Source organism: Tasmannia lanceolata, unplaced genomic scaffold, assembly GCF_043159265.1.
Source record: "Tasmannia lanceolata isolate RefF3 unplaced genomic scaffold, GAP_Taslan_0.1 ptg000018l, whole genome shotgun sequence".
NCBI lineage: Eukaryota > Viridiplantae > Streptophyta > Magnoliopsida > Canellales > Winteraceae > Tasmannia > Tasmannia lanceolata.
In genome coordinates, this window is record NW_027518695.1 from 33,184,223 (window position 1) to 33,256,311 (window position 72,089).

The window sequence follows — 72,089 nt, forward strand, 5'->3', positions numbered from 1 at the left end:
AAACAGAACATTCTGACATGGGTTTGGGCGAGCGACCGCCGTGGGTCGGTCGACCGCGGATAGGTTTTTGAGCTGAATTTTTGAGCGAACAGGTTACCCTCACCGGACGACCGCCATGGGGCCGGTCGACCGCGACGGTAAGAAATTTGAAATATAAAAGGGCGCCCGATAGGGACAGGCGACCGCAATGGCTCAGTCGACCGCCGCGGTCGAGCAAACTAGCAGTTGGGGCGTTTTCAGCTTGACTATTTCAAGCCAGTTATTTACAGTTTTACCCCAAACGGTCATATTTTCAAATACACTATATATACATCATTAAAACCTATCTCAAAAATCTTTTGAACATTTGAGAAATATCAAATCCCATTTCTTTGAGCTTAAACTTTTCAAATCAAAAGCTAAAACCTCTTTGAGCTTGTATTTCCAAATTCTATAAGGAGGCACTCCATAGGGCTTTACATTTGTATTTTTTTGGAGTGATTGTGAGCTTATAAAGTTGTAATCCGTCTATTAAGAGGCATGAGAGTTTTTATTTTATTTTATCTTTGTTCTTCATGAGGGTCTTCTCTTCGGCCTGTTAACAAAGGTGAAGACGGGGGCTTTCACTTCGGCCCGTTAAGAATTGAGAAGACTTGGCGAGGCTCTCTGATTCTGCCTGTTAATAAAGGTGAATCAAGTAAGAGGGTGTGTCCCCTCTCAAGGCTTCATGCAGAAAATGTTTGTTCCCTTTGGAGATGGAGGAGTCGAGTGTACAGCTTCATCATTTTTAGTGGAGATCCCAAGGAGAAAAATTTGGAAGAGTGGAGTTGGTATTGTGATAGAACGAACCACTATAAATCTTGTGCCTTGTGGATACTTTCTCGCTCTCCCTCTCTCTTGCACGTGTGGTGATTGGTAATCTCTAACCCTAACTTGTTTATGCCTTTAATGGAACAAGGGTTAGTAAATGCACTTGATTTAAATATATAAACCCCAATTGCATTATAATATATATTTGAACAAGGGTTAGTAAATGTGCATGATTAGAATGTCTAAACCCTTGCCTTGATCAACATGCCTATTTGAACAAGGGTTAGACTAATTAGTGCTTAATTATAATGGATTAACTTTTAATCTCCCCTTACTTAAGCCTAAAATTTCTAATTGACCAATTTACCCCCCTCTTGGGTTGTCACACCTATATTTCAAAGGCCTTCTTCAAACTTTTCACAAGCATCAAAGAGTTCATCATATGTAAAAGGTTTATTAAGATTATTTTCATTTTTAATTAATTCATTTTCGGAGTCAAGGGGTTCGATATATACCTTTTCCTCATGGGACTCAAGCGCCATGAAGCACACATTAGGATCTTCTTCTTCGCTTGACTCACTTGCGGATGAGCAACTTAGCCCGTCCCAAATTGCACCAAAACTTTTGTTCTTTTCCTTCTTCCTCTTTGAGTTGTCCTCTTGTTTGTTTATGGGACAATTAGGCCGAATGTGTCCGACTTTCTTGCATCTATAGCACCTTGGAGGAACAACATCTTTCCCGTCTTTCTCTCTCCAAGATGGCTTGTACTTCTTGAAGCCTCCTTTCTTTCCCCTTGAAAAGTGGCGGAACTTCTTTGTGAGAAGAGCAAGACCTTCTCCTAGGCTTTGGAGGTTCTCTCTTTTGCTTTCGCTTTCACTAACCACCTTGGCTTTGAAGGCAACGCCTTTCTTCTTAGTGTCCTCCTTATGACCTTGCTGATCTGCTCTCTTTTGAATCTTCATTTCATAGGTAATGAGAGATCCAACAAGTTCTTCTAGTAGGATAGTAGTGTCAAGGTTCTTTGCTTCTTCGATAGCGGTAATCTTCGAATCCCATGAAGTGGGAAGTGATCGAAGTAGCTTGTTCACAATTTACTCATTTTAATAGGCTTTACCTAATCCTTCCAACTCATTGACAATGTTAGTGAAACGAGTATACATTTCGGAGATTGTTTCATCATTTTTTATTTTAAAAGCTTCAAAATCACTAACAAGAAGATTTACTTTTGTCTTTTTAACTTGAGTGGTTCCCTCGTGTGTAGTTTCGAGGGTGGTCCAAATTTCCTTGGTTGATTTGCAAGTAGAGAGTTGATTAAACTCCTCGGGAGATAGCGCACAAAAGATTGTGTTTACTCATTTGGCATTCAAGGCGACTCTCTTGTTTTGAGCGGCCGTCCACTCACTTCTTTCGGTCATGGGACTAATATATCCATCTTCAATTAACTCCCACATCTCATAATCATGTGAGAAGGAAAAAGGTCATTCTAGTTTTCCAATAACCATAGTTCTAGCCATTGAAATAAGGTGGTCTAGGCACGGATTGTCCTTTGACATTTTCGTGAGAGGTTGCCATGATCTTTTACTCTTGTATGATTTTGAGAAATCAAAATCCTATGTTAAAAGTCCAAGCTCTGATACCAAGTGAAAATAGACTGGGCAACCTAAGAGGGGGGGTGAATTAGGTATTATAAAAATTAGTTGTTTCGAAAACCTTGTTTTAAAAGATCTTACCAATTACTTTAGAGTTATCTAGCATGCACTTATAAAGCACAGAGGTTAGGATGTTTCCAATGGAATCAAAAGTTGAGAGAGAGTAGAAGGCACACCACAAGAACACGAAGATTTATAGTGATTCGGTCTTCTCAAAAGACCTACTTCACTCTTCCAAGTTTGTCGTCCTTGGGCTTCTTCACTATCCGGACACCACACCAAGGCCGGGTCCAAGGCCGCTTTACAAACATCGAGTCTTTAAACACTCCAAGGGTCACCACCCTTCTTTTACAATGGTAGAAAGAAAATAAAAGCACCAAGGGTCAAGTAATAACTCTTCGCACTCAAAATACAAACCCTAATAAGTCTCTCTTTAAGGAATGAATGTAATGACAGAGAAGAGAGATTAATACAAGTTATTCTCACAATAAATGGCAAGAAAATAGTAGGTGAGAGTTAGGGTTTTGAAATTGGAGGCTAGGATTTTTAGGAGTGCAAGAGATTTGTTTAGGGTTCTCAAAATGGTGAATATATAGCAAGAGAACAAAAAACCCTAATGTTTTGCTTTTAGCACGTCACGGACGAAGTCCGGACGACCGGCAATTATAGCCGTTTGAAATTCAAAGCGCGCGCCAAAGTTCGACTACGGGCATCCGCTATATCCCAGACGACCACCATATTCTCAATTACTTTTATCCAACTGTAGACACCCCATTTTGACCGGACCCAAGTTCGCTATGCTTGGGCGAAATCCCGTTCAATCATTTCCGCCATGTTTCGCACTTTTCCGTTAAGTGTTGAGAGAGATTATTCCCAAGAATCCGAACAAGAGAGAATTTGGATCCGATTGATGGGCCCGTCTTGAGCATTTGTTTAGATTTGGATCAAACAGGGTGGCCCGCACATTGTTTTAGTGAAAAATGAGTTTTGAACCTACTTCGATCCAACACCTAAAGATGATCATCAAGAGAACGGTCAAGATCTCAGAGAAGTCGTTTTAACAACCAATTTTGTTTCGATCATCAGGTTGAGTTACTCGGATCAGCCCATTGAAATGATTTAGGAGGACACAACCTACTTAGGTAGGGGACCCATCAATTGGATGGTCTGGATCGTCATAGAGGAATGATTTAAGGGGGCACAACCAATTTACATTGCGACCCACCATTTGAACGGTCAAGATCATCAATTGTCGCCCATCAAATGGACGGTTCGGATCATCAAATGGGAGTGATTTAAAAATGGGGTAACATATTCACATTTTGATCTATTGGATGGTTTGGATCAGCCCATAGGATTGATTAGTGGAGCACAAATTAAATCACATCGCAGCCCACTATTTGAACGGTCAAGATCATCAATTGTCGCCCATCAAATGGACGGTTCGGATCATCAAATAGGAGTGATTTAAAAATGGGGTAACATATTCACATTTTGATCTATTGGATGGCTTGGATCAGCCCATAGGATTGATTAGCGGAGCACAAATTAAATCACATTGTCGCCCATCAAATGAACGGTTCCGATCATACTTTGGAGTGGGGCATATGATTTTATGCACAATTGGGAATTTGGTCACATATGGGACCCATTTGGGTTATCTTTTACCTACACAAAAGAACTTTAAAAAACATGCATGGGGCCACACACATGTCAAAATTCAATGTCCACAATGGTGGCCACCTACCATGGAATATGTCCACAATGGTGGCCACCTACCATGGAATAAGTCCACAATGGTGGCCACCACCCTCCCATTCCTTTGCTATAAATGGTTCAATGAGGGTGAGTAAAGGGGGAGAACTCATTTCTCTTCTATCATGTGTTCTAACAAAGTTGCTATGAGGGGTTGAAAAGAAAAAAAAAGAAAAGAAACAAGAAAAGAAGAAAAAGAAACAAAAAAGAAGCAAAAAGAGAAAGAAAGCGGAAGCGATCGCACGGAGGCGGAATTTTCGAGTTTTTCGGCTCTCGGATTCGGCGAGGATTTCGATCACAGGTAGGTACACCGTTCTCGGAATTTTTTTTTAGAATTATTTGGTATATTTTCGGATTTTTGCATGATTTTTAACAAAGAAAACTAAACGATATACTAAACAGATTCCAAAAATAATGAAATTTCGTGGGAAAATAATATGATAATGATACATTCTACCATGAATTTGTGAGAATTTTTGGATTTTGTTTGGTATATTATTTTACGCATTCTTTGAAAATTATCAGATTTTGGGAGAATTGTTACTGACGTCAAATCACAGATAAAATTCTCCAAAGTTTTACAGTAGTCTTAAATTCTATACTTCTTGCTTCTGTAAAATTTTCAAGTGCTTTGGATCTTGTTTCATATGAGCTGTAGTGTTAATTCATAATCTGGTTTGAAATTTGAAAAATCCGAAACTGATAGTAAATAGTTTTCTAAATTCATGGAAATCTCACAGCATGCTATTTTCACTTATCTCTTACTACTGTAGAAATATCATGGAATTTAGATATCTATTTCTAGTAGTTTATGTGTTATTTTTGCAATCTGGTTAATTAATTTTTAAATCCATATTAAATATGAGTTTAATGTAAAAATCTGTAAAAATCTTCCAGTAAATTACATCTCATCATATCTTGTTGGTGGAGAAGTTTCAACTCATTTCGAGTTCGTTTGCAACAGCTTCACTTGTAAAATCACTCATATGGTTAAAAATTGGTAAAATCCATTAAAAAAATAAAAATTAAGTGAAAATCATCTTAAAATCTCTAAAGCACCTTCATCTTTGTGTGTGTTTGGGAGACCCGCCCGGTCTCATTCTCTCGTTAGTCCTCTTTGTGCGCCGTTTGGTTTTGGAAGAACGCCCTACTCGGCTTGGCTTCATACCCCTACCCTTATGGGTATTGGGTTGCACATTTGTTGCACCCTAGGGCTAGGTAGCTGTCCGGCCCGGCTGGGTGTTTTACCTCTGCCAAATGTTCAAATTCGTGTTTCCTTTTCTCTTAGAGAGTCTTTGACTCATTTATCTTTAGTTGGTGTTAGTGGAGTCTTTGACTCATGTTTCCATTTCTTTTAGAGAGTCTTTGACTCATCTATCCTTTAGTGGGTGTTAGTGGAGTCTCTGACTCGTGTTTCCTTTTCTTTTAGAGAGTCTTTGATTCACTTCGTTTTCTTAGTAGGTATTATTAGAGAGTCTTTGACTCATTCGTTCTTTTGTGGTATTACTAGGGAGTCTTTGACTCATTGGTTCTTCTGTTGGCGTTTTTTGGGAGTCTTTGACTCATTCCTCCTCTAAGTTGTAGTATTAGAGAGTCTCTGACTCATTTGTACCCCTCTTTAGTGTTGTTAGTTCGGAGTTTCTCCTTTAGAGTTGTTGATTACTTCGCTTTGATTAGAGGCTAACTCAGTCTTATTAAAGCGTTGCTTGCTTGGGATCTTGGATCGTTTTCTCTCTTCTTGGGACGCTATCTTTCTTGTTGTGGTTCGTCTCTTTGAGGCGTTAGTTGCTTGTTTGGGGTTTCCCCTTTTTGCTTTAGGGCTTTGCCCTAGTTTATGGTTATGCTTGTTTGTTCTCTGTAAGAGTGAATTCATCTAAAGGTCCTGAGCATTGGAAAAGCTTTAAAATCCAAAAACATTAGAAATTTAAAACTCAAAAACATTTGAAAACTTTAAAAATATCAAAAACATTTGAAAATATAAAAAAACCTTAAAAAATCTGTAGTGTGAGTGTTTCTTTTAGAAGCGTAGTTTGAGAGTTCGTTTCGAACTACGTTGGCTTGATCCTCTTCCGAGGTACGTAGTGCAGCTTGGGATTTACATCCCAAGTCCAGCCAAACTTTTTTTGTAAATAAACGTTTTAAACCTTCTTCAAAAACCTTTAAAATATTGTTTTCAAAAGACCTTCCTCTAGAGTTAGGAGTTTCTCCTCGATAGAGAATTTTAGAGTTAGGGTTTTTCTTTTGATAGGTTGTTTGATTGATTGTTTGCTGTGTGCTTGTTTTAGAGTTAGAGGTCTGTCCTAGAGTTATAGGAGCGCCTCCGTCCGGTCAGTTGGCGATCCACATCGCCGAGTGATGACTAGAGTAGGATACGCTAGTCCACCCTTGGTTTTCCTTAGGAAATACAGCCTAGTCACACATAGGTTGTAAGAACCACCTGCATCAGCGTAGGGCTAATCTGCATTTAGTTAGGGCATATAGGGTGTCCTAAAATTCATAATTCACTGGAATTTAAATAATCGTACAATAAACTTTAATAATTGGTCCGGTCTTTTAGATCGAGTTTAGGATAGAGGGCTAGGTGTCTTAGGCATCATAACTTAGAATAGGCGCGAAGAACTACGTTGCCTTGATTCTCGTGGAGGCGGGGATACGTAGGCTTCTTTGGATGAATACCAGACCATCTGAGGACTCGGGCTAATCACTTTTAAAACTGTTGAAACAATCAAATCACTTAGGATTTTCCATGAAATTAGAATTTTAGGAGAACTTTCACTTAGATTGAATCCAAACCAATTAAGAAATCAAGATACACATTTAGGATTCACATTGAAATTAGATCATAGGATGCATGTCACATAGATAGCACATTAACAGAGAGTTGAATGAGCCATTTAAAATAAATTTAAAAGAGTTAACTTTTAGAATTGAAGACCGATTATCGGGCAGGAATGGTGCATGTGGTGGATAAATCCCCATACCTTCCATTCTTGTAACCAGGTAGCGAGTCTAGATTTCTGGTTAATTATGGGTCCTAGATCCCACATCTAGGTGGCGACTCTGTCAGTCTCTTTTGTGTGGAATTCGGATTGCCTTAGTGATCCCAAGTTCACATAAAAGATGAATTAAAATTAATAATAAAAGGCACACGCCAATCGCGTGGGTACGAGAGACCAAGAGATAGTGCGTGGCGGCTCTCGCGCCCCCACCCCTCTCGCGGGATCGGGTCCCACAGACTGGCGACTCTGCTGGGGATAACCTAACTTCATTACAATTCCAAAGGATTACTCATTTGAATCTATTTCAACTGGCTCAGGAAAACTCTATCTCTTTTATGCTTGTTAGATTAGTTTGTATGCTTTATTTTCTCATCACATTTACTCAAACTTAATCTAACAAAACCTGAAGGCATCATAGATTGCGCGAACTTATTGCACACACTTACATCACTTTCATCTAAACCCCTGCATCTCACATGCACACACGTCCTATTTTAGGAACCCGGAGTGTTATCTAGCATGGTTGACTGGGATTTCATCACCTGGTGCCTCTGTGCTAGAGAAGCATTCCACCCTTAGCCTAGTACCTTTATGGTACGTAAACGGATCTCTTGTTCACGTACTGATACACCGGACACTGGTACAGTATATCGAACATGGATTCGCGCTAAGGGAACTCTTGGCCTTACCCCTAGATTAACCCACACATGCATGTAGTATATGAACACATGTGCATCACGTGTGTGAGCCTAGTTTAGGATATCTTACCCAATTGTGTGTGTGAGCCTAGTTTAGGATATCCTACCCATTTGTGTCTAGATTAGGCTGTAGTCCATCTTCCAATGGCTACGATCGGTCCTAGGTACACAAACAAAGTCATGAGTCGAGATCCTCTCTCCACTCCGCTAGATTAGGGTTAGGATTGATGCCTTCAGGTAACACTGATAAAATGTGCGAAGATTAAAAAAACTTTTCCTTTGGGGTTAGGATGTAAATCCCATTCATTTCCAAAGATCTCATAGGATTAGTCATTCATGATCCATCCGTTGAAAGCAATCTTATGCTATCTCATCTCATCTTGATCTAATCATATTGATCTACAGTTGTTGATATCCATCATTCAGATTTTAGATCTGGCCCTGGACTCTACTTTTGTCATTCTTATGGCCATGGTCTATTATCTGAGCCATTGATTTTTCATTGATCAATGTTTACCTATCATATATCTTTTACCTTTGGATCATATCGAAATCATTGATGGAAAAGTTTGATCTTACCTGTATTCTTTGAGTGCATGATCGTTGCTGAGATCGAAACTTATTCTGATTAGGGATGTTTATCGTTCCTGACTCTTTCATTCCCAAAAGAAGAACGGTTATACCCAAAGAACATCTTAAGGAATAGATTGAGGATTCTTTCCAAATTAACATACCCGTTGATGTATTTCAAGATTACTCTTTTCTCTATTTGTTTAGAATTTTTATCCCATGACTATTGAGATAGTGTGATTGCTTCTAAGTCAAAAGTCTGTGTTCAACAAAAAGCCCTTCTTCCAAAAGACTGACCATTTCTGAATTCATTCGATACATCAGTCTATTGCTTTACCCACATTGTCAGCATAAGCCTTTTGTTGCCCCATTTAACCTAGACCTTGTGGAGTTGCCTTTTCTGGGATTCCTACTTCGGGATCGAACTTTATAATTATCATTATCATGAAGAAAGGTGTATCACCTATAAACTTTCAGTGCCGGTTCACTACCTTTGAAGAAGTGTCCTGTGTCTTTAGATTTGTCTTTCATTAAGTGTACATCAACTTTCTTCTCTCGAACTTGGAAAAGTTCAGTTATGTTGATGTTAAAAAAAAGAAAAGAAAATGTGTCATGTCAATCAGTCTTTCTCGTTCAGAGTCGGTGTTTAGCTTTTTGATTAAATTCAATGTAGAGCCTACTGAGGCGCGTTCAAAGTCATCTATGTACTTCAAAGTATTTCAATTCAATAAAGCATTTGAGTCTGTATCTTCAAATTTTTATGATTCACTCTTGGATTAAATGTTTAAAACAACTACAAGACCCCCTTCTCGGATGAGAATGCAGACGAAATTCCCCTCGAGATCTGAAAGATGGTCAAACGAGAGGAAGAGCGTCGAGCATAGCCACTTGAAGAAGAAATCGAAGCCATTGATAGTGGTATCAAAATTCGAAACTCGAGAAAGATGGAGTGGCAAAACTTTATCTCCCGAGGAACGCAAAGAATTGATAAACCTGTTTAGAGGGGTTTGAGGTAGTCTTGCTTGATCCTATAAGGATAAACCAGGGGAATGCCCTGTCGTTGAGCAAAGCAAGACTTCATCTGCTTTAGACATCCAGTTGAAGAGTAAAATTTTAAAGAGATAAGCATCAGACATCCTGTGGAGCTGATGAAATACTGAGAGAAGATTTTCGGACAAGGAGTGGTGGAATCTTGAGCATAAATCCAAGATCTTTGAGATGAGAGTGGAGCACAGTGGTTGAAGTTTTGCCTGACATGCCGTCAGACTCCTAGAAAATTTTTTAAGCCTTTGAACCTTAAGCAAAAGAGCTTATACATCAAATACATCAGGAGGCCATCCTTGGGCGTTTGAACTTTTATAGCCAAAATCCTAACGTTTTAAAATCCTTTTGAGAACCCTTTGGGCCAACAATTTAAAGCCAATGTTTCTTTTCAAACACATTATAAACCCGGGGCATTTATGCACCCGAACTACGTCGGACCTGATCCCCATTTCTTCAGGGGTACGTAGGCAACTTGATTAATTCAGGTTCGGTCAAACCTTGGGATAAAATCCCTTTTCAAAATTTTGAAGCTAAATGCTAAACCATTCTTTGAAAAATCCTTAAGCGAACTACGCGGACCTGATCCTCCATTTTTGGGGTACGTAGGTAGTCTGGCTAGACCAGATTCGGTCCAAATCCTTAGAACCTTAGGTATTCAACCCTTTTGAACCCGAGCCCACCTAGAAAGTCCTTCTGGTGAAACAAGTAAAGGTTCGAGGCGAATGAAAAGAAAAACAGAAAGAAAAGAATGAGAGTCTGAAGATCCGCTAGGTTGAAAACCCGAAAGGGCGGCCTAGAGAAAGGTGAAAGTCGTTTTTCTTGCTAAGTCAACAAGCAAAATGATTGACTTATCAGAAGGTAAGGGTAGTGGTATGCTGGATTGAAAACTTGAAGAGACAATCTAGTCAGAGGCAAATACTTCCCATGAAAAGTTGAGTTGAATAGAAGCAGAAGGAGTTCCTCAGTTACGTAGAATTCCCAAGTTTGAGTACAAGCAAAAATTGAGATAAGTAGTCTTTTAGACTGAAAGCTTGGAAAGCAAAAGTTGAGATAAGTGGTCTTTTAGACTGAAAACTTGGAAGACATTAATTTTGACTTCTTCCGAAAAGACAAATCAAGGAGACTGAGAAGCAACCTCTATAGGGCAGGATCCTGGAATCCGAATAGTGTCAGCAAGGCTTACTTTGACACCTTTTTAAACTAGGGGCATTAAAACCGAGCAATCCGAAGGGGTATAACCATGACGGATGTCCTGATGGAGGAAACTAGAGCCTTTTGGCATGGTTTTTGAGACTACTCTAAGAGTGGCTGACCTTACCATTTAAAAATAACACATTTGATTTAAGAGTGAATCAAAATTTAGTCAAGTCCCATGAATATTGTAAGTCTTCTTTGAAAGAGTCCTCAGGAGTCTGTTCCTTGTTTCTCATTGTTTTCTTTTAGAATCAAAAGTGTTTGGCACTGGAGAGAATGGGTGTACACCTTCCGAAATGTAAAGAAAAATCTAGAGTAGATCCTGGTTTAAGAATCAAAGAAGGGCAAGAGATTTGTTATTCAGACCTGCCTGAAACATCAAAGCCTCAAGCACTGAGCAAAATGAAGAACTCTTACGTTCAGCCTTTGTGAAGGTGGTCTTACCATTATACCAAAGAAAGAACCCATGCAAACTCAAATTTTTCCTACTTACCTTGGTTCTGCTTTCTTAAAACCTTGTCATGGAAGCACATCATACTAGGGGCATCTTTTATGACTTGCGTCATAAAAGATATTACACAATGATAACTGGGATATCTATTCTTAGCAAATAGAAACCAGAGAAGCTTGAACATACTCTTTGAGTTGAATTCCCTTGATCAAGTTGTTTCTTTTGGAGTCAAAAGTTTCATAAACTTCAATTCCCAGCGGGGTATATAATCTACTCCTGCATCCTTCAAACCTCATTAGAATGCTTTTCATCTGTTAAAGAGAGTCAGCACCTAAAAATCTCATCAATCTACTTGAGTTTTGCTTTCAGCAAAGATCATGCACTCCCATTTATTCTCGGCAGGAGATCGCTATGCTATCAATGAACTCGATATAAGATCGATAAATATTTTTGTGTTGATTTGAGACTCTTTGAGTAGTTAAGGCCCTTTGAGTGTTACAGACTCTTCGGGTAGTTGAGACTCTCTGAGTATAAATGTTTTGATTTGTTTTGAGACTCTTTGAGTAGTTGGGACCCTTTGAGTGTTACAGACTCTTCGGGTAGTTGAGACTCTTTGAGTATAAATGTTTTGTGTTGATTTGAGACTCTTTGAGTAGTTGAGACCCTTTGAGTGTTACAGACTCTTCGGGTAGTTGAGACTCTTTGAGTATAAATGTTTTGTGTTGATTTGAGACTCTTTGAGTAGTTGAGACCCTTCGAGTGTTACAGACTCTTCGGGTAGTTGAGACTCTTTGAGTATAAATGTTTTGTGTTGATTTGAGACTCTTTGAGTAGTTGAGACCCTTCGAGTGTTACAGACTCTTCGGGTAGTTGAGACTCTTTGAGTATAAATGTTTTGTGTTGATTTGAGACTCTTTGAGTATAAATGTTTTTGTTGATTTCAGACTCTTTGAGTAGTTGAGACCCTTTGAGTGTTACAGACTCTTCGGGTAGTTGAGACTCCTTGAGTATAAATGTTTTGTGTTGGTTTGAGACTCTTTGAGTAGTTGGGACCCTTTGAGTGTTACAGACTCTTCGGGTAGTTGAGACTCTTTGAGTATAAATAGTTTTTGATGTATTTGAGACTCTTTGAGTAGTTGAGACCCTTTGAGTGTTACAGACTCTTCGGGTAGTTGAGACTCTTTGAGTATAAATAGTTTTTGATGTATTTGAGACTCTTTGAGTAGTTGAGACCCTTTGAGTGTTACAGACTCTTCGGGTAGTTGAGGCTCTTTGAATATAAAAGTTTCTTTGATGTGTTTGAGACTCTTTGAGTAGTTGAGACCCTTTGAGTGTTACAGACTCTTCGGGTAGTTGAGGCTCTTTGAGTATAAAGGTTTCTCTATGTAGTTGAGACTCTTTCGAGTATAAAGGTTTTTCGTGTGCGTTTGAGACTCTTTGAGTAGTTGAGACCCTTTGAGTGTTAGAGACTCTTCGGGTAGTTAGGGCTCTTTGAGTATAAAGATTTCTGTATTGTTTTGAAACTCTCAGAGTGTTACAGACTCTTTGAGTGATTGTTTTGAGACTCTCAGAGTGTTACAGACTCTTTGGGTGATTGTTTTGAAACTCCCAGAGTGTTACCGACTCTTTGAGTGATTGTTTCACATTTGTTCGGGTGATTGATTTATATTTGCATTGATAATGGTCTACATTCTCTAAAAATAATTTCATTGGGTTCGTTTTCTTAAAAGCTTTATTTTAACAGAGTATGTTTGTGTTTGCTTTAATAGAGTCTTTGCGTATTGATTTAAATAGTTGAGTTGTGAGTATTAGAGAGAGGCCATCTCATTGAGATGTCGTGATTGCCGAGTTAAGGGTCGGTGAGAGGTCATCTCCCTTTTGCTTCTAGTCTTTCAGTCTCGTAGTGCTATTTTGTTGTTTTACCCTGATGAACATCATTTTAAAAACAAAAAAAAAAAACTTGTTTTACTTTGTTTTCGGGCCGGCCAAAATGTGTCGTCTGTTCAGCTTTGTCATTCGTGTGTTACACACGCTTTGCCAAAGAGGGGCATCTGTAGACACCCCATTTTGACCGGACCCAAGTTCGCTATGCTTGGGCGAAATCCCGTTCAATCATTTCCGCCATGTTTCGCACTTTTCCGTTAAGTGTTGAGAGAGATTATTCCCAAGAATCCGAACAAGAGAGAATTTGGATCCGATTGATGGGCCCGTCTTGAGCATTTGTTTAGATTTGGATCAAACAGGGTGGCCCGCACATTGTTTTAGTGAAAAATGAGTTTTGAACCTACTTCGATCCAACACCTAAAGATGATCATCAAGAGAACGGTCAAGATCTCAGAGAAGTCGTTTTAACAACCAATTTTGTTTCGATCATCAGGTTGAGTTACTCGGATCAGCCCATTGAAATGATTTAGGAGGACACAACCTACTTAGGTAGGGGACCCATCAATTGGATGGTCTGGATCGTCATAGAGGAATGATTTAAGGGGGCACAACCAATTTACATTGCGACCCACCATTTGAACGGTCAAGATCATCAATTGTCGCCCATCAAATGGACGGTTCGGATCATCAAATGGGAGTGATTTAAAAATGGGGTAACATATTCACATTTTGATCTATTGGATGGTTTGGATCAGCCCATAGGATTGATTAGTGGAGCACAAATTAAATCACATCGCAGCCCACTATTTGAACGGTCAAGATCATCAATTGTCGCCCATCAAATGGACGGTTCGGATCATCAAATAGGAGTGATTTAAAAATGGGGTAACATATTCACATTTTGATCTATTGGATGGCTTGGATCAGCCCATAGGATTGATTAGCGGAGCACAAATTAAATCACATTGTCGCCCATCAAATGAACGGTTCCGATCATACTTTGGAGTGGGGCATATGATTTTATGCACAATTGGGAATTTGGTCACATATGGGACCCATTTGGGTTATCTTTTACCTACACAAAAGAACTTTAAAAAACATGCATGGGGCCACACACATGTCAAAATTCAATGTCCACAATGGTGGCCACCTACCATGGAATATGTCCACAATGGTGGCCACCTACCATGGAATAAGTCCACAATGGTGGCCACCACCCTCCCATTCCTTTGCTATAAATGGTTCAATGAGGGTGAGTAAAGGGGGAGAACTCATTTCTCTTCTATCATGTGTTCTAACAAAGTTGCTATGAGGGGTTGAAAAGAAAAAAAAAGAAAAGAAACAAGAAAAGAAGAAAAAGAAACAAAAAAGAAGCAAAAAGAGAAAGAAAGCGGAAGCGATCGCACGGAGGCGGAATTTTCGAGTTTTTCGGCTCTCGGATTCGGCGAGGATTTCGATCACAGGTAGGTACACCGTTCTCGGAATTTTTTTTTAGAATTATTTGGTATATTTTCGGATTTTTGCATGATTTTTAACAAAGAAAACTAAACGATATACTAAACAGATTCCAAAAATAATGAAATTTCGTGGGAAAATAATATGATAATGATACATTCTACCATGAATTTGTGAGAATTTTTGGATTTTGTTTGGTATATTATTTTACGCATTCTTTGAAAATTATCAGATTTTGGGAGAATTGTTACTGACGTCAAATCACAGATAAAATTCTCCAAAGTTTTACAGTAGTCTTAAATTCTATACTTCTTGCTTCTGTAAAATTTTCAAGTGCTTTGGATCTTGTTTCATATGAGCTGTAGTGTTAATTCATAATCTGGTTTGAAATTTGAAAAATCCGAAACTGATAGTAAATAGTTTTCTAAATTCATGGAAATCTCACAGCATGCTATTTTCACTTATCTCTTACTACTGTAGAAATTTCATGGAATTTAGATATCTATTTCTAGTAGTTTATGTGTTATTTTTGCAATCTGGTTAATTAATTTTTAAATCCATATTAAATATGAGTTTAATGTAAAAATCTGTAAAAATCTTCCAGTAAATTACATCTCATCATATCTTGTTGGTGGAGAAGTTTCAACTCATTTCGAGTTCGTTTGCAACAGCTTCACTTGTAAAATCACTCATATGGTTAAAAATTGGTAAAATCCATTAAAAAAATAAAAATTAAGTGAAAATCATCTTAAAATCTCTAAAGCACCTTCATCTTTGTGTGTGTTTGGGAGACCCGCCCGGTCTCATTCTCTCGTTAGTCCTCTTTGTGCGCCGTTTGGTTTTGGAAGAACGCCCTACTCGGCTTGGCTTCATACCCCTACCCTTATGGGTATTGGGTTGCACATTTGTTGCACCCTAGGGCTAGGTAGCTGTCCGGCCCGGCTGGGTGTTTTACCTCTGCCAAATGTTCAAATTCGTGTTTCCTTTTCTCTTAGAGAGTCTTTGACTCATTTATCTTTAGTTGGTGTTAGTGGAGTCTTTGACTCATGTTTCCATTTCTTTTAGAGAGTCTTTGACTCATCTATCCTTTAGTGGGTGTTAGTGGAGTCTCTGACTCGTGTTTCCTTTTCTTTTAGAGAGTCTTTGATTCACTTCGTTTTCTTAGTAGGTATTATTAGAGAGTCTTTGACTCATTCGTTCTTTTGTGGTATTACTAGGGAGTCTTTGACTCATTGGTTCTTCTGTTGGCGTTTTTTGGGAGTCTTTGACTCATTCCTCCTCTAAGTTGTAGTATTAGAGAGTCTCTGACTCATTTGTACCCCTCTTTAGTGTTGTTAGTTCGGAGTTTCTCCTTTAGAGTTGTTGATTACTTCGCTTTGATTAGAGGCTAACTCAGTCTTATTAAAGCGTTGCTTGCTTGGGATCTTGGATCGTTTTCTCTCTTCTTGGGACGCTATCTTTCTTGTTGTGGTTCGTCTCTTTGAGGCGTTAGTTGCTTGTTTGGGGTTTCCCCTTTTTGCTTTAGGGCTTTGCCCTAGTTTATGGTTATGCTTGTTTGTTCTCTGTAAGAGTGAATTCATCTAAAGGTCCTGAGCATTGGAAAAGCTTTAAAATCCAAAAACATTAGAAATTTAAAACTCAAAAACATTTGAAAACTTTAAAAATATCAAAAACATTTGAAAATATAAAAAAACCTTAAAAAATCTGTAGTGTGAGTGTTTCTTTTAGAAGCGTAGTTTGAGAGTTCGTTTCGAACTACGTTGGCTTGATCCTCTTCCGAGGTACGTAGTGCAGCTTGGGATTTACATCCCAAGTCCAGCCAAACTTTTTTTGTAAATAAACGTTTTAAACCTTCTTCAAAAACCTTTAAAATATTGTTTTCAAAAGACCTTCCTCTAGAGTTAGGAGTTTCTCCTCGATAGAGAATTTTAGAGTTAGGGTTTTTCTTTTGATAGGTTGTTTGATTGATTGTTTGCTGTGTGCTTGTTTTAGAGTTAGAGGTCTGTCCTAGAGTTATAGGAGCGCCTCCGTCCGGTCAGTTGGCGATCCACATCGCCGAGTGATGACTAGAGTAGGATACGCTAGTCCACCCTTGGTTTTCCTTAGGAAATACAGCCTAGTCACACATAGGTTGTAAGAACCACCTGCATCAGCGTAGGGCTAATCTGCATTTAGTTAGGGCATATAGGGTGTCCTAAAATTCATAATTCACTGGAATTTAAATAATCGTACAATAAACTTTAATAATTGGTCCGGTCTTTTAGATCGAGTTTAGGATAGAGGGCTAGGTGTCTTAGGCATCATAACTTAGAATAGGCGCGAAGAACTACGTTGCCTTGATTCTCGTGGAGGCGGGGATACGTAGGCTTCTTTGGATGAATACCAGACCATCTGAGGACTCGGGCTAATCACTTTTAAAACTGTTGAAACAATCAAATCACTTAGGATTTTCCATGAAATTAGAATTTTAGGAGAACTTTCACTTAGATTGAATCCAAACCAATTAAGAAATCAAGATACACATTTAGGATTCACATTGAAATTAGATCATAGGATGCATGTCACATAGATAGCACATTAACAGAGAGTTGAATGAGCCATTTAAAATAAATTTAAAAGAGTTAACTTTTAGAATTGAAGACCGATTATCGGGCAGGAATGGTGCATGTGGTGGATAAATCCCCATACCTTCCATTCTTGTAACCAGGTAGCGAGTCTAGATTTCTGGTTAATTATGGGTCCTAGATCCCACATCTAGGTGGCGACTCTGTCAGTCTCTTTTGTGTGGAATTCGGATTGCCTTAGTGATCCCAAGTTCACATAAAAGATGAATTAAAATTAATAATAAAAGGCACACGCCAATCGCGTGGGTACGAGAGACCAAGAGATAGTGCGTGGCGGCTCTCGCGCCCCCACCCCTCTCGCGTGATCGGGTCCCACACCAACCTTTCGGGTTTCAGACAGACATCCGTAAATTCCCGAACGACCGCAATTTTTCCAGTTATTTCTTTCAAACCCTTAGGTTTCAAATGGACGTCCGCAAATGTCCCAGACATCCGTAATTTCCTCAGTTATCCAGTTTTAACTCTTCGAGTTTCAGACGGACGTCTGCCAGAACCTCGGACGTCCATAATTTGAGGAAATTTACTACGGACTTTGAGTATATTATAGGGAGTGTGATTCCTAGATATGTCTAAGTTCATTTTAAACCTCCCTAACTGCCAAATACACTCAAACAACCAAGAGAGACTCTACAATCTAAGATTCATGTATAACATCTTCTCTTATAGGTTTCTTGAGTCTTCAATCTTCAGTTGGCTCCAATCGACCTTATAATTGTGTGCGTCAAGGTTCCGTAGGTCGCTTATAGTTTCCAAGTCGTCTTGCTTGCCTCCAATGTATTGAACCTGTTCATCTCATAATCAATCGATATCGGCATGATCAATCAATATGGGTTTGGTTACAATTAAAACATTGGTGATCGATAGCCTTCCGGCTTATAATCTCCCCCTTTTTGATTAATGGCAAAACCCAGATTGATTGCGAGGTAGGAGATAATAACAATGACATATAATGCTTGCTCCCCATCAACAGAAGCTCCCCCTTAATATTAGCCACAGTTAGTTTGGGAGACTTCTGTAAGCCCAACGGTAACCACCTTGGCATTCCCATCTTCTTTTGATGATTCCAAACTCAAGTAATTTTATATTACTAATGTGTTTGATTGTCTTAAGTTGTAGATCATAATTGTTTTATATCAAGGTTGCTTGGATTGAGGCCAAGAAGCTCTCACTGGACCACATTCGGAAGGTCAAAATCATTGGCGATCCAAGAAGCAAGAAGACTTGAAGCAATGCAAGTGAAGATCATTCTCCTTGAAGTCTTTTAGATTGTAAAGATCCAATCCTTTAGTTTTTGAGAAGCAGAAATGAAGTAATCACACATCCCTAAATTGACTAAATGATTAAGTGATTGTCCTCGTGGTGTTCCAACACTTTGGAACCCTCATAACAATCCCAACTATGTATAGAATTGGAAGTCCTTGAAGCCCAAATCAAATCAGCAAAACATATTTGAAAACCTACTGGAAATAGGCTTCTCGGAATTCTGAGAATATTCGCGGAGCTCCGAGCTCGGAACTCCGAGAAAATTCTTGGAGCTCCAGGAAATGGTCCAGGGACTAAAATCCAACTTCTGTTTGTATTCCTGGAACTCCGAGAGAAATTCTCGGAACTCCGAGAACACTATGTCGTTAGAAACTTTATATCTGTTGGGGTTTTCCACAGAATTACGACAATGCCCTCAAACGGTCATATTTGGGTTTTTTCTATATATATGTGTGTTCTAAACTTCACCACTATCATTCCTAACACTCTAAAACTCTATTCGAACATCCTAAGAGTGAATCAAGCATGTTTATGCCTCTCATCTTCTACATTTAGGATTTGGATCATAGGCTCTAATTTGTACATCCTCTTCAAGATTGTAACCCTTGTGAAGGGACTTTTGTTTTCTTTCTTTCTTGATAAACCGTGTATTTGGGCGAATGTTTGGAGAAGCGAAGCCCTCTCTCCGTGGTGAGGATTGCCACCAAGTTTAAAGCATTTGGACATTGTAATTGGCACCGGTCTCCGCCAAGGTTAAGAAGATCAACATAGTGAAGCCATCAACGTGTTTGGTTGGTGAAGTGGAGTAGGCCTCGCATTTGAGGACCGAACCACTTTAAATCTCGGGTGCACTCCTTCTTGTCTCTTGCTCTTTTATTTGAATTTGCACTTTAGATTTAACTTAGTTGCTTAAATTATTTTTTGATCTCTTAAACTTAAAATTGGGTTAAAAGTTTTCAAAAGGATAAATCTTGTTTTTAAATAACCTAATCTCCCTCCTCCTAAGTTGCCAATAAGAATACTTGGGCCTATTATTGGAATTTCACTTGGTATCAAAGCCTTGGCTCTTAAATTGGAATTTTTTAAAAACTTTGGTAAGGTTTTTCAAAATCTAAAAGGGAAAGATAGTTGGCAATTTTTCTAATTGTGAAATGGCAAGTCCATGAGTAATTTTCATTAGAAGAAAGACATTTGACATTTTGAGTTGTTAGTTCTTCTAATGCAAGAGTGTTAACATTGTCATTTCTAGTGGCCGTGAAACTAATCATGTTACTGTGTGTGCCTTTGATAATGCATTTATCATTCCTAAAGGTGACCTCATTACCAACATCACATAGTTGACTTATACTAAGCAAATTCATAGGCAAACCATCAAGAAGCAAAACATTGGATATTGAAAGTAATTGTACCTTCACCGATGATCTTTCCTTTCTTGTCGTCGCCGAAAGTGACCTTACCTTGATTCCCCATGGTGATTGACAAGAACTTGGAGGGGTTTCCATTCATGTCTCCCGAGCACCCGCTATCTAAGTACCACTTGTCGTTGTTGATATTCCCTTTCAAACAAATCTACAAGGCAAAGTTCATGTTCTAGACTTAGGTACCCATGTTCTCTTGGGTCCTTCAATTTTAGTATCATACAATTTATCTTTTCTAACCCATATGTACTTCACATTTGTTTGTTTTCTCATTTTACAAGCATAGTTGTAGTGTCTTACTTTTCCACAATAATGACAAGTAGGAATAAAACAATTAGATTTTGCATATGACTTCGGGGTTCACGTTTGTCTATGCGGTTGGGCAAACTTGTTCCTGTGAGATTCTTTCTTTTGGAATTTCTGGTAACCCAAACTGGCCATTCTATTAGAAAAGTTCCTCTCAAGTATTTCATCAAGTTTATATTTTCCGCATGAAAACTTTAATTGGAGCTTATCATTATCTTGTTTCAATTCTTTATTTTCAAGATAGAGTTTTTCAATATCTTCATATATCTTTTCATTTTCTTCTTTCAATTCTTTATTTTTCAAAACAAGATTATCAATTCTTTGATTCAAAGAGTTGTTTTCATAGGCGAGGAGATCTCGTTCTTTTATTACAATTCCAAACTCTTTGGTAATTTTCTCAAGTGAACTCTTTAAGTTCTTGGTTCTTGAAACTTCAAGAAGAAGTCTGAAGGCCCAAGGGTTCCCATGGGTTAATCATTCACCTAATCTCTTGTTTTGATGCTAGCAAATCAAATTGATTAGCATTTATGGACTGATGTGTTGTTTTGAGGTGTTGTGTTGTATACAGAAATTTCATGTCATAATCGCTATTACACAACTCTTCACAATACATGGCTTGTGGATCAAGGAGCAAAGGAACCAAGAGCTTGCACCTGCATTGGAGACATCCTCATTTGAAGATGTTCAAGTCAAGAAGCTCAACATGAAGACCCCACAAGTTCCCTAAGCAAGTGTCAAGAATGAGCTTTGAGTTGAATATGCCATGGTGACACCTCATGTACCTCAACATGCATTGAAGATTGGAGGACAAGTCACAAGAGCCAAGACAAGGTCAAGATGTTCACCCAAGCAGAAGAAGTCCAAGGAAGTGCAAAGAAGCCGACACATTCCAAGAAGACTTATGGTATTCATTTTTAGAATGTATTTAGAGTCCTCTTGATTTTATGTTTAAATGCACTTTCAAAAGGTTAAATGGTTTTCATACTTAATTTTCTACATCTTTGAAAACCATCAACACACCCAAAAATGTGTTTGAAAACCTAGGACTTAAGCCCGAAGACCATGGCCCAAACTCCCTTAAATTTTAATGTTAAAATGGAATTTTTACCAGGGTCGGTCGATCGGGGGTTCCCCGGACGACCGCGACAAGGAAGCTAGAAATCCAGCACTTGCGGAAAATAGCGGGCTGGTCGACCGGGGTAAGCCGGAAGACCGCGGAAATAGTTCTGTTTGAAACAGAACATTCTGACATGGGTTTGGGCGGGCGACCGCCATGGGTCGGTCGACCGCGGATAGGTTTTTGAGCTGAATTTTTGAGCGAACATGTTACCCTCACCAGACGACCGCCATGGGGCCGGTGGACCGCGACGGTAAGAAATTTGAAAATATAAAAGGGCGCCCGATAGGGGCAGGCGACCGCAATGGCTCAGTCGACCGCCGCGGTCGAGCAAACTAGCAGTTGGGGCATTTTTCAGCTTGACTATTTCAAGCCAGTTATTTACAGTTTTACCCCAAACGGTCATATTTTCAAATACACTATATATACATCATTAAAACCTATCTCAAAAATCTTTTGAACATTTGAGAAATATCAAATCCCATTTCTTTGAGCTTAAACTTTTCAAATCAAAAGCTAAAACCTCTTTGAGCTTGTATTTTCACATTCTATAAAGAGGCACTCCATAGGGCTTTACATTTGTATTTTTTTGGAGTGATTGTGAGCTTATAAAGTTGTAATCCGTCTATTAAGAGGCATGAGAGTTTTTATTTTATTTTATCTTTGTTCTTCATGAGGGTCTTCTCTTCGGCCCGTTAACAAAGGTGAAGACGAGGGCTTTCACTTCGGCCCGTTAAGAATTGAGAAGACTTGGCGAGGGTCTCTGATTCAGCCTGTTAATAAAGGTGAATCATGTAAGAGGGTGTGTCCCCTCTCAAGGCTTCGTGCAGAAAATGTGTGTTCCCTTTGGAGATGGAGGAGTCGAGTGTACAGCTTCATCATTTTTAGTGGAGATCCCAAGGAGAAAAATTTGGAAGAGTGGAGTTGGTATTGTGATAGAACGAACCACTATAAATCTTGTGCCTTGTGGATACTTTCTCTCTCTCCCTCTCTCTTGCACGTGTGGTGATTGGTAATCTCTAACGCTAACTTGTTTATGCCTTTAATGGAACAAGGGTTAGTAAATGCACTTGATTTAAATGTATAAACCTCAATTGCATTATAATATATATTTGAACAAGGGTTAGTAAATGTGCATGATTAGAATGTCTAAACCCTTGCCTTGATCAACATGCCTATTTGAACAAGGGTTAGACTAATTAGTGCTTAATTATAATGGATTAATTTTTAATCTCCCCTTAATTAAGCCTAAAATTTCTAATTGACCAATTTACCCCCCTCTTGGGTTGTCACACCTATATTTCAAAGGCCTTCTTGAAACTTTTCATAAGCATCAAAGAGTTCATCATATGTAAAAGGTTTGTTAAGATTATTTTCATTTTTAATTAATTCATTTTCGGAGTCAAGGGATTCGATATATACCTTTTCCTCATGGGACTCAAGCGCCATGAAGCACACATTAGGATCTTCTTCTTCGCTTGACTCACTTGCGGATGAGCAACTTAGCCCGTCCCAAATTGCACCAAAACTTTTGTTCTTTTCCTTCTTCCTCTTTGAGTTGTCCTCTTGTTTGTTTATGGGACAATTAGGCCGAATGTGTCCGACTTTCTTGCATCCATAGCACCTTGGAGGAACAACATCTTTGCCGTCTTTCTCTCTCCAAGATGGCTTGTCCTTCTTGAAGCCTCCTTTCTTTCCCCTTGAAAAGTGGCGGAACTTCTTTGTGAGAAGAGCAAGACCTTCTCCTAGGCTTTGGAGGTTCTCTCTTTTGCTTTCGCTTTCACTAACCACCTTGGCTTTGAAGGCAACACCTTTCTTCTTAGTGTCCTCCTTAGGACCTTGTTGATCTGCTCTCTTTTGAATCTTCATTTCATAGGTAATGAGAGATCCAACAAGTTCTTCTAGTAGGATAGTGTCAAGGTTCTTTGCTTCTTCGATAGCGGTAATCTTCGAATCCCATGAAGTGGGAAGTGATCGAAGTAGCTTGTTCACAATTTACTCATTTTAATATGCTTTACCTAATCCTTCCAACTCATTGGCAATGTTAGTGAAACGAGTATACATTTCGGAGATTGTTTCATCATTTTTTATTTTAAAAGCTTCAAAATCACTAACAAGAAGATTTACTTTTGTCTTTTTAACTTGAGTGGTTCCCTCGTGTGTAGTTTCGAGGGTGGTCCAAATTTCCGTGGTTGATTTGCAAGTAGAGAGTTGATTAAACTCCTCGGGAGATAGCGCACAAAAGATTGTGTTTACTCATTTGGCATTCAAGGCGACTCTCTTGTTTTGAGCGGCCGTCCACTCACTTCTTTCGGTCGTTGGACTAATATATCCATCTTCAATTAACTCCCACATCTCATAATCATGTGAGAAGGAAAAAGGTCATTCTAGTTTTCCAATAACCATAGTTCTAGCCATTGAAATAAGGTGGTCTAATCACAGATTGTCCTTTGACATTTTCTTGAGAGGTTGTCATGATCTTTTACTCTTGTATGATTTTGAGAAATCAAAATCCTATGTTAAAAGTCCAAGCTCTGATACCAACTGAAAATAGACTGGGCAACCTAAAAGTGGGGGTGAATTAGGTATTATAAAAATTAGTTGTTTCGAAAACCTTGTTTTAAAAGATCTTACCAATTACTTTAGAGTTATCTAGCATGCACTTATAAAGCACAGAGGTTAGGATGTTTCCAATGGAATCAAAAGTTGAGAGAGAGTAGAAGGCATACCACAAGAACACGAAGATTTATAGTGATTCGGTCTTCTCAAAAGACCTACTTCACTCTTCCAAGTTTGTCGTCCTTCGGCTTCTTCACTATCCGGACACCACACCAAGGCCGGGTCCAAGTCTGCTTTACAAACATCGAGTCTTTAAACACTCCAAGGGTCACCACCCTTCTTTTACAATGGTAGAAAGAAAATAAAAGCACCAAGGGTCAAGTAATAACTCTTCGCACTCAAAATACAAACCCTAATAAGTCTCTCTTGAAGGAATGAATGTAATTGCAGAGAAGAGAGATTAATACAAGTTATTCTCACAATAAATGGCAAGAAAATAGTAGGTGAGAGTTAGGGTTTTGAAATTGGAGGCTAGGATTTTTAGGAGTGCAAGAGATATGTTTAGGGTTCTCAAAATGGTGAATATATAGCAAGAGAACAAAAAACCCTAATGTTTTGCTTTTAGCACGTCACGGACGAAGTCCGGACGACCGGCAATTATAGCCGTTTGAAATTCAAAGCGCGCGCCAAAGTTCGACTACGGGCGTCCGCTATATCCCAGACGACCACCATATTCTCAGTTACTTTTATCCAACCTTTCGGGTTTCAGACAAACGTCCGTAAATTCCCGAACGACCGCAATTTTTTCAGTTATTTCTTTCAAACCCTTAGGTTTCAAATGGACGTCCGCAAATGTCCCAGACATCCGTAATTTCCTCAGTTATCCAGTTTTAACTCTTCGAGTTTCAGACGGACGTCCGCCAGAACCTCGGACGTCCATAATTTGAGGAAATTTACTACGGACTTTGAGTATATTATAGGGAGTGTGATTCCTAGATATGTCTAAGTTCATTTTAAACCTCCCTAAGTGCCAAATACACTCAAACAACCAAGAGAGACTCTACAATCTAAGATTCATGTATAACATCTTCTCTTCTAGGTTTCTTGAGTCATCAATCTTCAGTTGGCTTCAATCGACCTTATAATTGTGTGCGTCAAGGTTCCGTAGGTCGCTTATAGTTTCCAAGTCGTCTTGCTTGCCTCCAATGTATTGAACCTGTTCATCTCATAATCAATCGATATCGGCATGATCAATCAATATGGGTTTGGTTACAATTAAGACATTGGTGATCGATAGCCTTCCGGCTTATAATCTCCCCCTTTTTGATTAATGGCAAAACCCAGATTGATTGCGAGGTAGGAGATAATAACAATGACATATAATGCTTGCTCCCCATCAACAGAAGCTCCCCCTTAATATTAGCCACAGTTAGTTTGGGAGACTTCTGTAAGCCCAACGGTAACCACCTTGGCATTCCCATCTTCTTTTGATGATTCCAAACTCAAGTAATTTTATATTACTAATGTGTTTGATTGTCTTAAGTTGTAGATCATAATTGTTTTATATCAAGGTTGCTTGGATTGAGGCCAAGAAGCTCTCATTGGATCACATTCGGAAGGTCAAAGTCATTGGCGATCCAAGAAGCAAGAAGACTTTAAGCAATGCAAGTGAAGATCATTCTCCTTGAAGTCTTTTAGATTGTAAAGATCAAATCCTAGTTTAGGTTTTGAGAAGCAGAAATGAAGTAATCACACATCCCTAAATTGACTAAATGATTAAGTGATTGTCCTCGTGGTGTTCCAACACTTTGGAACCCTCATAACAATCCCAACTATGTATAGAATTGGAAGTCCTTGAAGCCCAAATCAAATCAGCAAAACATATTTGAAAACCTACTGGAAATAGGCTTCTCGGAATTCTGAGAATATTCGCGGAGCTCCGAGCTCGGAACTCCGAGAAAATTCTTGGAGCTCCAGGAAATGGTCCAGGGACTAAAATCCAACTTCTATTTGTATTCCTGGAACTCCGAGAGAAATTCTCAGAACTCCGAGAACACTATGTCGGTAGAAACTTTATATCTGTTGGGGTTTTTCACAGAATTATGACAATGCCCTCAAACGGTCATATTTGAGTTTTTTCTATATATGTGTGTTCTAAACTTCACCACTATCAATCCTAATACTCTAAAACTCTATTTGAACATCCTAAGAGTGAATCAAGCATGTTTATGCCTCTCATCCTCTACATTTAGAATTTGGATCATAGGCTCTAATTTGTACATCCTCTTCAAGATTGTAACCCTTGTGAAGGGATTTTTGTTTTCTTTCTTTCTTGATAAACCGTGTATTTGGGCGAATGTTTGGAGAAGCGAAGGCCTCTCTCCGTGGTGAGGATTGCCACCAAGTTTAAAGCATTTGGACATTGTAATTGGCACCGGTCTCCGCCAAGGTTAAGAAGATCAACATAGTGAAGCCATCAACGTGTTTGGTTGGTGAAGTGGAGTAGGCCTCGCGTTTGAGGACCGAACCACTTTAAATCTCGGGTACACTCCTTCTTGTCTCTTGCTCTTTTATTTGAATTTGCACTTTAGATTTAACTTAGTTGCTTAAATTATTTTTTGATCTCTTAAACTTAAAATTGGGTTAAAAGTTTTCAAAAGGATAAATCTTATTTTTAAATAACCTAATCTCCCTCCTCCTAAGTTGCCAATAAGAATACTTGGGCCTATCATTGGAATTTCACTTGGTATCAAAGCCTTGGCTCTTAAATTGGAATTTTTAAAAAACTTTGGTAAGTTTTTTCAAAATCTAAAAGGGAAAGATAGTTGGCAATTTTTCTAATTGTGAAATGGCAAACATGATTGGAACCGGACTTCCGGAAGGGCATTCCACAACTAGACCTCCTTTCTTTGATGGGTCCAACTATGGACATTGAAAGACAAGGATGCGCATCTATCTTCTTTCGATAGATGTGGAGCTTTGGCATATTGTTAACAATGGATACACTTTGACTTCCAAGCCATTTGAAGAATGGAATGTTGTAGAGAAGAGGCAAGCAAACTTGAATTACAAAGCTATTAATTCTTTATTTTGTGCCTTATGTACGGAGGAGTTTAATAGGGTAGCTCTTTTTTATTCTGCCAAGGTTATTTGGGATACCCTTGCCATTACCCATGAAGGAACATCTCAAGTCAAGGATTCCAAAGTAAACTTGTTAAAAAGCAAATATGAAATGTTTAGAATGAATTTAAATGAAAGCATTTTCGAAATGTTTACCCGATTTTCTAAAATCACAAATGAATTAGCTAATCTTGATAAATCTTATCCTAATGATGAGCTTGTGGGTAAGTTGCTTAGGTCACTTCCTCCACATTGGGATCCAAAGGTTACCACCGTATAAGAATCAAAGGATCTCTCTAAGCTCACTATGGAGGAACTTTTAGGATCTCTTATCACTCATGAGATGCTCCTCACTAGCCGACAAGAGGAGAAGAAGCCAAAAGAGAAAGCGAATAGGTCCCTAGCACTCAAAGCCTCCAAGGCGGACTCTTCTTCCTCAAGTGAAGGGATAGTGATGAAGAATAAGCATTGAGTAAATTCAAAAGCTTATAGAGAAAGAAGCACAAGAAAGATGAAAAGAAGAAGAAAGAAGAAAAAGAAAGTGACTTAGAGGGTGGAATAAGATGCTACAATTATAAAAAGATGGGACATAAAAGACCAGAGTGTCCACTTCTCAAATCATCATCCTCGGAGTACAAAGGAAAAAAGAATGATTGGAAGAAGAACAAAGGTCTTGTAGCCGCTTGGGATGCATCAAGCGCTTCAAGCAAGAGCTCAAGTGAAAAGGAAACAAATAATTATAAGGGAATATGGTTTCAAAGAATTCAGCATCTCTGGATTCTATTATAGTGTTAGGTTGCATATGAACATGATCTGATTTATAGATTTAGAATCTATAGGCACTACTGTTTTGTGCATATCCAATGAATGCACAATCTACAGTCTTAGGACCTAACTTAGTACTCTTAGGATCTGGAATCCTAACTTTAGCTAAGCACCCCCACACCTTAAGGTATTTAAAATGAGGTTTTCTATTCTTCCATAACTCGTAAGGAGTTTTGTCATAATCTTTAAAAGGTATCTTGTTCAGAATGTAACAAGCAGAGAGAAGAGCTTCTCCCCATAAATTTTGAGGTAATACTGAACTTCCTAACATAGAGTTTACCATGTTCATAAGAGTTCTGTTTTTACGTTCAACAACTCCATTTTGCTGTGGAGAGTACGGTGCAGTAACTTGATGTATTATGCCATGGTTTTCACAAAATTCACTAAAAGCATTAGAGGTGTATTCACCATTTCTATCAGATCTTAAGATTTTGATCTTCTTTTCTAAGTGATTCTCAACTTCAGTTTTATATGTAATGAATTTATCAAAAGATTCATCTTTGTTTCTAATAAGATAAACAGTACAATATCTAGAGAAATCATCTATAAATGTAATGAAATACCTTTTACCTCCTCTAGTTAAAATATTGTTTGAGTCACATATATCACTGTGAATTAAACTAAGGAGTTCTGTTTTTCTTTCTTCTACTTCATGAAAAGGCTTCTTAGAGTACTTTGATTGTACACATACTTCACATTTATCTACAACTTGATCACTTTTAGGAATTAGATCTATGGTCATCATTTTCATTAAAGATGCAGAGTTAACATGACCTAGTCTACCATGCCATAAACAAGAATAATCAATAATATAAGCAGAAGAAGATGAAGCTTTATTCATAAGGTTTTCAGTTACATTCAGTTTGAATAAACCCTCACTAGAGTAACCCTTTCCCACAAATTCATCACTCTTAGTGATTACAAATTTATCAGCCTCAAAAACCAGTTTGAAACCTTTCTTGATTAGAAGTAACCCAGATACCAGATTCTTTCTTATATCTGGTACATGAAGGACATCACAGAGCTTCAGAACTTTTCCAGATGTAAGCTTCCACAACAATGTTCATTTACCCGCCACAACAAATGATGACGAGTTCCCCATGAAAAGCCGCTCTCCATCCCCTACAAGCTCGTAGGAAGAAAATACACTTCTGTCACTACAGATGTGTCTGGTGGCACCAGTGTTCACCCACTAGTCATTCACATTACTAACCAGGTTCACTTCAGAAACTACGAGCGAAAGATATTGATCTTCAGCCACATTTGCCTGAGGCACATTGTTTCCTTGAGGGTTTTTCTTATCATTTTTCTGACAATTTTTAGCATAGTGACATGCTTTCCACACAGAAAGCAGTTACCCTTCTTCTTCTTGAAATTCTTATTATTTTTCTTAAAATTTCATTTTCCTGATCCAGACCCAGGTTTAGAAGAGGTTTTCTTTCCAGATGAAGATTCAGTGAGATTTGCCTTAGAGTTAAACTCATAGACCTTAGATTTCAATTTTCTAAAACGATTTTCCTCTTCAGTTCTTAGATAAACAAACAAGTCTTGAAGAGAAAAATCATTTCTGTCATGTAATAGGGTGTCTTGGAATTTCTCCTATGAAGGTGGTAATTTTTCTATAATTGCACCAATTTGTATCTGTTCTTCTATTTTGATTCCTCTGGCAAGTATATCAGAAACAATCAACTGGATCTCATTCACTTGATTCATAATAGATTTTCCATCTACCATCTGATATCGAAAATATTTTCCAATAAGATGTTTCTTAGAACCCGCTGCTTCTATTAGATATTTCTGCTCTAGAGTTTTCCATAACGCTTTGGCAGATTTAATTCTAAAAAACACATCAAATAACTGATTTCTAAGACAACTCAAAATATGTCCTTTGCAGAGATAGTTATATCTTTTTCTTTTCTCGGTGAGATGAGTTCTTACAGGTTCTTCCTCATTAGGTGATGGTTCAGGATCATTTAAGATATAGTCTAGGTTCAGAAAGGTCAGAAAGAATCGCATATTTTCTTGCCATCTACAGAAATCCGATCCGTCAAATTTTTCTGGTCTTTCTGTTTGTGAAGCCATGATGATTAATTTTCAAAAATTGAAATCCCAAAATTACAGATCACAGATCGTGAAAGATTTGCCTTAAGATTGTTAGAAAAATGATGTGCAAATTTGTAATTTTAGGATTCGAGAATACCTTATAACGAATTAACCTCACAACTTGAAATCAGAAATCACAGTACTATTTTCTGTAAGAATAAACTGTAAGGAAAAGGAGAAATCGTTAGACCACTTATCGAGTTGAGGCACAAAGAATCTCCACTATCCTTAAGGCAAATCTCGCCCCCACTATGACGAATCAACAGTGCAGATGGGCGTCTCGGCGTATGCCTCCAGGATACAACAACTCTTGCTCCAGAGGTGTGCACTCACGCAGGCTGGATGCCTAGGAACTCGCTTATATGTGCCAAAAGCCTTGACCAGAAAAGTTTGGGGAAAAACAGCAGAAAAGCCAGAGAGAAGAAAGAGAGCAGAAGAAGAATCCGTGAAGGATATCTTTCTGTTTTATCAAAACCGATTTTATAGAAAGACAATTGACACGTTAGGGTGAAACGTCGCACTCTTTTAGTGCGTGAGAGACGTTTCCCAAATGGTCACTAAACCACGATTAAGGAATCTCAAACGGTAATTAAGGAATCTCAAACGGTAAAAAGAGTTAAAACAAAATAAATAACTCTTGAACCGTTAAAAGAAAAGGGAAAAGTAAATAATAGAAAAAGAAAAAGTCTTAGGCCCACGCGCGCAGCCGGCCGAGCTGCGCCGGGCCGGCGCTGCGCGTGTGTGGTAAGACCAAAAGCCCGCCGGACCCAAGTGGGCGATCCGTGCGCATAGGATCCCCATAACCTCTTGTTCATTCACAAGGCTAAGAGAGTGAAAGTATATATATGACCACTCTCACCCTCTCACACTTTCCATTTAGGACTAAAGTTTTCTCATGACTTTAGTCCTTTTGGAGGAAAGCTCAAAAGTATAAAGCAAGTCCCAATAAAGGACAAACAGAAATGATTAAAAACACCCCATTGTAAATTTGAATTACAAAAAAGACTTTTTCACATAAAAAGTCAACAGAACTGACTCATTCCACCCAGATCCATCCTTCCCCATGCCCTATCCGTCCATTCAATCGCTTTCTGCCTTCATGCTTTGATCTCTCCAATCAATGCTCACACTTACAAATGGAACAAAGTGTTGTTCCATGACTAGTGAAAATAGTGATCTTTAAGTCTATCTTGGGTATTAATTTTGTCAAGGGACGTCAACCAACATAAAGCCTGAATCCTTAGAGGGATTAAGGATCTCCATTTCATTCGCCGTTGAAAAGAAACTATAGTAGGATGGTCCAAAAATTGAAAGCCTCCACCAGCAAGCAAAGGAGGTTGCTCAACAAAAATGAAAGACTCCTCCACCAACATGCAAAGGAGTTTATGCTGAATATGCAAAGAAGGAATTCCCTCAAGGGAAGGTCGATTGGGAGAGATAGGGGAGAAACATAGATATCAAGGAGTAAAGGAGGGTTCTTTTGTCAGAATTTCCAAGATTGGGATTTTGGTGGGGGTTCTTGGATATTTATACGAAGTGCTTAATTATTGAGTGGTGCTCCCGTCGCCCTTAATATTATGTTAGAAGAAAGAGTGCTGCTAAGGAGACCTATAGTAGGACCTATACAGGAGACCTACAATTACTAAATGCCACGTGTGGTGGAAGTAACCGGCTAATGCTGGGCACCGGTTGCCGTTTTATTAACGTTTCATATTTAATGTTAATATAAAAACGGAAAAAAGTTTTCTAATAGAAATTTATGCCTAAAATCTCTCCACATACCAAAATTCTCTCTTCAATATTATCTCTGACGTCTTCTCTGTGTACTTTTTCTTCTTTCTTGTTTTCTTCCTCGCTCTTATCTCTCTCTTATGTCACATGGTCTCTGTACTGTTTCTCATATCTCTCCATAACAGCACTCATCTCCACTGTTTATTACTTGCATCCCTTTCTCAATTTTATTAGTTACCCTAATGATATTTAAAACGGTAAATGATACTCAAAATAATAAACTCCGTAATTTTAGACTAGGTGCCAATATGAAAAAGAATGAGTGTCAAATTATAAAATCTTTAGAGCAATTGTTTCTCTAGTCTAGAGTGATGGGACACAAATACGGCGTCGCTCTCAGATATCGCCACGTGTCGTCCATGCACAAGTAGAGCCTAACCATCATGAAGAAAGGCGTTGGAAAATGGCAAAGACCACACAACCATGACACGTGTCGCCCTCTCACTGTCCAGGCCTCATCATCACAAGTTATGGAAGGAAATATCCGGCAAAGCCACGCGCGCCGGCGGAGCAGGGGGACGGCCCAATCCTGCAAATGAAGGTTTTCTCTCCATAATGATGAAAAAGGCCCGCGCGCCTCCCTTTAAAAGGGACGGAAAGGAAGAAGAGAGGGGACCTTAGGTTTTTGAAAAGACTTCGCCCATTCTCAGCTCCGCAAAACAACCAGAAAAAGAGGCTAGGCAACAACAGAGGAGACTAGGAACTCAATCCTACTCTCCCTGCTAGTCCCCTCCGACCCACCCATTCACACACCCAGAAAAGAACCCGCATTTTGGTCCTGGTAACCCTGATCAAACCTCTCCCTCTTCTCGCTGTCCTTTATATTGATTGGTCGAAGGATCTGACTTGGGTGTCGAAGTGGTCGTCCGGGACCCACCCCGGACCCCCTGACCCCCTTTGTTTGTGACTGCAGACCCCACAGAGGCCCTCTACCGACCGCGCGATCGCAGAGCCGGATTCATACGCCATCATATTGGCGCCATCCGTGGGACTCGTCGAGTACTGAACGCCTTATGGCGATGAAAAACCACACCCAATAGCAAGAAATAGGGGTGATGACCAGGAGCCAGGCTCAACGTGCACAAACCAACACCTCAAGCTCCCGGGAGCCCAACTTACCGCTCTCGGGCCGACACCAGCCCTCCTCCAACGCACCGCAGATGGTCCCCACCATGGAGATGTTCAACGAACTCCCCCGAGAACTACTCCAACGATTGCCTCCGCAGGACTCCCCGGCCCCAGGGAGGCCCCTGACAACGCAAGACCAGACGGAAGCCTATGACGAAGGCGACGAGGAACAACCAGGGGAGCGTCATCCCCTACGAAAGCGAGCACCGACTCGCCGGACGCCGTCCCCATCGGCGAATAGCCCTTTGCCCCCCACCGCTAGGGGACACCAGTGAGACAACGGGAAGCAGGCTACTCTAAGCCGTGCTCCCCCTGTCCGAGCTACTTGTTTCCAGGAACCGCCCCCGGCTCGGGTGGAAGAAGTAGCAACCTCAGCGCAACCAGCCAGAATGGATCCGATAGCCGACCTGCAAAGAGAAATCCGAGAGGTAAAACTGGAAATGAAAAAGCCCTACGCCCATGGCATCCTCGACGAATGGGAGAGGGAAACGGCATCCCCATTCACCTCGGAGGTCTTAAAACCCCCAACAGAAGCAGGGATAGACCTCTCCCGTTTTGGTCTGTACGATGGAAGCACAGACCCCCTCGAGTTCCTCCAAACTTTCAAAAGGGTAATGACGCTCTGGGGCGCGTCAGACGGATTCATGTGCAGAGCCTTTGCCTCCCTGTTGAGAAAGACCGCTAACGACTGGTACATGAGATTGGAGCCCGACTTCATCGCATCCTCCTACGAATTCGGAAGGAAGTTCAGCGCAAGGTTCGCCAACAACTGCCTCCGCCATGATCCAGCGGACGCTCTCTTAGCCTTCCGGCAGGGAAGAACCGAGACCCTAAGAGACTTCATGCTAAAATTCAACGCCGAATTGGCCCAACTTTCTAACATGGATGTCCAAATAGCGGTCGCAACACTAAAGCATGCCACCACCGATCCGAATCTCAAGCTGCATCTCACCCTCAAGCCACCACGGGACCTGGAGGAACTTGAATCCAAGGCTGACAAGTTCGTGCGAGCAGAAGAAACCTGCGCCCGAGAGCAGAACCAGCCTGGCCCCGATGAAAGAAAAAACAACGACGGCCGAAGGGCCATGAGGCCACGAGCCGAGGAAAGACAGGCGGGCCAGAACCTCGTCCCCGTCTTTGAAAGACTGGGAAGCGCCCCACTAAAGTTTCCCCTCCCCCACATTCTACTAGCTATCAGGGATCAGGGTCTCCTGACCCCCCCAAGAGAATGGCCACAGACCCAAAGAAGAGGTCCGCCAAAATTTTTTTGCGAATTCCACTGGGACCACGGCCACGAAACTCACCATTGTTTCCACCTCCGCCTCCAGCTGAAAAAGCTGGCCGACGAAGGGCACCTAAATCAATATCTCACGAGCCCTGACGAAAACTCGCGTGAGGTCCAACATCCGCCCGACGAGCCCAGAGGCAGGCGTCAGTCACACGGTAGGCGCCGGTCCAGCAGCCGTCGCCGATCCACAAGCCGACACCGATCCCCTAGCAGGAATCGCTCCCGAAGCAGATGTCGATCCCGCAGCAGATACGACACACGCCGCCACCAGCACCCCAGGAAAGAAGAGCCCCCCGAACAACCGCAGGCCCGCGAACAGCCGCCTACCATCATAGGAAAAATCAATATCATCACAGGAGGGCCGGCAGCGGGAGGGCCGACAACAGCTTGTCGGAGGGCGTATGCAGAGCGGGTGTTCTCCATGGAAATGCCTGCCAAAAAGGCCCGAACAGATCCGCCCCGTGAAGATCAGATCATCACTTTCTCCAACGAAGACCTCGACGGACTACAAGTCCCGCACGACAACGCACTGGTCGTTAGGCTAGTCGTCGCCAACTTCGACATAGGAAAGATTCTGGTTGACACAGGAAGCTCCGTCAACGTATTACACCTCGGAACCTTCTAAGAAATGAAACTTGGCAAAGAGAGGCTAGGATCCGCAGAGTATTCCATCTACGGATTCTCCGAGGCGTCGGTACGGGTCAATGGCAAAATCGACTTACCCGTGACCTTTGGGACGTACCCCCTCCAAAAGACCATCCTGACCACCTTCATGGTTGTGGATATACCTTTCACTTACAGCGCCATCATTGGACGCCCCACTCTAAGAGATTTAGGAGCAGTAGTCTCTACCCCCCACCTCAAGATGAAATTCCCCACTCCGACCGGAGTAGGGGAAGTCCGGGGGCAGCAAATGATAGCACGCCAGTGCTACGCAACGAGCCTAAGAGGAACCAACGCCCCAGCCGAAAACTTCACAATCGGTGGTGAAGACCCTCAGCAACGGGCCCGCACAATCAGAGGAGAGCCCGCCAAGAAGCTAGACTCCATCCCCATAGCCCAAGATCAGCCGGAGAGACAAGTCCGGATCAGTTCCCTGCTGAAAGGCACCTTGCGAGACCAGATGATCGACTTCCTCAGAACCAACAAAGACATGTTCGCATGGTCCGCTAAGGACATGCCCGGGATACCCAAGGAGTTGGCCGTTCACAAGTTAAACGTGAACCCAGCCCTTAAACCCGTCCGGCAGAAAAAGAGGAACTTCGCGGTAGAACGTCAAACTCACATAAAGGCCGAAGTGGAGAAGCTACTACAAGCCTGGTTTATCAGAGAAATCCGGTAACCCGAGTGGCTGTCTAACGTCGTCATGGTCAAGAAAGCTAGTGGAGGCTGGCGGGCCTGTATAGACTTCACAGACCTAAACCGGGCCTGCCCAAAGGACCCCTACCCCCTCCCGCGCATAGACCAACTCATCGACGCCACATCCGGGCACGAACTCCTCATCTTCTTGGATGCTTTCTCGGGCTACAATCAGGTAAAGATGCACGAACCAGACATCCCGAAAATAGCATTCATTACCGATCAGGGCGTCTACTGTTACACCGTCATGCCCTTCGGGTTAAAAAATGCGTGCGCCACCTACCAGCGGCTCGTAAATAAGCTATTCCGGGCGTAAATCGGAAGGAACGTCGAGGTGTATGTCGACGACATGCTGGTAAAAAGTTTGGAAGCCTCCAAACACATCTCCGACCTTCAGGAAACTTTCAACACCTTGCGACGAGCCCGGATGAAGTTGAACCCCGCAAAATGCGCCTTCGGGGTAGCTTCCGAAAAGTTCTTAGGGTTCATGGTTAGCCAGAGAGGGATCGAGGCCAACCCCGAAAAAATCCAGGCCATCCTAGACATGGACCCCCGACAACAGCGGTAGAAGTACAGAGGCTCGCAGGGCGAATCACCGCCCTCGGCCGATTTATGCCCAAGTTGGCTGAAAAATGCCAGCCCTTCTTCAAGCAACTGAAAAATATACAAGAATTCGAATGGACCCCGGCCTGCCAAGAAGCATTCGAAGCCTTGAAATAGTACCTCCAGACACCGCCCGTACTCGCCAAACCTGAGCCGGGAGAAGAACTATTCCTGTACCTGGCCATCAGCCCCACAGTAGTAAGTGCGGTATTAGCCAAACAAAGCAACAAGAAGGAATACCCAGTGTACTATGTGAGCAAAACTCTCCAAGGTGCGGAGGTCCGATACCTAAACATAGAGAGATTCACCCTCGCAGTCGTCAGCGCCGTCCGAAAGCTCCACCCCTACTTCCAACCCCACCCCATAGTGCTTCTGATTGACCAACCCCTGAGGAAAATTCTCCAAAAACCAGAGACCTCGGGCAGGATGGTAAGTTGGGCCGTCGAGTTGGGAGAGTTCAACATACAGGTCCGACCGAGGCCGGCTATTAAATCCTAAGCCGTCGCTGACTTTATAGTGGAATCTACGGCCCCGGCCGTGGAACTAGCAATAATGGAAAATGGCGAGGGCCCCATCGAACAGACGGCTCGCAAAGACATGGCGCCAGACTCAGCGGAACAGAGCGACGAGATTCACTGGACCCTGCACGTTGACGGCTCAGCAGGCAAAACGGGGCACGGGGCGGGAGTGGTCCTCCACGGCCCAGAAGGATTCACGCTGGAATACGCCCTCCGGCTAGATTTCAAAGCCTCCAACAACGAGGCTGAATACGAAGCCTTACTAGCAGGGCTAAGTCTAGCCACGGAGCTCGGCGCGGGAAAGTTAAAAGTTTATAGCGACTCCCAGCTCGTTGTCAACCAAGTGAACAGAATATACGAAGCCAAGGGCCCCAGGATGAAGCGACACCTCCAGAAGGTAAAAGAAAAGCTACAAAGAATGAGGGAAGTTGAGATCCTCCAGGTACCGCGAGACATGAACAACCGAGCAGATGCATTGTCAAAAATGGCCTCGGAAGAAACCCATGACTTCGGCACCGTGCTCACAGAGATACTGCCCCACCCCAGCATCGACGAGGTACAAGTCTTGGAGATTCCACCAGGACCGAACTGGATGGACCCCATCATGCGATACCTGAAAGACGGGATACTGCCCGAAGACAAGCTGGAAGCCCGACGCCTAACCGCAAGAGCCGCCCACTACGTGGTTCACGGGCCCAGGCTCTACAAACGGTCATATACATGGCCGTATCTCCGATGCCTGGTACCCTCCGAATCGGAGTACGCGCTACGAGAAGTACATGAAGGAATCTGCGGAGACCACGGAGGCAGCAGGACTCTAGCTCAGAAAATCGTGAGGCACGGCTACTTTTGGCCTACGATCCTCAGGGACGCCAAGGAGTTCGTCAAGAAATGCAGCCCGTGCCAAAGGTACGCAACCACCCCCCGTCAACCGGCCACACCATACACTGCAATGGCAGGGCCCCTGCCTTTCGCCATGTGGGGCATGGACCTGCTCGGGCCATTCCCAAAAACCTCCGGGGGGCACACGATGTTATACGTCACCATCGACTACTTCACCAAGTGGGTCGAAGTTAAAGCCGTGGCAAAGCCCAATTCCAAAGCAACGGAGAAGTTTTTCTATCATGACGTGGTCTGCCGCTTCGGCATTCCAAGGATACTTGTGACAGACAACGGACCCCAGTTCGCAAGTGCTGAATTCGGCAGATTCTGCGATAGCCTAAGCATCGAGCACCGTTTCGCCTCCGTAGCACACCCTCAAGCCAACGGGCAGGTAGAGGTAACTAATAGAATCTTGCTCCAGAGCATCAAGAAGCGACTAGGAGAAGCTGGAAAGAACTGGGTGGAGGCACTCCCTAGCGTCCTCTGGGCTTACCGGACAACTCCACGGACCGCAACGGAGGAGTCCCCCTTTAGTTTAACTTTCGGGGCCGAAGCAGTCATCCCGTTGGAAATCGGCCTCCCCAGCTTCCGCACGGAGAACTATGACGAACAAGGAAATTCCGAGCTCCTCCGGAACACTCTCGATCTCGTGCTCGAGAAAAGAGAGCGAGCCCTCCTCCGAACCGCCTCCTACCAGCAAAGGGTGGCACGATACTACAACGCCCGAGTAAAAAAGCGCTCGGTAAAACCCGGAGACCTGGTACTACGACGGGCGGAGGTATCCGATCCCCGCAACACCGGGAAACTCGCGCCAAAATGGGAGGGACCCTACAGGGTCGTTCGAGCACTCCGCCCTGGGGCCTATCAGCTAGAACGCCTCGACGGGACCCCAGTCCCTCGAAGTTGGAGCATGGATGACCTCCGACAATTTTACCAGTAAAAAGGTAGGGTAAAGTCCGTGTCTTTCTTTTTAAGATATGACATATGTTTTGTTTGTTCTCCTTCTATCATTTCCAGAAACAAAGACATGTATTCCCCGCGGCAAATCAATGAAATGGCATCTCTATCTGGGCCATATGTGTATCTCTACTTTCCGGCCCACGATAAAAAAAAGGGCCGGAAAAAGACAGGGAGTGGGACGGAGGTTGCATCTGGGCTGATCCCCCCGAACATACCCTAACACGCTCCCCATGAAAAAAAGACCTCCCCTTAAAGGGCAGGCGGGACCCCTTAACCCCGAACTGATCACTCGAGGGGAAGATAGTCCTTCCACAAACAAGACGCCCCACGGGGTGCAGTAGAAGTACTCTCGCCAACCAAGATTACAACTTAATGGCCCAAAGAGAAGTACCAAAAAGCTCAAAGAGCCCACGGCGCATCATATAAAATAGAAGAAAAAAAATATATACATAGTTCAAATGTTATTACAAACCCAGCGCAGAACCACAAAAAAAGGGGGGAAAAGATAAAATCCAAAGGGCATACGGGCATCACCGAGCCCCCTCAGAGGTCTCCGTGACTGCAGGAACTTCCAAGGCAACCACCTGATCCCCGACCGGCTCCGGTGTTTCCACTGGCGCCGACAGAAGATCTCCTGGAACGACTTCCTCGGCCTCATCCATCAACTTTTCGAGAGGGAAGGAAGGATCGACCTCGTGAACACGCCGCCGGCATTCAGCAAAAGCGTCTATCTCAATATCCACGCTGAACGCAGCCGCGGCTTTGAAAAACTCCTCGAAGTCGCGCCATTCCTCCCGCACCTTCGACAGTTCCCTGGCATGCGCTCGTCGAGCCACCACCAATTTGTCCTCCGCACGGCTTCTCCCTTCTATGGTTGTCCGGAGGTCTGCCCGAAGTCGAGCAACAGTATCATCAAGCGCCACTTTTTCTGCCCGGGCCTTGTCCAAGTCCTCACTCAGCTTCCGGACTCGCTCCTCAAAAGCACTTATCTCAGACTCGTCCTCGAGCAGGTACTGCACCATCTTCCTGGCATAACTTTGAGACTGCAAAAAGCAAACCATCAAAAAATTTCCAACTTGCGACCTCAAAAACAACAAAAAGGGAAGAGCGCAAGCAGAAAAACCGGCCACCCGGTACTTACGCAAGATGTCGACTGAAAATACTGAGCCCCCAGGGCCTTACAATCGAAGCCCTCTAACTCAGCCTCGTCGCCAGGAAGGGCGGTTGTCACCCCTAGCTCAACCCCAACCCGGGGATTCGCAAGAACGCTATCCTCGACGCCAATCTTCCAGTCAGGATTAAACAGCTCTCCCCACGCCTGGAAGCACTGCAAAGGAAGCTCCACCCGCTCCAGAAGAAACTTGGTCATAACCGCCCCCTCCATCCGACTCGGCACGTCCTCCGTAAAGGCAGGAGGACGCGCCGCACGACCATCATCCCCCTGTCCAGCGCCAGAAGGGACAACCCTCTTGGCAGAAGGCTCCAACTCCCGGCGAGGAGACATGGCCGTCCCCTTTTCTCCAATCAATCGACCAGAGGGGCTAGATGGCGCGGATGCAAGAAGCCTAGCCTGCGACCGGCCAAGCCTGGCCGCGGCCATAAAATCGGAGGGGATCCTCCTGCGGCTCACCAGACCCTTCGTCACCGCCGCGACCCCCTTCCCCTGCCAGCGTCACCAGAAGAAGACATACCTGCCGCCAAAAACAAAAAAACAAAAAACACTCAGAACAGAAAAAAAGCAACCTAAAATATATATATATATATATATATATATATATATATATATATATATATATGCTCAAGGCGCATATAAACAAACCCAGGGAAAAAGGCTCACCACGATGGGTGGCGGAACTCTCCCCCGTTCCCTCGCCCATACAGCGGGCCCTCCTCTCCACAGCTCTCAGCAAACCGAGCCTCTTCAGACCCCTTTCCCCTAATTTTAGAAAGTTATAAAACATCCATCTGTTAGAGATAAGAAACCCTTGATATGATGTGAAAGAGCTTTTAGCCAAGTTTTGAGATGAGTATGAGATGGTATTGAACCTTAGACTTAGTTTATAAAGGATGGAGAATGAAAAAACAGAAATCTTCTTATAATAGAAACTTTATAAAACATCCATCTTTTATCCAAATGGAACCCTAGAGATGATGTCAACGAGCTTTTAGCCAAGTTTTGGGATGAGAATGAGAGGGTATTTCATCTGAGATTTAGTTGATAAAGGATGAAAATTGGAAAAATAGAAAGTTTCTTATTTTAGAAACTTTATGAAACATTCATCTTTTAGACATATGAGACCCTAGAGACAGTGTCAAGGAGCTTTTAGCCGTGTTTTGGGATGAGGATGAGATGGTTTTGAATCTTAGATTTAGTTGATGAAGGAAGTAGATCGTAAAAATTGAAAGTTTCTTATTTTTGAAACTGCTTTAGAGATGCTGTCAAAGAGCTTTTAGCCAAGTTTTGAGATGCGGATGAGATGATATTGAATCTTAGATTTAGTTGATGAAGGATGGAGGTTGATAAAATAGAAAGTTTCTTATTTTAAAAACATTATAAAACATTCATCTTTTAGACATAGGAAACCATATAGTTGATGTCAACGAGCTTTTAGCAAGTTTTGGGAAGAGAATGAGAGGGTATTGAATATTAAATTTAGTAGATGAAGGATGGAGATTGAAAAAATAAAAGTTTCTTATTTTAAAAATTTTATACAACACCTATCTTTTAGACTTAGGAAACCCTAAAGATGGTGTCAAGGGGGCTTTGTGCCAAGTTTTGAGACGAGGATGAGATGATATTGAATTGTAGATTTAGTTTATGAAGGATGGCGATTGAAAAAATAGAAAGTTTGTTATTTTAGAAACTTTATAAAAATATCCATCTTTTAGAGATAGGAGACCCTTGACCCGGCGTGAAGGAACTTTTAGCCATGTTTTGCGATGAGGATGAGGTGATATTGAATCTTAGATTTAGTTTATAGAGGATGTAGATTGAAAAAATACAAAGTTTCTTACTTTAAAAACTTTATAAAACATCAATCTTTTAGACTTAAGAAGCCATAGAGATTATGTCAACGAACTTTTAGCCAAGTTTTGGGATGGGAATGAGAGGGTTTTAAATCTTAGAATTAGTTGATTAAGGATGGAGATTGAAAAAATAAAAAGTTTCTTATTTTAGAAACTTTATAAAATATCCATCTTTTAGGCTTAGTAAACCCTAGTGATGGTGTAACGGAGCTTTTAGCCAAGTTTTGAGATGAGGATGAGATGGTATTCAATTTTAGATTTAGTTTATGAATGATGGAGATTGAAAAAATAGAAAGTTCCTTATTTTAGACACTTTATAAAACATCCATCTTTTAGACAAAGGAAACCGAAGAGATGATGTCAACGAGCTTTTAGCCAAGTTTTGGGATGAGAATGAGAGGGTATTGAATCTGAGATTTAGTTGATAAAGGATGGAGATTGAAAAAATAGAAAGTTTCTTATTTCAGAAACTTTATAAAACATCCATCTTTCTGACATATGAGACCCTAGAGACAGTGTCAAGGAGCTTTTAGCTGTGTTTTGAAATGAGGAAGAGATGATATTGAATCTTAGATTTAGTTGATGAAGGATGTAGATTGAAAAAATTGAAAGTTTCTTATTTTAGAAACTGGTTTAGAGATGGTGTTAAAGAGCTTTTATCCAAGTTTTGAGAAGAAAATGAGTTGATTTTGAATCTTAGAGTTAGTTGATGAAGGATGGAGGTTGAAAAAATAGAAAGTTTCTTATTTTAAAAACAATATAAAATATCCATATTTTAGACATAGGAAACCCTAGATATGATGTCAACGAGCTTTTAGCCATGTTTTGGGATACGAATGAGAGGGTATTGAATCTTAAATTTACTTGAGAAAGGATTGAGAGTGAAAAAATAGAAAGTTTCTTATTTTAGAAACTTTATCAAACATCTATCTTTTGGACATATGAAACCCTAGAGATGATATCAATGAGCTTTGAGCCAAGTTTTGAGACGAGGATGAGAAGATATTAAACTGTAGATTTAGTTTATGATGGATGGAGATTGAAAAAATAGAAAGTTTCTTATTTTAGAAACTTTCTAAAATATATTTCTTTTTGACTTAGTAAACCCTAGAGATGATGTCAATGAGCTTTCAGCTAAGTATTGAGATGAGGATGAGATGTAATTGAATCTTATATTTAATTGATAATAGATGGAGATTGGAAGAATAGAAAGTTTCTTATTTTAGAAATTTTATAAAACATACATCTTTTAAAGATAGGAGACCCACTTTTAGCCATGTTTTGGGATGAGATGATATTTAATCTTAGATTTATTTGATGAAGGATGGGGATTGAAAAAATAGAAAGATTCTTAATTTAGATACTTTATAAAATATCCATCTTTTAGACTTAGTAAACCCTAGAGATGGTGTAAATGAGCTTTTAGCCAAGTTTTGAGATGAGGATGAGATGGTATTCAATGTTAGTTTAGTTGATAAAGGATGGATATTGAAAAAATAGAAAGTTTCTAATTTTAGAAACTTTATAACACATCAATCTTTTAGACATAGGATATCCTAGATATGTTGTAAAGCTGCTTTTAGCCGGGTTTTGAGATTAGGATGAGATGGTATTGAATCTTAGATTTAGTTGATAAAGGATAGATATCGAAAAAAAAGAGTTTTTTAATTTAAAAACTTTAAAAAACATCCATCTTTTAGACATAGGAAACCCAAGAGATGATGTCAACGAGCTTTTACCAAGTTTCGGGATGAGAATGAGAGGGTATTGAATATTAAATTTAGTTGATTAAGGATAGAGATTGAAACAAAGAAAGTTTCTTATTTTAGAAACTTTATAAAACATCAATTGTTTAGACTTAGTAAACTCTAGACATGGTGTCAAAGAGCTTTTAGCCATGTTTTGGAATGAGGATGAGATGATATTGAATCTTAGTTTTAGTTGATTAAGGATGGAGATTGAAAAAATAAAAAGTTTCTCATTTTAGAATCTTTATAAGACATCCATCTATTAAACATAGGAAACCCTAGAGATGGTGTGAAGGAGCTTTTAGCCAAGTTTTGAGATGAGGATGAGATGGTATTGAATCTTAGATTTAGTTGATAAATAATGGATATTGAAAAAATAGAAAGTTTCTTGTTTTAGAAAGTTTATAAAATATCAATCTTTTAGACTTAGTAAACCCTAGAGATGGTGTCAAGGAGCTCTTAGCCAATTTTTGTTATTCGGATGAGATGGTATTGTATCTTAGATTTAGTTGATGAAGGATGGAGATTCAATAAATATAAAGTTTCTTATTTTAGAAAATTTATAAAACATCCATCTTTTAGATATAGAAAACCTTAGAGATGTTGTCAAGGAACTTTTAACCAAGTTTTGAGATGAAGTTGAGATGGTATTGAATCTTAGATTTAGTTGAGAAAGGATGGAGATTGAAAAAACAGAAAGTTTTTTATCTTAGGAACTTTATAAAACATCCATCTTTTAGACATAGGAAATCCTAGACATGATGTCAACGGGCTTTTAGCAAAGTTTTGGGATGAGAATGAGAGGCTATTGAATCTTAGACTTGGTCCATTGAGGATGGAGAATGAAAAAAAAAGAAAGTTTCTTATTTTAGTAACTTTATAAAACATCAATCTTTTAGCCTTAGTAAACCTTAGACATGGTGTCGAGGAGTATTTAGCCATGTTTTGGAATGAAGATGAGATGATATTGAATCTTAGATTTAGTTGATAAAGGATGGAGATTGAAAAAATAGAAAGTTTCTTATTTTAGAAACTTTGTAACATATCCATCTTTTAGACGTAGGAAACCCTAGAGATGATGTCAAGGAGCTTTTAGCGAAGTTTTGAAATGAGGTTGAGATTGTATTGAATCTTAGATTTAGTTGATGAAGGATGGAGGTTGAAAAAATAGAAAGTTTCTTATTTTAGAAACTTTATAAGACATCAATCTTTTAGACTTAGTAAGCTCTAGACATGTTGTCAAGGAGCTTCTAGCCATATTTTCGAATGAAGATGAGATGATATTGAATATTATATGCTGCTGATGAAGGATTGAGAATGAAAAAATAGAAAGTTTGTTATTTTAGAAACTTTGTAATACATCCATCTTTTAGACATACGAAACCATAGAGATGGTGTGAAGGAGCTTTTAGCCCAGTTTTGAGATTAAGATGAGATGATATTGAATCTTAGATTTAGTTAATAAAGGATGGAGATTGAAAAAATAAAAAGTTTCTTAATTTGGAAACTTTATAAAATATTAATCTTTTAGACTTAGGAAACCCTAGAGATGGTGTAAATGAGCATTTAGCTAAGTTTTGAGATTAGGATGAGATGGTTTTGAATCTTAGATTTATTTGATGAAGGACGGAGGTTGAAAAATTATAAACTTTCTTATTTTATAAACTTTATAAAACGTCAATCTTTTGGACTTAGTAAACCCTGGACATGGTGTCAAGGAGCATTTAGCCATGTTTTAGAATGATGATGTGATGATATTGAATTTGATGAATGATGGAGATTGAAAAAATAAAATGTTTGTTATTTTAGAAGCTATATAAGACATTCGTCTTTTAGGCATAGGAAACCCTAGAGATGGTGTAAAGGAGCTTTTAGCCAAATTTTGAGATGAGGATGAGTTGGTATTGAATCTTAGATTAAGTTGACAAAGGATGGAAATCGAATAAACCGAAAGTTTTTTATTTTAGAAACTTTGTAAGACATCCATCTTTTAGACATAGGAAACCCTAGAGATAGTGTCAAGAAGCTTTTAGCCATGTTTTGAAATGAGGATGAGATTGTTTTGAATCTTAGATTTAGTTGATGTAGGATGGAGATTGAAAAAATAGAAAGTTTCTTATTTTAGAAACTATATAAAACATAAATCTTTTAGACTTAGTAAACCCTATACATGGTGTTAAGGAGCTTTTTAGCCATGTTTTGGAATGAGGAGAGGATGATATTGAATCTTAGATTTAGTTGTTGAAGGATGGAGAATGAAAAATAGAAAGTTTCTTATTTTAGAGACTTTTTAAGACATCCATCTTTTAGACATAGGAAACCCTAGAGATGATGTTAGGGAGCTTTTAGCCAAGTTTTGAAATGAGGATGATATTGTATTGAATCTGAGATTTAGTTGAGGAATGATGGAGATTGAAAAAATATAAACTTCTTATTTTACAAACTTTATAAAACATCAATCTTTTAGACATATGAAACCCTAGAGATGATGTCAATGAGGTTTTAGAAAAGTTTTGGGATGAGAATTTGAGTGAATTGAATCTTAGATTTAGTTGATGAACGATGGAGATTGAAAAAATAGAAAGTTTTTTATTTCTGAAACTTTATAAGACATCCTTCTTTTTTACATTGGAAACCGTAGAGATTGTGTGAAGTTGCTATTAGCCAAGTTTTGAGATGAGGATGAAATGGTATTGAATCTTAGATTTAGTTGATGACATGGTTTTAAATTTCGACCGAAATCCGAATATTCGAATTTCGGTTGGGACGGAAACGGAAATTTCCTCAAAATCCCATTTTTTGCTAAATACCAAAGTTAGAAATTTCGGTTCGAAATTTTATTTTTGTGACTTTTTAAAAAAATAAAATTGTTACAAAATTTCGGACGAAATTTGGAAATTAAATAAATACGCTTTTCAATTTCTTACCAAATTTTGACCGAAATTTTGGTTTATCTCAGGGACGGAAACCGGTATTTTAAACCATGGTTGATTTAGGATTGAGATTGAGAAAATAAAAAGTTTCATATTTTAGAAACTTTATAAAACTTCCATCTTTTAGACATAGGAGACGTTAGAGACGGTGTGAATGAGCTTTTTGCCATGTTTTGGTATGAGGATGAGATGATACTGAATCTTAGATTTAGTTGACGAAGGATGGAAATTGAAAAATAAAAGTTTCTTATTTTAGAAACTTTATAAAACATCAACCTTTTAGACATATGAAACCCTAGAGATGATGTCAACGAGCTTTTAGCCAAGTTTTATGATGCGAATGAGAGGAAATTTAATCTTAAATTTAGTTGATGAAGGATGGTGATTGAAAGAATAGAAAGTTTCTTATTTGTGAAACTTTGTAAAACATCCATCTTTTAGACATAGGAAACACTAGAGATGGTGTCAAGGAGCTTTGAACCAAGTTTTTAGATGAAGATGAGAGGGTATTGAACCTTAGATTTAGTTTATTAATGATGGAGATTGAAAAAATAGAATGTTTCTTATCTTAGAAACTTTATAAAACATCCATCTTTTTGACATAAGAGACCCTAGAGACGGTGTCAAGGTGCATTTAGCCAAGTTTTGGGTTGAGGATCAGATGATATTTAATCTTAGATTTAGTTGATGAAGGATAAAGATTGAAAAAATAGAAAGTTTCTTATTGTAGAAACTTTATAAAACATCAATCTTTTAGACATAGGAAACCCTAGAGATGATGTCAACGAGCTTTTACCCAAGTTTTGGGATGAGAATGAGAAGGTATTGAATTTTAGATTTTGTTGATGAAGGATAGAGATTGAAAAAATAGAAAGTTTCTTATTTTAGAAACTTTATAAAACATAAATCTTTTAGACTTAATAAACCTTAGAATTGGTGTAAAGGGGGTTTTAGCCAATTTTTGAGATGATGATGAGATGGTGTAGGACATAGGAAACCCTAGAGATGGTGATAAAGAGCTTTTAACCAAGTTTTCAGATGAGGATGAGATGGTATCGAATCTTAGATTTAGTTGATAAATGATAGAGATTTAAAAACTAAAAAGTTTCTTATTTTAGAAACTTTATAAAACATCAATCTTTTAGACATATTAGATCCTAGAGATGGTGTCCTGGGGCTTTTAGCCAAGTTTTGAGATTAGGATGAGATGGTATTTAATCAGATATTTAGTGGCTGAATGACCATCTTTTACTGTATTTAAACCCTAGAGTTGATGTCAACGAGCTTTTAACCATGTTTTGGGATTAGAACGAGAGGGTATATAATCTTAGATTTAGTTGATGAATGATGGAGATTGAAAAAATAGAAAGTTTCTTATTTTCGAAACTTTATAAAACATACATCTTTTAGACATAGGAAACCCTAGAGATCGTGTCAAGGAGCTTTTAGCTAAGTTTTGAGATGAGAATGAGAGGGTATTGAATCTTAGATTTAGTTGTTGATGGTGAAAAGTTTCTTCTTTTACAAACTTTATAAAACATCAATCTTTTACACTTAGTAGACCCTAGAGATTGTGTCAAAGGGCTTTTAGCCAAGTTTTGAGATTTGGATTAGATGGTATTGAATCTTAGATTTAGTTGATGACCAATGCAGATTGAAGAAATAGAAATAAATTGAAAGTTTCTTCTTTATGAAACTATATAAAACATCAATCTTTTAGACAAAGGAACCCTAGATTGTGTTAAGGAGCTTTTAGCCAAATTTTTAGTTGGGGATGAGATGGTATTGAATCTAAGATATAGTTGATAAAAGATGAAGATTGAAAAAATAAAAAGCTTCTTAATTTAGAAACTTTATAAAACATAATTCTTTTAGACATAGGAGACCCTAGAGATGAGTGAAGGAGCTTTTAGCCAAGTTTTGAGCTTAGAATGAGTTGGTATTGAATCTTAGATTAAGTTGATGAAAGACCATCTTTTATGGTATTGAAACCCTAGAGATTGAGAGGGTACTGAATCTTAAATTTAGTTGATGAAGGATGGAGATTGAAAAAATTTAAAGTTTCTTATTTTATAAACTTTATAAAACATCCATCTTTCAGACATAGGAGACCCTAGAGATAGTGTAAAGGAGCTTTTAGCCAAGTTTTGAGTTGAGAATGAGAGGGTATTAAAGCTTTGATTTTGTTGCTGAGGATGGAGATTGAAAAAAAACAAAGTTTCTTATTTTAGAAACATTATAAAACATCAATCTTTTACACTTGGTAAACCCTAGAGATGTTGTCAAAGCGCTTTTTGCTAAGTTTTGAGATGAGGATTAGATAGTATTGAATCTTAGATTTAGTTGATAAATGATGGAGATTGAAAAAATAGAAAGTTTCTTATTTTAGAAACTTTATAAAACATCCATCTTTTAGACATAGGAGATCCTATAGATGGTGTGAAGGAGCTTTTAACTAAGTTTTGAGATGAGCATGAGATAGTAATGAATCTTAGAATTAGTTGATGAAGGACCATCTTTTACGGTATTGAAACCCTAGAGATGAAGTCAACGAGCTTTTAGCCAACTTTTGGGTTGAGAATGAGAGGGTATTGAATCTTAGATTTAGTTGATTAAGGATGGAGATTGAAAAGAAGAAAGTTTCTTATTTTTGAAACTTTGTAAGACATCCATCTTTTAGACGTAAGAAACCCTAGAGATGGTGTGAATGAGCTTTTAGCCAAGTTTTGAGATGAGGATGAGATGGTAACGAATCTTAGATTTAGTTGATAAAGGATGGAGATTGAAAAAATAAAAAGTTTCTTATTTTAGAAACTTTATAAAACATCTATCTTTTAGACATAAGAGACTCTAGAGACGGTGTCGAGGAACTTTTAGCGATGTTTTGGGATGAGGATGAGACGATGTTCAATCTTAGATTTAGTTGATGAAGGATGGAGTTTTAAAAAATAGAAATTTTTTATTTTAGAAACTTTAAAAAACATCCTTCTTTTAGATGTCGGAAACCCTACAGATGATGTCAACGAACTTTTAACCAAGTTTTGGGATGAGAATGAGAGGGAATTGAATCTTAGATTTAGTTGATGAATGATAGAGATTGAAAAAATAGAAAGTTTCTTATTTCTGAAATTTTATAAGACGTCCGTCTTTTAGACATATGAAACCCAAAAGATGGTGTCAAAGAGCTTTTAGCCAAGTTTTGAGATGAGGATGAGATGGTATTTAATCTTCGATTTAGTTGATGAAGGATGGAGATTGAAAAAATAGAAAGTTTCTTAGTTTAGAAACTTTACAAAACATCAATCTTTTAGACATAGGAGACTCTAGAGACAGGTGTCAAGGAGCTTTAGTAAAGTTTTATGATGAGGATGAGATGATATGGCATCTTAGATTTAGTTGATGAAGGATGGAGAGTGAAAAATAGAAAGTTTCTTATTGTGGACCCCGATCCGAGAGAGGCGGGGGACGGGCCCCCACACAAAGTCTCTCTGGATCATCCACATGAATGGAGAGCTCTACCAAGGAACTCTCGAAAGAAGTGCCCCTCACAGTATGAGTGGCGATACAAAGGGTGAGATACCTCTCGATTCGGGGACTAGCCCAGATTCGAGGCGTACCTTAAACAAAGAAGAGTCGCCATCCAAGAAAGTGGGCCAAGGATCTCATACTATGCTCTGTTGCAACGGATAACCAGAGATATAAAATAAGGTTCGTGCCTGGTTATGAATTTGGAAGGTCTGAAGAGCACCTCATCCGCCCAAGTGTAAACACCTGGTCTCTTATGCCATTTACTTAATGATTTTGAAGAGTTTTGGGCAAAAGTCATATGAAATGAGAACCAATATCTCCGAGAAGACGTCTATCTAATCATGCATGTCTCGGAGATGAATAATAATCACACATAAAAGAAATGAAATAAGTGTCACCTAGGAGTAGCTAGATTCTGAGTGACAAGCCTAAAGAGCTAGGTTATGAGTGTCATACCTAATTGGTGTCTGAGTTCTGATGTGCAGACACATGCATGCTACCGCTAAAGGTATAGGATCTGTACATGAAAGTAAGAAAACACAGCAAAACACACAACACAAATCAATTTTAAACACGACTCGACAAGGTGAATCCTAAAACTCTAATGCAGGACTTGACTCGGACCAAGATGGCCGTCCATCCCAGCTGCTCTACGTATCCCGGCCTCGGGAAGAATCGGAGTCAACGTAGTTCGATGACCTATTCTAACTACGATGCCTAACTATCTAGAATCGCTATCCTAGACTCGATCCACTAGACTCGACTGATTTTTAAAGCTTTTTACACGATTGCTTAAGTTTAGGTGAATTGTAATTTTTAGGACTTTCTATATGCCCTAACTATTGCAAGTTGATTAGCCTTAAGCTAATGCAGGTAGGTCCTACATCCTATGTGTAACTAGGCTGTGCATCCTAGAGAAAACCATGGGCTTACTATATGCTTCCTAGTCTAGCCATCGGTTCAACTAAATGTCTAACCGATCGACTCGAGGCCTCCTAACTCTAGGGACACTCACACGACATGACACACCATATCAACAAATCAGGACAGACTCCTAACTCTAAAACACCCCAAATATCTAGGACAGACTCCTAACTCTAGGGGAAGATCTTTTTGAAAAGGTCTTAAAGAATATTTGTATTTTTGGAGGTTTTAAACTGTTTATTTTTAAAGGTTTGGCTGGACTTGGGATGTGAATCCCAAGCTGCACTACGTACCTCGTGGAAGAGGATCAAGCCAACGTAGTTCGGAACAGACTTTCCTAACTACTCTGAATGACTCAAGATTCTTAAGATTTTTTGTTTTTAGATGTTTTTTGAAATTTTCAAGTGTTTTTTACTCAAGAGGACAAAAGAACATAATCATAGCTCTGCAGGGTTGGATAGCATCCTACACCTTGCAAGAGTGGATAAAAATCACATGATTTGATGAGAAGTTGGACAGAATCCTAACCACTATGATGATAAGACTAACTCCTGAAACTGAAAAACTGATTCCTAACACTAAAGGACAGACTCCTATGGTAATGACTCTGAGAAGGGCTCTAATGAGACATGACATGTCTCCTAAAACAAAAAGATAACTAGGGCCAATGAGACAAAGCCTGTCTCCTAAAAAGGTTTGAATTTTCCTACATGAGACATAGCCTGTCTCCTAAAAAGGTTTGATTTTTCAGTTGAGACACAGCTTGTCTCTCTAAAAGGGGTGTGACACTTTTACACAAGACATAGCTTGTCTCCTAAAAGGGTTTGATTTTTCTGTTGAGATACAGCTTGTCTCTCTAAAAGGAGTGCTCTAGCTAGCGCCTTCTTCGCCCTTGCAATGAATGGATTACCTAAAATGTAAGGGCATCTAAAAGATGAGAATTCTCTACCTAAAGAAGAGAGGAGAAGAACAGAGGATACTATCATAACTTGGTAAGTCTCTTTAATGATGGGCTTGATATATTTATCAAAATAAGATAAAGTCAACGGAATTTGTTATATTCACTAAAACAAAATACCCACTACATTATTTGACTATCAACCCCTATATACTAAAGAAATACTTTTGAAATATCCATAAACTAAAATATATAAAAAAAATCAGCATTATCTAACCATATGGCAACTATCATTATTGTTTCTTTCCACTTTAACTTTAACACATTACAACCAATACAATTCTATGAAAAAAAACCATAAAAAATAAAATAAAACCCTGTACGTAGCTTATTAAATATAATTATGGTAGCCTCATATGTTAACTTTTAAACTGAGATACAATTCAACACTTAGAAAGTAAGAGAAATGTAATGAGGTTTCACAGACTCACAATTACAGATTAAAGGAAAAATTCTCTTGTGGTATAATAATTTGGTGATTTAAATAAACGAGCTAGAGAGAAAGACCATACCAATTGGAATTAAATGGGACAAAAATTATGACCTTCTATAGACATAAGAATCATAAGTAGAAGTAGAAGACAGTCATAATTTTATAAACAAAGAGCTCGAACATCTAATTGGACAATGCATTTAACTTATTCCCAGACAATAAACAGCACGGCTATCAATTCATAAGCTAGATATAGCACAAATAGACAATTTGATAGTCTAGCACTCATAATCAAATTATTTCTTAGAAGACCTTTACTAGACAAATTATTTCATTAAAGACACATATACCCTCAACTCATGACAAAGCCAATAAATAGCCTCCTGTGTATGCTTGCACAAAATGATGAAGGGCTGCTATTGTTTATTGGAAACTAAATATGAATAACACTTAAACCAATGTTGTCAAACTAATCACAGGGAAGTGCTGGAATCTCACAGTCATGTATATATGCATTATTCCATTTTGACATATGAGCTATCAAGTATAATATCCTTGTATCTCTAATGTAACTTTAGACAATAAAACTTTTAAAATGACACATAGCAATAGATTCTTACAAAGAGGATAAATTGGGATATTCTAAAGACAATCATAGGCAGACCAACCTCGTCTCAAATTTCAATGATTGGTAAAAAAAAAATCATTTGTTAGAATTGAATGAGATTCTACTAGTAGGAAGGAAAATTATCTCAATTTTTCATTCAAAAAATTTAAGAACAATGGTTATAGATATCTAAAGGGGAATTAATTCAAAAGTTGAAACTATGACAACAAATATCCAACACTCATGCTCTCCTACTTTCAAGTGTGTAAATTAAAAATAAAAGAACAGCATTAAATGAACTTATTGATTCTTCAGTTTATCCCTTCAAAGCTACATGCTAAACTTTTAAAATAGTTGACATAAAAAGGAAATACACACATATCACTTCATTTTATCTCCTCTACTACTCTTCGATTTATTATGACATAAATGAATATCAATCAAAACCATTTGCTTCCATAAAGGATGACCGGCATAAATACTAATAAAGCTATACCCATTCCAAGTAGACAGTAACTCGATACTTTAATTGATACAAAACATGGCTAAACTTGTACAAAACAGGGCTGAACTTGTGCCAAAACAGGGACTGTTTTGGTTTTTATCATTTTCAAGAGAATGTTGGCTGTAATGATCAAGAGGGTGTTGCTGCCATTATCAAAATGAGAGGGTTTGACTTTCACAACCAAGTGAAGGTTACACAAGTTAAAGCCAAATGAAGGAACACATGCCATCATTCAAAATAAATATAACTGTAATTGACACATTATATCATGGATGATAGGCACACTATAATATAAAACAAAATTGTTTATACCAATAAGAGAAAATTTGATACCTTTGGACCACCATGGTAAAGTAGATAAAATTTTAGCTATCTACTTCATTTTCCTCAACTCAGCATAAAACGTGTTAGTAATTTGCTTTTCTCTTTTTTTTATAGCATTGTTGGGATTAGTAACAGGTACTCATCTCGGCTGATTTTTCACTCATTATGAGTATAGCTTACACAAAAGCATTGAACTTGTTAACATCAGAGCTAATCACATGGGACTAGCCGTGGATTTTACTCCTAAACAAAAGGCAAATATGCAACACGACAGCACAGGACAACAAGCTCATTTAGCATTTGATAATGTCCAAATTGTTTCCAAGGTTAATTTTGGAGATAGAGATATTAACATCTTAGTGCATGAGAAATCTCAAAAAAAAATCACAGACATTGACGTTTTGGATAATATTGCATAAAATACTGAGCTTGATGATGCTAATGACTTGAGGATGAATCTTAATCATTACAAAGATGTATTGACCAATTTGGGGCAACAGGTAGAAGATGACCAAAGGTTAAGGAATTTAAGCTTAAATCAAAAAATGATAGAACTGAAAGGAATTTTGGAATTTCTAGTGGCTGAAATAAATGGGAAAGACAAAGGGGTTGAAGGTGATAATGATGGGAAAAGGCGGAGATGGCGTTTGGGGATGATAGTAATTGGATTGTAAATGCAAGGTCTGATGGCGAAGGGATGAAACTAAAAATGGTGGTGATGGTTTTGAAGAAGATTTACAAGGTAATTGATGTTGGTGGTCGGAAGTCAACAATGGCAGAGAAGAATAAGATGATAAAGTGGCTGATTTCAAAGGTATGATGGTGGTTAAGCTATCATTGAGGTGAGAAGGGTAGCAATGAGGATGATAGTAGTGGTGGTAAAGAAGATGGTATTGGGTTCATTTAGGAAAGTTGAGGCCTTTGGTACACGGTTAGAGATAGAAAAAATGGGATCTGTTGTGGGATGGGGATTGTGGAGCTACTATGAAAACAAGGTAAGTGTTTAAACATGTCATTGTGTAAATATACATTAGTTTAGAACCCAACCCAATATAGTGCAAATATCAATTTCTTTCAGTGTTAATACTACACCTAGTACAGAGGAATACCCATATATATATATAGAAAAAATGTAAGACACATACCAGTTAAACACATTAATTCTCAAATAATGCCTAAAAGAAAACTGCTACATTCTACATTCATCCATTATACTTACATATGTCTGGCTTTTATTCTTCAAAGAGATGACATCAATTGATCCAAATATGCTATCCTAATATGATTTCTCTTTTCTATCCCCTTCTTTTACACCATTCAAATGATCAACTTAATAATCACAAAAATCCGAACAGAGCTAGAATTTTGGATCTAAAACCTCCACCACACCTTTCAACTATATTAATCAAATGTACAAGCCCCCAAAAATAATTGCAAAAAAAATTGGGGCTGAAAGCCAAATGAGAATGCTTTGACTAAAAGTTAAATGGCATGGGATGGGACTAGGTAAACAGAGTATATTCATTCTGGAAGAAATGAGAAAGTAAATTGAAACTAAAACAGAAAAACTAACAAGTTTACTAATCATAATTTTTTTTACTGAACTACAGGAGGATATCTAATTAAACAAATTGGAATTCTAAGGGAAAATAAAAAATAAAACAGCCATATCTTGTCCTTCTCACCAAGATTATCAAAATGAACATAAGCCAAATTTAGGAATTTTTGTACGTAACTCATAAGATCTGTATCATTACTGCAAATTCGAACTTTTAGGTTAATATGACAATAAAAAATGCTTCAATATTTCATCAAAAATAATAATAATAATAATAATGAGGTAATTACAAGGAGTCTTGAAGAAACCTAAATTCCAAAATCATAGCAATCATTATATAACATTCTCACAGAACAGAATAATATTCTTTTCAACCAATACTACCATTAACACAAATCAAAAGAAAACTCAGAATTAATTCAAAATACCTGATGAAAGTGATGATCTACTAGCTTACGATTGAAGCTAAAGAGATCAATTCTGATTTGCAATCTTGAATACGAGCCTCTCAACGGATCATCTTCTTCTCTTTCTTTCTACACTTTCAGTTTATACTCTTTCCATTTACTCTCTTTCGGTTTTTTTTATTTATCTCTTAAATCTATAACAGATCTTTCACTCCCTCCAATTCGCAGATCTGAGGTTATAGCCTAACCGAGTTGATAAAAACTCCAAATAGAAAATCAACGATCCACATTTTGATCAGAATTTGCAAACGAGTGATAAAAATGAGTAGATCTGTCCTAGAGAAAATCAGATCTAAAGCTTTGCAACACAGATTCAAAGTTTTCGAAGGTGAGTTAGGGTTTTATATTGGATCTAGGGTTCTATGAACAGATCTAAAGTTTTAATGAACAGATCTAAGATTTCGATAAACAGATCTGGGTTTTGAATATGAGAAATCAATGAATTTAAAGCAGAAATCGATCGGAGAAGAGGAAGTGCCAATGAGTAAAGATCTAATAGAAGAGGAAAAGGATGAGCTTGCCGTCAATGAGGACTAGTCGGAATCTAACTGGAATCCGGCAAGAACTTAGTTGGAGAAGATGAAACAACGATCGGAGAAAGAAGAAAATGGGAATTAGAGTTTCGAAAGAGGTGTTGAAAGCAAAATAACAGCAACTAATAGCAACTAAGGATGAAAATAAGATGATCAAGGTGAGAATCTAACCGGAGTTCTGACGATCTTGTCGGAGGGATGATCGGAGAAAAAAAGGAAAAAGGTTAGGGATTTGGGGATCTCGCTCTCATATTTCAACGATTTTTCTTTTTTTTTTCTTTTCAGCTTTGATTTTCGTATTTATAGAAAATTTTGGGAAATGATATTGGCACTACTAACTTGATGAGCATGTGGTTGCGCAAAGAAAATGATAGGCGTGCGGTTTTGAGCGTCCTATATGGCTAAGTTCAGCCCTCCCCAGGATAAACTCACCCCCCTCTTGAATTTACACTACGACATTCTCTCGGCTCGTTTGCTAGGCAAACACGCTCCGATTTCGATGAAATTTTGCAGGGACCTCGGTGGGACCCTAAGCTAACCTAGGGTGAAGTTTGGGATGCCAACTCATTGATTTGGTTGGGTTTTTGCTCAAACATGGGAGGTTTAGGGTACGGTCAAAATGGGGTGTCTACACTTATTTAATAAACTTTATAAAACATCTATCTTTTAGACATAAGAAATCCTAGAGATGATGTGAACGAGGTTTTAGCCATGCTTTGAGATGAGAATGAGAGGGTATTGAATCATAGATTTAGTTGATGAAGGATGGAGATTGAAAAAATAGAAAGTTTCATATTTTAGAAACTTTATAAAATAAGAATCTTTTAGACTTAGTAAACCCTAGAGTTGGTGTAAAGGAGCTTTTAGCCATGTTTTGAAATGAGGATGAGATGGTATTTAATCTTAGATTTAGTTGATGAATGATGGATTTTGAAAAAATTGAAAGTTTCTTATTTTAAAAACTTTATAAAAAGTCTATCTTTTACACATAGGATACCCTAAAGATGGTGTCAAAGGGCTTTTGCCAAGGTTTGAGATGAGGATGAGATGATATTGAATAATAGATTTAGTTTATAAAGGATGTAGATTGAAAAAATAGAAAGTTTCTTATTTTAGAAATTTTATAAAACATTCATCTTTTATACATAGGAGACCTTTGAGATGGTGTTAAGGGGCTTTTAGCCAAGTTTTGGGTTGATAATGAGATGGTTTTGAATCTTAGATTGAGTTGATGAAGGATGGAGATTAAAAAAATATTAAGTTTCTTATTTTAGAAAATTTGTAAAACATCCATCTTTTAGACATAGGAAACTCTAGTGATGGTGTGAAGGAGCTTTTAGCCAAGTTTTAAGAAGAGAATGACATTATATTGAATCTTACATTTAGTTGCTAGAGGATGGAGAATGAAAAAGTAGACAGTTTCTTATTTTAGAAACTTTATAAAACATCCATCTTTGAGACATAGGAGACCCTAGAGATGGTGACAAAGAGCATCTTCCCAGGTTTTGGGATGATGATGAGATCGTTTAAATCTTAGATTAAGTTGATGAAGGATGGAGATTGAAAAAATAGAAAGTTTCTTATTTTAGAAACTTCATAAAACAACATTCTTTTAGACATAGAAAATCCTAGAGATGGTGTGAAGGGGCTTTTAGCCATGTTTTGAGATGAAGATGAGATGGTATTGAATCTTAGATTTTGTTGATAAAGGATGGAGGTTGAAAAAATAAAAATTTTCTTATTTTAGAAAGTTTATAAAACATCAATCTTTTAGACATAAGAGACCCTCGAGATGGTGTGAATGAGCTTTTAGCCATGTTTTGGGATGATGATTAGATGGTATTGAATCTTAGATTTAGTTGATGAAAGATGGAGATTGAAAAAATAGAAAAGTTTTTTTTTAGAAACTTTGTAAAACGTCAATTGTTTAGTGTAGACACCCCATTTTGACCGTGCCCTAAACCTTCCAATTTTATGTAAAACCCCATCAAATGATTGAACTAGGGTCTCAAAATTCACCCTAAGCTAGGGTAAGATTCTACCAAGGTCCCTGTAAAATTTCGTCGAATTCCGAGCGCGTTTGCCTAGCGAACAATCCGAAAAAGTGTCTGTAGTGTAACAGGAAAAGGGGGGCGAATTATCCTGGATGGTTTCGAGCCTAACCCGAATAGGACAAAAAATGCGGGCGCGCCTTATCAAAAATCCGCGCGCCCATCAATTGATGTTGTTGATATCAATCCCCCAAATTTCTCTATAAATACGAATTTAGGTCTTTTTCTAAATAAAAAAAAAAGAGTAAATCCGTGAGAAAAGAGGAGAGGGAAGCTCTGCGATCTCGACACCATACCTTTTCTGATCATTCTCCGGTTTAGCTCCGGCCAGGTCCGATCAAGAAATTTCTTCTTATTTTTTCTCTCTAATTCTCCTTTGAATCTATTGATTTTTCTTTCAAAACCGCAGATCATTCTCCATATTTTCTGGACATTTTCTCCGATCGCACCTCCGGCCAAAATCCGGTCATTCCTCTGGTCAGCCATACTCTTAGCTTCTTCTTCAGACTATTTTTCTCCATTTATAAGCTATTTCATCATTAGTTTCTTCCTTTGCTTCATTCGAACCCTAAGAACTTTTAGATCTGAGAAATCAAAAAGGGGATCTAAGGTTTTTTGTAAGCAGAGAGAGCGAGAGAGGGAAAAAGAGAGTGATGTTAGGATTTCATTTTCATTTCTCCGATCATCTTCCCCGGTGACCTCGTCGGAGCTCCGGCAAGTCGATTTCTCTTACTATTCTTGTTTTTTTTTCTCCTTTTAAATTCATCTCCTGCACTAATTTTTGAGCCAAAGATCTGTTGATTAACAGAGATCTTATATTTCTTCAACCGAAACCCTAACCTGTTGTGCTTTCTTCCCAGGTGATCCTTACTTTTCCGGCTATTTTTCCGTAATTCTTGCTGGAATTTGTAACGATCTTCTATTCTCTAATTTTCTTGTCATCCTATTAGACCATCGGCCATCATACTATATCAGATCTGTTGTTTTTCTTATTAGAAACCTGAGATTTGCTTATCTGCTATTTGTTAAATTTGTGAGGATCTGAAAAGAGGTAAAAAGGAAGGAAAGCTTATAATGAGAAAGAGACAGAGAAGGATCAAGAATTCAGGTTTGGATCATCACCTATTCAGTAGTATTGCCCAAGGAAAGCTAATGAAAAGTCAACTGCATTGTTTAAAGTAATTCAGCTAAAAGGTATGATCTTTTCTTTCAATTTTTTATTATTATTCCCTTGAAAGTATCTCATATTCTCTGTTTTTTATTATTGCTGGATTGTTCCTTGAGAATCGTGAGGGTTTTGATTGATTATATTCGTAAAATTAGTCCAAGGTGAATTCGTTTGTAAGAGAGGATGCATTGAATCATATTTCTTATTACACCTATATGACTGTAGAAATAGGGTTTATCATTTAAAAAGCATCTTTTCACTACAAAGCTTATTTATCTCATTTCAAGATAAAAAAAAGGGAAGAAGAGAGAAGATAAATGATATGGCTAGGTGTTCTTTCCGGATGCGTATTACTCCATAATGTTGCTGAATTTAGAGATGTAATGGAATTGATTTGCATTGAAAATTTCGGAACTAAATGCTTTAAAGTTCTTATGGTGCAAATGAATAACTACTTTCTGTATTAGTGCTGTTGGTTTTCGTGAGAACATGTAAATTGTTGTTATGGTGTTGTTAGTTTCCGCCTAGGCATGTCAATCCTTGCTTAATTATTGGTCTAATAGCAACCCTCCTTTGGTGTTGGATCATGAAAAGGTTCATAGCAGCCCTTCCAATGTTGTTATAGTAATGTCTATAGTACCTTTTCCTCTTCTTATGTTTATAGCAGCTCATCCCTTAATTGCTGAGTCATGGTAATGCTTATAACAATTCTCTTGGTTACATGAAGTCAAGGTGATTCTATTTTGATTGTCAACAATGTCAATTTTGGGAATGTCCATATCAATATTAGCAGGTTTTTTTTTTTTTTAATGTGATGACTATATAAGTGCATTTCGTTCTTTCATTTTGTCTAAATTAATTTCTGAAGTTTTCAAAAAAAATTCTTTGTGAAGGTGAAATATTTGTCACAACAGAGCATGGCCTTTGGTTCTGTGGTTAGTTATTGATGTCATTTTTTATGTTTGATAAGTGGTACGAGATCAGCACTTATGTTTTAAACACTTGAGTGTTGAAAATTCAATTCAAACAGGTGAACAAAAGGGATTTTCATTTATAAAATTTTGATAAATCTTGACTTGTGATTCAATTCTACATAGATTCTAGATTTTACTACAAATAGCGTGCCTTAAAGGGCGATGAAGGCGCTAGCTCAAGCCCGTATTTAGAGGGACATACCATGTCATGGTAGTACCCCCTGTCTTCTTTCTTCTTTTCTCTATAGAAACTTTTCTAATCTTTTAGATAGCCTTTAGTCATCATATCCCTTCTTATTGCAAGGGCGATAAAAGAGTCATCCCAAGCCCATCCTTTAAGGGGACTTACTTAGTCTCATCAGTACCCCTCTTCCTTCTTATTCTTTATAAAGACTAAACTTAGTCTTTTAGATGTTTTTCTTTAATTGTTCATTGATTCCCTTGTCATTGCAAGACAAGGGCGATGAAGGTGTTAGCCCAAGCCCATCATTAGGAGACTTGCTTAGTCTAAGTAGCACTCCCCTCTTTACTTAAAAGACTTGTCCAGGCTTTTAAGTGTGTATCCCTTGTATATTAGAAACCCATTCATTGCACGGGCAATGATAAGGGCAATGGAGCGCATCTCTGTGTTTAGGAGACTTGCCTAGTCTCACTAGCACCCTTCTTATCTCCTCTTCTTTTAGGAGACTAGCCTAGTCTCGTTGGCACCTCCCCTCTTAGGGTTGTGCATTAGGAGTCAGTCCTTTAGCATAGGATGTCAATCCTTAGCCAGAGAGTCAGTCTTTCAAGAGTCTCTCCTATCATCATAGGGGTTAGGATTCTGTACAACCTCTCATCAAATCATGTGTTTTTCTATCCGCTCCTGCAAGGTATAGGATGCTGTCCAACCCTTGCAGAGTTGTTATTCTGTTTTTTTCCCCCTCGCAAAGCATAGGATGCTGTCCAACCTTTGCGGGATATTCAGGAGTCTATCCTCCCCTTATGATGATAGGATTTTGTCCTCTGATGTCAAAAACTCAAAAACATTCAAAAATTTCAAAAACATCAAAATATCTGAAAAATCCAAAAATCTCAAAAATCTTGAGTCATTAGGAGAGTAGTTAGGAATTCTGTCCGAACTACGTTGGCTTGATCCCTATCCACAGAGTACGTAGTGCAGCTTGGGATTCACATCCCAAGTCCAGCCAAATCTTTAAAAATAAACATTTCAAACTTTCCAAAAATACAAAAAAAAATATTCAAAACCTTTTCAAAAATATCTTTCTCCTAGAGTTAGGAGTCTGTCTTAGCTGTTTGGGGTTTTTTAGAGTTAGGAGTCTGTCCTGATTTATTGATATGGTGTGTCCAGTCGTGTGAGTGTCCCTAGAGTTAGGAGGCCTCAAGTTGATCGGTTAGACATTTAGTCGAACCGATGGCTAGACTAAGAAGCATATAGTCAGTCCAGAGTTTTCTTTATGATGCACAACCTAGTTACACATAGGATGTAGGGCCCATCTGCATTAGTTTAAGGCTAATCAACTTGCATTAGTTAGGGCATATAGAGAGTCCTAAAAATTACAATTCACTTGAACGTAAGCAATTGTGCAAAAAGCTTTAAAAATCAGTTGAGTCTAGTGGATCGAGTCTAGGATAGCGATTCTAGGTGGTTAGGCATCATAGTTTAGAATAGGTCATCGAACTACGTTGACTCCGATTCTTCTCGAGGCCGGGATACGTAGAGCAGCTGGGATGGACGACCATCTTGGTCCGAGTCAATGCATTAGAGTTTTAGGATTCATTTTATCCAGTTATGTTTAGAGTTGATTTATGTTGTATGTTTTGCTGTGTTTTCTTACTTTCATGTACAGATCCTATACCTTTAGCTGTAGCATGCATGTGTTTGCACACCAGAACTCAGACACCAATTAGGTATGACATTCATAACCTAGCTATTATTAGGCGACACTTCTTTCATTTCTTTTATGTGTGCTTATTATTCATCTCCGAGACATGCATGATTAGATAGACGTCTTCTCGGAGATATTCGTTCCCATTTCATATGACTTTCGCCCAAAACTCTTCAAAATTATTAAGTAAATGGCATAAGAGACCAGGTGTTTGCACTTGGGCGGATGAGGTGCTCTTTAGACCTTCCGAATTCGTAACCAGGCACGAACTTTCTTTTATATCTCTGGTTATCCGTTGCAACAAAGCATAGTATGGGATCCTTGGCCCACTTCCTTGGATGGCAACTCTTCTTTGTTTAAGGTACGCCTCGAATCTGGGCTAGTCCCTGAATCGAGAGGTATCTCACCTTTGTATCGCCATTCATGCTGTGAGGGGCACATTTCTTTCGAGAGTTCCTTGGTAGAGCTCTCCATTCACGCGGATGATCCTGAGACCTAGCGTGGGGGCTCGTTCCCCGCCTCTCTCTCAGATCCGGGTCCACAGGCTGACGACTCTGCTGGGGAATCTTCTTTCAAGATATTGCCTAACTCTGTTAAAATGCCATTTTTTTTTAGAAACTTTGTAAAACGTCCATTGTTTAGACATAGGAAACCCTAGAGATTGTATCAAGGAGCTTTTAGCCAAGTTCTGAGATGAGGATAAGATGATATTGAATCTTAGATTTAGTTGGTGAAAGTTGGAGATTTTAAAAATAGTAAGTTTCTTATTTTAGAAACTTTATAAAACATCAATCTTTTACCCTTAGTAAACCCTAGAGAAAGTGACAGGGAAGCTGGCCATGTTTTGGGATGAGGATGAGATGGATAAAAACTCCTTGACACCATCTCTAGTGTTTCCTATGTCTAAAAGATGAATATTTTATAAAGTTTCTCAAATCAGAAACTTTCTGTCTTTTCAATATCCATCCTTCATCCACTAAATCTAAGATTCAGTACCCTCTCATTCTCATCCCAAAACTTGGCTAAAAGCTCGTTGACATCATCTCTAGGGTTTTAATACCATAAAAGATGGATGTTTTATAAAGTTTCTAAAATAAGAAACTTTCTATTTTGTGAATCTCCATCCTTCATCAACTAAATCTAAGATTCAATACCATCTCATCATCATCCCAAAACTTTGCTAAAAGCACATCAACTAAATCTAAGATTCAATACCATCTCATCCTCTTCTCAAAAGTTGGCAAAAAGCTTCTTCACACCATCTCTAAGGTTTCCTATATATAAATGATGGATGTTTTATAAAGTTTCTAAAATTAGTAACTTTATATTTTTTCAATCTCCATCATTCATCAACTCAATCTAAGTTTCAATAACATCTAATCCTTATATCAAAACTTGGCTAAAAGCTCCTTGACACCATCTAGAGCGTTTCCTATGTCATGGATATTTTATAAAGTTTCTAAGATTAGAAACTTTCTGTTTTTCAATCTCCATCTTTCATCAACTAAATCTAAGATTCAATACCATATCATCCTCGTATCAAAACATGGCGAAAAGCTCCTTGACACCATCTCCTAGAGTTTCATATGTCTAAAATATAGATTTTCTATAAAGTTTCTAAAATAAGAAACTATTTATTTTTTCGCCATCCTTATTCAAGTAACTTTAAGATTCAATACAATCGCTAATTCATTCCAAAACATGGCTCAAACCTCCTTGACACCATCTCTAGGGTTTCCTATGTCTAAAAGGTAGATGTTTTTTAAAGTTTCTAAAATTAGAAACTTTCTATTTTTTCAATCTCCATTTTCAATCAACTAAATCAAAGATTCAAAATCATCTTATCTTCATCCCATAACATGGATAAAAGCTCCTTGACACCATCTATAGGGTCTATTATGTCTAAAAGATGGATGTTTTATAAAGTTTCTAAAATAAGAAATTTTCTATTTTTTCAATCTCCATCTTTTATCAACTAAATCTAAGATTCATTACCTTCTTATTCTCATCTCAAAACTTGGCTAAAAGCTTGTTGACATCATCTGTAGAGTTTCAATAGGATAGAAGATCAGTCTAAAAGCTCCTTCACAGCATCTCTACGATTTACTAGGTGTAAAAGATTGATGTTTTATAAAGTTTCTAAAATACGAAACTCTCAATTTTTTCAATCTCCATCTCTAGGGCTTACTAAGTGTACAAGATTGATATTTTATAAAGTTTCTAAAGTAAGAAACTTTTTTATTTTTTCAATCTCCATCCTTCAGCAATTAAATCCAAGATTCAGTGCCCTCTCATTCTCCTCTCAAAACTTGGCTCAAAGCTCCTCGACACCATCTCTAGGGTTTCCTATGTCTAAAAGATGAATGTTTTGTAAAGTTTTTAAAATAAGAAACTTTCTATTTCTTCAATCTCAATCCTTCATCAACTAATTCTAAGATTCAGTACCCTCTCATGCCCATCTTAAAACTTGGCTAAAAGCTCCTTGACACTTTCTCTAAGGTTTCCTATGTCTAAAAGATTGATGTGTAATAAAGTTTCTATATTAAGAAACTTTCTACTTTTTCAAGCTCCATCATGCGCCAACTAAATCTAAGATTGAATATCATCTCATCCTCACCTCAAAACTTGGCTAAAAGCTCATTCACAGCTTCTCTAGGGTTTTCTATGTCTAAAAGATGAATGTTTATAAAGTTTCTAAAATCAGAAACTTTCTGTTTTTTCATTCTCCATCCTTCATCAACTAAATTTAAGATTCATTACCATTGGATCCTCATCTCAAAAGTTGGCTAAAAGCTTTTTGACACAATTTCTAGGGTTTTATAAGTTTAAAAGATAGATGTTTTATAAAGTTTAAGGATTCTTGCGGTTCCGGAGGATCCAGCTACAGGAGAACCAGGAACGGGGAGCTCTCCCCCTTTTTTCTTTTGTTTCATTTCTTCTGGAACAATCACAAACACTTTTTTGATTATGGATCTACTACCAGAAATTCAATGCGTAATCTCAGCATTCAATGTGTATTCCTGAATAATCTCATTTTTCAATTATTCAACCATTTCATTTTTCCCCAACCTTCATCGACTAAATCTAAGAATAAATATCATCGCTAACTCATAATGAAACTTGGCTCAGAGCTACTTCACACCATTTCTAGGGTTTCCTAAGTGTAAAAGATTGGTGTTTTACAAAGTTTCTAAAATAAGAAACTTTTTATTTTTTCAATCTCTATCATTCAACAAATAAATCTAAGATTCAATACCGTCTCATTCTTATCCCAAAACTTGGCTAAAAGCTCCTTCACTCCATCTCATCCTCATCCCAAAACTTGGCTAAAAGCTCTTTGACACCATCTCTTGGGTTTCCTATGTCTAAAAGATGGATGTTTTTTAAAGTTCCAAAAATAAGAAACTTTATTTTTTTCCAATCTCCATCCTTCATCATCTCAATCTAAGATTCAGTATAATCTAATCCTCATATCAAAACTTGTCTAAAAGCTCCTTGACACCATCTAGAGGGTTTCCTATGTCTAAAAGATCGTTGTTTTATAAAGTTTCTAAGATCAGAAACTTTTTGTTTTTCGATCTTCATCCTTCATCAACTAAATCTAAGATTCAATACCATCTAAGGGTGGACATGGGTCGGTTCGGTTCGGTTTTGGGGTATCCCCATAACCGAACCGATCCCCTATCGGTTCCCAAATTTGGGAACCGGAACCGAACCATGGTTCCACAGAACCGAACCGAACCAGAACCGAACTCGATCGGTTCGGTTCGGTTCGGTTCTGGGTTTACCCAAATCACAGTGCAAAAAGTGCTAAATTGAAAATCCAAGAATTCAATCCGGATCCAAAGAGCAATGCAAAATGGGTTGCAAATGTGAGAAATCCAAATCAAAATCTTCTCGGCAACCAAAAATAAGAGGGCCCAAGTAAATCTTCTCGGCATCCAAAAATCTTCGTTTGATTAAGGCCCTGTTCATAATGTTTAGGCCCTGTTCTTTTGAACTGATTAAAGGACTCACATTTGATTCTCAAAATCCAATAATAATAGGACCCAAATAATCGTAGGGCTCACAAGTCACAACCGAACCGAATCACATTCGATTTTCAAAATCCAAAACAAACAGGCCCAAGTAATCACCCCTTTCATGTTTTTTGTGAGAAAAAAAACATAAAAGAAATAGAAAAAATCCATACCTTGCAATGAAAGAGAAAAAAGCAGTGGGCTTTCTTGTTCTTCTTCTCTTTAAATCTTAATGCTTGAATAGTTGAAGGCAGAGACATGGGAAGGGAGACAAAGTGAGATGAGATCTAGGGTTTTCTTTTCACCTCTTTAGCAAATAGCAATCTAGGGTTTGAAAATTGATGACAAAGGCAGAGACAGCAGGACTCTTTATTCCTTGCTTTTAGTTCTTTTGATAAGAAAAGGAATGGCCTTGATGACAAATAAAAAAGACTGGGTCGTGGCCCAAAAAAATGCTATGGCTCACTGGTGTTTGTGTTAGAGATAATGACGCGAAAGAGATTCTCTTGATATTTTCTTTCCTGTAGATGCAGGCCTAATGTATATCTTGATTCTTTGTTTTCAGTTATCTAAGTTAAAAGCTAAAACCTTTATTAGTTTTTTATTCGGTAAAAATGAAAAAGTCAAAACATTAAAATAAAGCGGTGGAGGGGGGGGGGGTGATTTTATCCGTCTGGGAGGGAACATCACTGCCCTTTCTAAAATTTTTGTCAAATGTTACTTTTTTAAAATATAAAGAACTGTGAACCGGACTGGTTCGGTTCGGTTCGGTTCTGGGTCCCAAGACCCCAAACCAAGAACCGAACCGGCTAATGTCGGTTCCCAAAAAATGGAACCGGAATCGAACCACAAAAATTTAGAACCGAACCGAACCAAATAGGCCGGTTCGGTTCGGTTCTTCGGGTTAGACCCGAACCATGTCCACCCCTAATACCATCTCATTCTAATTTCGAAACTTAGCTAAAAGCACATTGACACCATCTCGTATGGTTTCATATGTTTAAAAGATAGATGTTTTATAAAAATTCTAAAATAAGAAACTCTTTATTTTTTCGCCATCCTTAATCAACTAAATTTAAGATTCAATACCATCGCTAACTCATCCCAAAACTTGGCTTAATGCTCCTTCACACCATCTCTAGGGTTTCCTATGTCTAAAAGATGAATGTTTTGTAAAGTTTCTAAAATAAGAAACTTTCTATTTCTTCAATCTCCATCCTTCATCAACTAAATCTAAGATTCAACTTTATCTCTTCCTCATCCCAAAACTTGGCTAAAAGCTCCTTAACACTATCTTTAGGGTTTCTTATGTCTAAAAGATGGATGTCTTATAAAGTTTCTAAATTAAGAAACTTTTTATTTTTTCAATCTCCATTATGTGTTAACTAAATCTAATATTCAACGTTATCTCGTCATAATCTCAAAACTTGGCTAAAAGCACATTGACAGCATCTGTTCGGTTTTCTATGTCTAAAAAATGTATGTTATATAAAGTTTCTAAAATTAGAAACTTTCTATTTTTTCAATTCTCATCATCAACCTAAAACTTGGTTAAAAGCTCATTGACACCATCTATAAGCTTTCTTATGTCTAAAAGATGAATGTTTTGTAAAGTTTCTAAAATAAGAAACTATCTATTTCTTCAATCTCAATCATTGATCAACTAATTCAAAGATTGAATACCATCTCATCCCCATCCTAAAACTTGGCTAAAAGCTCATTGACATTTTCTCTAGGGTTTCCTCTGTTTAAAAGATGGATGTCTTATAAAGTTTCTAAATTATGAAACTTTTTATTTTTTCAATCTCCATCATGCGTCAACTAAATCTAAGATTCAATATCATCTCATCCTCATCTCAAAACTTCGCTAAAAACGCATTGACAACATCTCTATGATTTTCTATTTCTAAAAGATGGAGGTTTTATATAGTTTCTAAAATTAGAAACTTTCTATTTTTTTCATTCTCCATCCTTCATCAACTAAATTTAAGATTCATTACCATCGCATCCTCAACAACTAAACCGGGCGACCGCGAGATGCTTAGTGGAATGTCAACACATCTCGAAATTTATCGGGCCGGTCGGCAGACAGCGAAAAGTTTTTAGGAAAAATGAATTTTAGAAATATTAAGCCCAAGGCGGGCGACCGCGAAGATCCGGTCGACCGCGTAACCTTTTTAAGCCAAAATATTTCTAAAACAGTAAGCTATCGGCGGGCGACCGCGACCACCTCAGTCGACCGCAGCGATAAAGATTTTAAAAATTAAAAAGGGCACCCGATAAGGGCGGGCAAATATTTTTTGAATATTTTTCTCAAAATTAGAAAGGGCACCCCATCAAAGACCTTCTCTAAACATCCTTTTGAATATTTTTTGAATATCAAACTTAGAGCTTTATCTTGAAAATCAAAAGGATTCTTCTTCAAATCTCTTGAGCATTTAAACTTGCATTTATTTCTTGTCAAGAGGTTCTCCCTAAGCTTTTAGTGTTAATCATTGGGAGTCTTGTGAGCTTTGAGAGTTGTATACGCCTATAAGAAGCTTGAGTGTTCTTCATTTTCCTTTCTTTTCCCTTTATGTGTATGTGAGATTGCAAAGAGGAGTTTCTTGCTTCAAGGCCAGAGTGCAACAAAGAAGAATATCTTTAGAGGTGGATTTGAAATACAAGGGTGTGTCCCCTTGTGGAGGTGGTGAATGTGTATACGCTTTGTGAGACGGCGGCAAGGAGTCTAACCATAGTGGAAAAAATTCCAAGGAAAGGCGAAGTACTTTGGTAGTGGAGTAGGTCAAGTTGTGACCGAACCACTATAAATCATTGTGTGGTTTCCTCACTCTTTCTCCTCTCTTTTGTGGTGTTAGTAATCTCTTTCCATTTTATTTTTAATATAACTTGAACAAGGGTTTGAACTAATTAGGCCAAACTCACTTGCCCAAGCTTTTCAAATAGAAAATTTTGAAAACACCAATTCACCCCCCTCTTGGTTGTTGCCCTTCGGGATTTCACTTCGTATCAAAGCTAAAGGTTCTTAATAGAGATTTTATATTCAAAAATCGACAAGAGAAATATCCATGGCAACCGATTGTGTTAAAGAGCTTTTAGCCAAATTTTGAGATGGGGATGACATGGTATTGAATCTTAGATTTAGTTGATAAATGATGAGGATTGAAGAAATAAAAAGTTTTCTATTTTAAAAACTTTATAAAACATCAATCTTTTAGACATAAGAGACCCATAGAGAGGGTATGAAGGAGCTTTTAGCCAAGTTTTGAGATTAGAATGAGATGGTATTGAATTTTTGATTTAGTTGATGAAAGACCATCTTTTATGGTATTGAAACCCTAGAGATGATGTCAACCAGCTTTTTGCCAAGTTTTGAGATGAGAATGAGAGGGTATTGAATCTTAGATTTAGTTGAAGAACGATGGTGTGGGACCCGATCCCGCGAGAGGGGTGGGGCGCGGGCCGCCACGCACTCTCTTGGTCTCTCGTACCCACGCGAATGGCGTGTGCATTTTTAATATTGACTTTAATTCATCTTTTATGTGAACTTGGGATCACTGAGGCAATCCGAATTCCACACAAAAGAGACTGACAGAGTCGCCACCTAGATGTGAGATTTAGGACTCGTAATTAACCAGAAATCTAGACTCGCTACCTGGTTGCAAGAATGGAAGGTATGGGGAGTTATCCACCACATGCACCATTCCTGCCCGATAATCGGTCTTCGATTCCAAAAGCTAACTCTTTTGAATTTCTTTTAAATGGCTCATTCAACTCTCTGTTAATGTGCTAACTACGGGACATGCATCCTATGATCTAATTTCAATGTGAATCCTAAATGTGTATCTTGATTTCTTAATTTGTCTGGATTCAATCTAAGTGAAAGTTCTCTTAGAATTCTAATTTCATGGAAAGTCCTAAGTGATTTGATTAAGCATTTACAAGAAAATTAATATACAAAACACCACAATTTGTTGTGGTGCCGACTCGCGGTTGGTATGCCATCAGACATCCAAGCTGTCTACGTACCCAAGCCTCACTGGGATCAGAGTCGACGTAGTTCGATGCACTTAAGCTAAGCTACTTATGCCTAACTCGACTAAGACACCGACCTAGACGGGATTGACTGTTTCAACAGTTTTAGGAGAAGTTATTTAATTCAAGTTGAGGATTTTATTATCCTAGGATTTCATCTAAGATGCTATATGATTCTTATCTAAATGCAAGTTATTCCTTAGACTAATGCAGGTTAGCCTACATCCTAGTTTACTAGGCTTGTCCTAGGGAAAGATTGGGCGACTAGTGTAACTAGACCTATGGTACGGTTGCTATCCATAGCAAGCGTCCGTGATGAGGCTGGACTCCTAACTCTAGGACTCCCTAAAACCTAAGACTCCCTAAAACCTAGGACACGACCTGACACCAGTGTCCCTAAATTGGGCTCTAATGGTTCTTATATCGAAAACCATAATCCAATGGTTCCGAAAGACTCGAGACAAATCGATTCAAGTTCTTGAAGTTAATGAATTTCAGATTTCAAGGATTTTCAGTTTCTGGACATTTAAGGATTACCGATGGCTCTAGGGTTCACCAATTTCGGCCTAGAATGACATCCAAGGAAGGGAATCGTGCGCTCTTTCCTTATGCAATTTAATACTTAAGTTATAGCATCTTATTGCCTGGCATATCTCAGGATTTCCGTGGACAGTAACCTCGGAGCCAACAACATGCTATAGCTGAAATGTTCAAATTGTCAGAGATCGAGTGCAATAGGGATACGATTATGGATGCACTCGCCATTTTTCCAGGGAAATCTAAAGATCCTAAAATTTCTGTTTCAATGGATTTAGGAATTAATATGTGACAAAAATTCAAGGTTCTTTAGAAACTTTATGATGATTTTTAATTAATTTCGAATTTTCAATGGATTTTATCAATTTTAAACCATATGAGTGATTTTACAAGTGAAATTATTGCAAATGAATTCGAAATGAATTGAAACTTCTACAGAAGCAAGACATGATGGGATGTAGCTTACTGGAAGATTTTTGCAGATTTTTACATTCAGCTCATATTTAATTTTGATTTAACAATAACGAGACCAGATTGCAAAAATAACACAGAAACTACTAGAAATAGAAATCTAAATTCATTGAAATGTTTACAGTAGTAAGATATAAGTAAAAATAGCATACTGTGAGATTTTCATGAATTTTAAAAACTATTTACTATCAATTTCGGATTTTTCAATTTTAAGACCAGATTATGAATTAACACTACATCCCATAGGAAACAAGATCCAAATAAATTGAAAATCTTACAGAAGAAAGAAATATAAAATATAAGAATACTATAAAAATTTTGTGAATTTTAATGGTGATCGGATGTCAGTAACAATTCTCACAAAATCTGATAATTTTCAAAGAAAGCATTAAATAATATATCAGACAGAATCTAAAAATTCTTAAAAATTCATGGTAGAATGTATCAGTACCATATTATTTTTGCACGAAATTTCATTAATTTTGGAATCCATTTAGTATATATTTTATTTTTCTTCGTTGAAAAGATATTTTTGAAGAGTTTTCCATTTTTAAAATACGATTTTCGAGGAAATTACGACTCCGGAAAACGTCATTTAATCTTGTTTTGATATGATGAACACAAGAAAAATTTTAAATTCCAAAAAATAGATCATCCTGAGATGGCTATTTTTTCAAATTTTGTAATTTCTCAGCAATTATTTTAAATAAAATTCCACTCATCACTCAAATTTTTGAAATCCTTTGATTCAATGTCCGGTCCGATCCAATCCGATGGTTATTTTAGTCTATTTAAATAGATCAGTGTATTAAATTTCGGGACGAATCGGAATTGAAACACTCATGTAGATCGTGATTTTGAGCACACACATATAATATTGAATTAAATTCAATTAAATGCTACAAATCGTGCAAAAATAAATAAAAAAATATCAAATAATCCTGGAAAAATCTGAGAATAGTGCACCTACCTGTGATGGAGATTTTGGGTATCCTTTGAATAGGACAAGATTTGAAGGCGGGGATATGAAGGATTTCTCTAGTAGTTTTCT